This window comes from Cannabis sativa, chromosome 2 (genome assembly GCF_029168945.1).
Source record: "Cannabis sativa cultivar Pink pepper isolate KNU-18-1 chromosome 2, ASM2916894v1, whole genome shotgun sequence".
In the NCBI taxonomy this organism is placed as follows: Eukaryota; Viridiplantae; Streptophyta; class Magnoliopsida; order Rosales; family Cannabaceae; genus Cannabis; species Cannabis sativa.
Genome location: NC_083602.1, coordinates 51511289 through 51572236, shown reverse-complemented (window position 1 = coordinate 51572236; position 60948 = coordinate 51511289). Strand labels below are relative to the sequence as shown.

General features: G+C 32.5%; 5 protein-coding genes and 1 non-coding gene across 6 annotated transcripts; 2 read left to right on the top strand and 4 right to left on the bottom strand.

Moving 5' to 3' along the window:
- Window positions 1–9359: 9359 nt before the first annotated feature.
- Window positions 9360–11530, bottom strand: LOC115720471 (peroxidase 5). The gene is made up of 2 exons (XM_061108851.1): window positions 10970–11530; window positions 9360–10376 (listed from the first exon to the last, which is right to left on the bottom strand). Exons 1-2 carry the CDS (start codon window positions 11225–11227, stop codon window positions 9600–9602), a joined length of 1035 nt encoding a protein of 344 aa, XP_060964834.1. The 5' UTR covers window positions 11228–11530; the 3' UTR covers window positions 9360–9599.
- On the top strand, window positions 10771–10844 carry TRNAI-UAU (transfer RNA isoleucine (anticodon UAU)). Its single transcript has one exon. It is a non-coding gene; the product is annotated as a tRNA-Ile (tRNA).
- A 2192-nt stretch (window positions 11531–13722) lies between the features above and the next one.
- Window positions 13723–14465, bottom strand: LOC115721234 (histone H2B). The gene has a single exon (XM_030650492.2). The coding sequence runs from the start codon at window positions 14363–14365 to the stop codon at window positions 13922–13924; it is 444 nt and encodes a 147-aa protein (XP_030506352.2). The 5' UTR covers window positions 14366–14465; the 3' UTR covers window positions 13723–13921.
- Window positions 14466–23908: 9443 nt separating this feature from the next.
- On the top strand, window positions 23909–24638 carry LOC115718412 (histone H2B). The gene has a single exon (XM_030647189.2). It carries the CDS (start codon window positions 23999–24001, stop codon window positions 24440–24442), a length of 444 nt encoding a protein of 147 aa, XP_030503049.2. The 5' UTR covers window positions 23909–23998; the 3' UTR covers window positions 24443–24638.
- Window positions 24639–30235: 5597 nt separating this feature from the next.
- On the bottom strand, window positions 30236–30963 carry LOC115718456 (histone H2B-like). The gene has a single exon (XM_061108850.1). The coding sequence runs from the start codon at window positions 30874–30876 to the stop codon at window positions 30418–30420; it is 459 nt and encodes a 152-aa protein (XP_060964833.1). The 5' UTR covers window positions 30877–30963; the 3' UTR covers window positions 30236–30417.
- A 4193-nt stretch (window positions 30964–35156) lies between these two features.
- LOC115719086 (ATP-citrate synthase alpha chain protein 2) lies at window positions 35157–42574 on the bottom strand. Its single transcript, XM_030647996.2, has 13 exons — window positions 42232–42574; window positions 41911–42087; window positions 41664–41825; window positions 41444–41524; window positions 40745–40796; window positions 40323–40437; window positions 40137–40218; window positions 39916–40011; window positions 39683–39784; window positions 39460–39576; window positions 35907–36023; window positions 35557–35677; window positions 35157–35443 (listed from the first exon to the last, which is right to left on the bottom strand). Exons 1-12 carry the CDS (start codon window positions 42328–42330, stop codon window positions 35606–35608), a joined length of 1272 nt encoding a protein of 423 aa, XP_030503856.1. The 5' UTR covers window positions 42331–42574; the 3' UTR covers window positions 35157–35443; window positions 35557–35605.
- Between the last annotated feature and the right edge of the window lie 18374 nt (window positions 42575–60948).

Sequence of the window (60948 nt, the reverse complement as noted above, 5' to 3'; positions counted from 1 at the left end):
ATACTTTATTCACATAGTCATGTTTATTTTCCACTGTGTTGACAACACAATAAACATGATCAAGTATGTGAAAAGGGGTTTGGATGAATTTATAAATCAAATAGACAAGCAATTGATTAAGTGAACCAAAACATACACAAGTGAATGAAAAATTACTTCTGTTACTTTATTGATATTGAATAATCTGGATTACATTGAAACAGAGTTTTATTTAGGGCATAAAACCCAACAAAGACACCTTTAGAACTATGGATTGGTCGTACACCTAGTTTACGCCATTACAGAATCTGGGGGTGCCCTACTCATGTCTTAAGAAAGAAAGACGGCAAGCTTGAGTCACGAACTGAAGTTTGCATGTTTGTCAGTAATTCTAAAGAGACTGGGGGTGGAATATTTTATAGTCGCAAGGATGATAAAGTGTTTGTTTCTACAAACGCAACTTTCCTTGAAGATGACTATATTAAGAATTTCAAATCACAAAGTAAAGTAGTGTTGGAGGAAATGCTTTCAGATATAAGTCCTTCCAATGTTCTGTTCTCTTCCACACGTGAAGAGGACAATCCCACTCCCTCAGTTGAACCAACTGAGAAATCTACTACTAAAGTTTCTGTTCAGAAGATCACCGCACCTCGTCGTAGTGGGAGGGTTTCAACAAAACCAGCTCGTTATGGCTTGGATGGTGAAATCAATATGGTCGTTGGTGACGGTATTGATGACGATCCATTAACCTATAAACAGGCAATGGCTAGTCCGCAACGGAAACGATGGTCGGTCGGCATGGATTCAGAAATGGATTCCATGAAAAAGAACAAAGTCTGGGAATATGTAGACGCACCTGACGACTATCATCCGATAGGATGCAAGTGGGTTTACAAGAAGAAAAGAGGAGCTGGAGGCGAAGTCGAAACTTTTAAAGCTAGACTTGTAGCCAAGGGTTATACCCAAAGAGAAGGCGTGGACTATGAGGAAACTTTTAGTCCTATAGCCATGCTCAAATCCATCCGAATTCTTCTCTCCATAGCTGCTGCTTTCGATTATGAAATCTGGCAAATAGATGCCAAGACTGCCTTCCTTAATGGGGTACTTGAAGAAACCATCTATATGGAGCAACCAGAAGGTTATGTTCTTCCTGGGCAGGAAAAGAAAGTTTGCAAATTAAATAGGTCTATCTATGGACTTAAGCAAGCTTCTCGCTCATGGAACAAAAGGTTTGATGAAATCATCAAGACCTACGGCTTTCTTCAGAATGAAGATGAACATTGTGTTTACCAACTCAAGGAAGACCAAGTAGTAGTATTCCTGGTCCTTTATGTTGATGACATTTTGATTATTGGAAACAATGTCAAGAAAATGACTCACATCAAGGAATGACTCAACACTCAATTCGATATGAAAGATTTGGGTGAAGCAGCCTATGTTCTTGGTATTCAGATTATCAAAAACCGGAAGAACAGATCTCTTGCTCTCTCCCAAACAACCTACATTGACAAAGTTTTAGAGAGATTCTCCATGAATAACACCAATGGGGCAAACATGCCTTCTAAATATGGTATTCGTCTATCTAAAGAACAGTCTCCGACTCATCCTCAAGAGATAGAGGACATGGCGAAAATTCCCTATGCTTCTGCAGTTGGAAGTCTAATGTATGCAATGTTATGCACTAGACCTGACATCTGCTATGCAGTTGGAATCGTGAGCAGGTATCAGTCGAATCCAGGACAACAACATTGGAATGCAGTTAAGTATATTCTGAAATACTTAAAGAGTACAAGGAATCTTGTGTTAGTCTACAAGGGTGGTGCTTTAAATCCCATAGGCTACACTGATTCAGATTTCCAGGCAAGTCTTGAAGACAGGAAATCTACATCTGGGATGGTGTTTACTCTTGGGGGTGGAGTAGTGGTTTGGAGAAGTGCAAAACAAACCGCGATATCGGACTCGACTATGGAAGCTGAATACATAGTTGCAGCCGAAGTTGCTAAAGAACTTGTTTGGCTAAGAAAGTTCTTCACCAGTATAGGTGTCGTTCCTGGAATGGAAAAGCTTCTGGTCTTACTTTGTGATAACAATGGAGCAATAGCAAACAGTAAAGAACCTCGAAGCCACAAGAGAAGCAAACACATTGAAAGGAAGTATCACATTATCAGAGAATACGTGGCAAGAGGGGATGTACTAGTTGAGAAAGTTGACACAGAGGACAACCTAGCTGATCCATTTACCAAAGTCTTGGCCGTGACAGCATTTGAAAAGCACCGTCAGAATTTAGGATTAATTGATATGTACTAATTAGTTTTATATTAGTGCAAGTGGGAGTTTGTTGGGTTTTATGCCCTAAATAAAACTCCATTTCAATGTAATCTATTTTATTTAACATCAATAAAGAAACAGAAGTATTTTTCATTCATTTGTGTATGTTTTGGTTCACTTTATCAATTGCTTGTCTATTTGATTTATAAATTCATCTTAAACCCTTTTCACATACTTGATCCTGTTTATTGTGTTGTCATCACATTGGAAAGTAAACATGACTATGTGAATAAAGTTTCCTAGATTTATCAGACACAGGGTTTTACTGATATGATAATCTACAACAAGAGTTTACTTGCATTTGGAGAAATGCTATGTTCTTTCCAGAACATTGGTTAAAGTAAAGCTCAGGTTGGATGCATGGAGTATGCATCGGAAGGGACCGATATTGAACTTTGACTTAGATTTAATTAAACTTACCGTAAAATCTATTCAAGTCAATATCACCTAGTTGATCCTAGATCAAATGTTCTTAATCCTGTTATGATTAGGCTCAATCTTGAAAGGCTATTCGTGTTCTTCGATTTGTTAGTTAAGCCTATTTTTAGGTCAGGGTGATACGTACATTTTGGGAACACGGTAGTGCAATTGAGTGGAAGCGCTAACATAAACATGGAATCTATAGCTTCTATTTGGCGAACAGTAAGCAAAGGATGATCTCCTTCGAGCTTGACCAAACGAACATAAATGGTAGAGTACTCATTTCACATAAGCTGAAATATCATTTATACGGGGTCAAGTGTTTTAAGGATAAAATACATAGTAGGGTGTTACAGTAATCTAATCCATTTACAGTGTAGATCATTCATATAGAGGATCATTGATCAAATTAGGATTATAACAATGGATAACTAATGATGTGTCTATATGGTGGAACATATAAAGCATTCTATATACTGAGAGTGCAATTCTAAGTTCTATGCGTGGATTCAACGAAGAATTAATAAGTTACTGAATTTTAGTGATAAATTCTTGATCTACTTATTGGAAGCTCGGTTATATAGACCCATGGTCCCCGCACTAGTTGAGATAATATTGTTTGTAAGACTCATGTAATTGGTTTTGATTAATCAATTATAATTCTCAAATTAGACTATGTCTATTTGTGAAATTTTCACTAAGTAAGGGCGAAATTGTAAAGAAAGAGTTGTTAAGGGCATATTTGTTAATTATGATACTTTGTATGGTTCAATTAATAAATATGATAAATGACAATATTATTTAATAATTATTTATAGTTATTAAATAGTTAGAATTGGCATTTAAATGGTTGAATTAGAAAATTGGCGTTTTTGAGAAAATCAGATACATAAGTGATAAAACTGTAAAATTGCAAAAAGTGAGGCCCGAACCCAATAAGCCATGGCCGGCCACTTTTATAGGAGTTTTACCTCTGATATTTTCATTATTTTAATGCCAAATAATTCAAACCTAACCCTAGTGGAATGCTATAAATAGGTTGTGAAGGCTTCAGGAAAATCACACTTCTCATTCAGAAAAACCTGAGCCTCTCTCTCTACCTTGGCCGCCACTCTCTCTCTCTCTTCTTCCTTCATATTTCGAAACCCCTTAGTGATTAGAGTAGTGCCCACACACAGCAAGCAATACCTCAATCATAGTGAGGAAGATCGTGAAGAAAGATCATCAGCAAAAGGAGTTTCAGCATCAAAGATTCAGAGAAAGAGATCCAGGTTCAGATCTTGATAATACTCTGCGACAGAAAGGATACAAGGGTTAGAGATCTGAACGGAAGGAGTCATTTAATTCCGCTGCACCCAATGTAAGGTTTCCTAAACTTTATATGTGTTTATTTCATCGTTTTAGAAAGTTCATATTTAGGGTGTTAATCAACATACTTGTGAGTAGATCTAAGATCCTGGTAAAATAATTTCCAACAGTTGAAAACACCCAAGAAGTGGCATATGATCCTAATGTCAGCATTGAGGTGGTTGTAGTTGAACAAGAAACAAATGGCCTTACAGATGTGGATACTGAAGTTAATGATACCCAACAGGACAATGAAGCAAAAGAAAGGGATTTGGAGAACCTGCGCCAAAATTTTTTGGAGTCTATGACCACTGATTTGGAACCTGATTTCGAAATAAATGCAGAGATTATAAAAATAGCAGTTTTAGCCATTTTTTTATGGTAAAGGGGTATCTCGAAATCAACTCAAAGACATTCTGGGGAAGATATGGAAGTTGAGAGGAGGATGGCGATTAAAGACGATGAGCCCTGGCCTCTGGGGCATTTTCTTTGACAAGGAAAAGGATTGTGTGGAGATTGTAGAGAACCGTCCGTGGATAATCAATGGCAAAATGTTAATCATTCACGAATGGCCTGAGGATGGGGCTTGAAATATAGTGAACATGAGAAAAGCAGTTTTTTGGGTTCAGGCTACCGGTTTGCCAACACCATTTTTGAAGATAGTCAACACCCCTATGATCGCAGCCAAAGCCGGGGTTTATAAAAGCTTCGACATGGTTGATCAGAGAACTATCTCCAGGACAGGCTTCTTAAAGTTTCAGGTCGAGTTGGATACATATCATAAAATTCCATCTAGTTTTTTCTTGAACATCACCAGGGGTAGATGTGAATGGATTCAATTCTGTTTCTACAAATTACCTAAAATCTATTATAATTGTGGATACCTTGGACACGATTTCAAAGTGTGCATGAGGGCCATGGATATGACGTATCCTCCAGAGGGTGATCCTATGCAAACCTACTAACCTTGGATTAAGGCAGAAACAACTTCTATTAGTTGTTTTAATCCCACGCCATTAATTACACAATTACTTTCAAACACACATAAATAATGTCTTAAAATGTATTTTTTTTATATATCTAAATGTCTTAAAATGTTATGCTATGCTCTTGTCTACACAATAGAAAGGTAGACCAATATCTAAGCTCCATGTCTCTTGGAAAGAATTTGATAAGGATGGCATCTAGCTAGCTTCATCATGACATTAGACTTTCTAATAATATATCAATGCCCATAACTTGTTGAGAGTACCATCCTATTTATTTTGAAAAAGACTCTATCTTTGACTTTGAGTTGTCGAAGGTTTGTACTTGAGATGTGATGAGAGTACTAATACTAAAGTAACAATATTATATGTGAGAGTGTCACATAACTATAGTTTAAAACTATGTGAATATTTTTGAAAAATCCTATTGTACACTTCCTTAATTAAAATGGATTTTTCGGAATTCAGAAAAACATTTTATTTTTTTTAATTAAATATGTTGTAGTTATTTAGAATTAGATCTAAATTTTTAAAACATTCTAATTAATTTACAATGCCAAAAATAAAATTTAAAAAATTATTTAATCAAGCATACAATAAGTTGTTTGAATTATATTATAAATTATTCAAAATAATTTAAAAATGTACAAATAATCTTAATAACTAGAATATACACAATTGTAACAAAAAAAAATTAGAATTAAAAACTTTTCTAAATTGCCAAAATACATAAAGAGTGTACTGAAACATTTTTTTAAGGGTGTACTATGACCTAACCAATATCTTATGTGTGCACATTTAGGGATCCTTGTATTAGTTCTTTTAGACCATTGTGAATCGTGAATGTATCTTATTGTCGTTTTAGAAAGAAAAGAAAAACACTACTTATTTTTCTTCTATTCATTGAAAATCAGTACATGGATGTGGGATGGATATATGTATTTTTATGTATATGTAATTAATGTAATAAGAAGAGCAAAGCAAAGCACTTAATTGCTTCATTTATAACCTCTGAAATTGGTTGGTGGCAAAGCAAATCTTTGTATTTTAAATTTTAGAGGAAGGTAAATACTACATTTATATTATGGTGATTTGGTGAGTTGGTAAGGACTACTTAAATGCTGTTCCAAAATAAAAACAAAGCTCAATTGTCGTTTTTCATAATCAACGTCGTTTGTTCCAATTTTTTGTTACGTTTTTCCTTATAGATTGCAGACTCTACAAGCTGGAGATATATAGAAAAACCAAGAGTTTATGCTCAACAAAATGTATCTTAAAACATTATAAAGCAAACATGCATAATTTCTTTTTGGATAAGCAAAACACTACAAGCCTAATTAATCACAAACCCAACAAGTGACCAAACACAAAGACTACTAAAACAGTCCAAAACACATAAATTAAACAAGAAAAACAAACAAAACAAAACCCAAGATAACAAAATACATGACCCGGCTGTCACTCTAATTAACCCCAGCTGGTGAACCTTATTTCATGGATTTTGGGCTTGATGAGTAGGTGTTCCTGGAAATGTGGGCATTCCATTTCCTGAGCCAGGGAATGAGTAGAATCCATTTGGTCCGAAACCGAAGCCTGTGGCGAAAGCAGGAGTACCTGGGAAACCACTGCCAGCAATTACTCCTCCAAAGTTTTGGGGGTGGTCAACCTCTTCATTGCTCTTCAACACTCTTCCACCTTCAACAGCTACCACTTCCAATGATAGAGCCATTAAAAGGGTTGTCATGAGGATCAACATTGCTTTTGTCATTCTCTCCATCTCAGCTGATACTGTATATCAAAATAAAAGGGATCTCTTCTCACTAAGATTTGGCTATGTTTTTGGTGTTTGGTATGGGAGAAATACTTGGCTTGTGACACCCCTTCTTATAGCACAAAATGTAAGTAGAGAAGTTTTTGTGTAATGGGCATTTAAGTAAAAATGTATTGGGTGTGGAGAGACAGGTGTCACAGACCTACTCTTTCAAGTTTCATTTGATTATTAGCAATATAGCACGAAAAACTAATCATGATGTTCCTTACTTAGAATTTTTTCTTTTAGATATAAAATATAAAAGGTAAATAGCGGCATAAGTACTCAAAATTTTAAGTTTGTAAGCGGCATAAACTTAATATTTATTTTTAGCGGCATAAGTACTTAATGTTGTAAAACTGTAATTTTCCTCTAGTTTTGTCAGTACAGAATCTGTTTTGAATTTATTAAATGAACATTTGGAAGTAAATGATACTACATGTTTCTGTCTAAACCCAATAATCACGAATCCGGACCTTATATGTGGCCTGTTCAAGAAAATAACAGAGTTTGTATTGACGAAATTAGAGAAAAATTACATTTTTACAAATATTAAGTACTTATGCCACTAAAAATAAACATTGGGATTATGTCACTTACAAACTGACTATTTACCCTAATATAAATTAACTACAAAGGATCTATGGAAGGAGAACAGTTGAGAAGGGGCAATCAATGAGAGGATTTAGTCTGTTGAATGGTAGTAATTGGGGTTGCTTGCTTACACCAAGCCATTTACTCGATTAATATCATTACATCTTTTTTATTAAGAGATATGGAAATGCCTAAATTAATCACAAAAGAAAAAAAAATTGGAGGGTCGTACACATTGAATTTATGGCAATTGGTCTTGTTTTTAATATGGCTTTACCTAACAAAGGGTCTTTTCTTTTTCAATTCCCTCCCACATGACCTGTTCTTCTTTTCAATTCAATTAATAATAATTTCTAATTTCATCTTCTGTCCACCTATCTCTACTTTTGATACAATTCCTGTATATGTATATATAAAGAATTGGCCAATATAAGACCAGCTAAGCAAGTTGAATAAGTTCACCTTTCACAATCAAATGGCTTAAAACACTCAACAGGAGTAGTAAATCTTTTAATATATATGCTTCCAATTGTACATACAGGTACAAGATTTATCACATTTTGATCCATAATATGGTTAGTTTGAAGAATTGTATATTTAATTTCTCCACTATTTTTGGTGGTGGTGTTTACTTATTTTCTTTAAAATGATAAATACTGGTATAATTATTTAAAGTTTTGAGTTTGTTTATAAAACTGTAATTTTTCTCAAATTTGATCAGCATAACAGAATTTGTAAAATTACAGTTTTATAAATATTAAGTATTTATGTCGCTAAAAATAAATATTAAATTTATGTCACTTATAAACTTAAAACTTTAAATACTTATCTTACTATTTACCCTAACTTAAAACACTCAACAAGAAAGAGTGCTTGCGTGGCAGCTGACTCATCCAGAGGCCGTCATACAGTTATACAGTTGAGCTTGCTAGCCTATATAAGGCTCACGTGTTTACTTATCTTAGTGAGATTTTTGGTGTGAAACACTTTTGAGAACATTGTAAAGAAAGTTTTGTCTCTTTGATCTTGGAACAAGTTTCCATTGTTTAGTCTGTAATTTTGTTAAGTTCTCAACTGATTAATAAAGCAAGTCAGCCTTAATAGGCTGTTCAGATCCTTGGAATGGATAGTTGAACCAAGTAAATTCATTGCGTTCATTTTGTCAATTTGATCTGTTTTGATACAACTGATTTTGTTGTTATTTTTATAACAGTTGCTTTATTCATTGATAAATCATTAAAAACTATTGAACATCAGCCACGATCGATTACTGAAGTTCCACCAAACAAACAATCATCAAAATGAGAGTTCCAAAAAAACTACACAAAACTTTGAAAAATATTGGAGTTGTCAAAGCATTATTCGATGGCCATCAAAGCTTTTATCAAACAACCTTCAAAATGAAACTCTTTTTAATATAAAAAGTATATTCAATCAAAACTTCAAAGGGCATAGTGTTACAGTAAAAATAGATAGCCTTCTTTACAAATATGTATTTTCTGTTTAGTTTTCTTGTTAATGATTGTAAAGAGCTTATGCCAGTCTGAATTGGCTACAATCTTATGTAAAACGGTCTACGAATTGTGCAGCTCAAGCTCACCATATGGCGAGAGCTGCACGTTCTTATGCTGGTCGTCGTTTTGTTTGGAGCAATACTCCTATTAATGAGAGAGAAAAACTTCAATTTCAAAGGACATTGCATAGAGAAAAACTAAGCCTACAGAGTGTCTATAACAATACAAAACATAAGCTTTGAATTCACCCCATCTAAAAAATATAGAGTATTTGTCAGCATAACTAAAAAGAACTAGTTTTTATTTTAGAAAAATTAAATTTTTAACAGCTGAGTTTGAGAACAACAAAAAGTTACTATTGTCTTCTTTGGCCCTGTTATCTAATTGTAAGCAAATACATCTTATACTTGAAAAATAAAAATCACATTAATCAATCTATTAAACTTGAAAATCCTATAATAACAATAATAATATAGAGTATCAGTTGTAACTAGGATTTCGATACTTCTTTAAAAGTTATTATATTAAACTATATCGAATTAAATAACCCATCCTCAATAATAATTACACAGTCAGACAATTTGAGGCTACTTATAATATAGTGATCATAGATAATGATAATCAATTCACAAACCTACAATTCTTCCTTATCTCCCCTGAGTTACCAGTAAGCACATCAATGGAACCCATTTTCACCATAGCCTCAGCAAACTTCTTCCCCCAACCATCGCCATCCCTAGCTCTGTTCCTCACCATTTTCGCAGTCACATAACTACTCATCAAACTCTGATCCGAACTCAAAACCCCACGACCTTTCTTCAAACCCACGTAATAATTATTATCAAGCCTATTCGGCGTCACCCCTTCAAGAGGCACAACCAGCGGCGCGTCGTTTCCACGCTCCGAACCAACGGGGCACTTCTCCTTCATTTCCCGAGCAAACCCAGGATTCATCGAAGGGTCCAGAGGGTGTGAAGAGTTGAACGAGTAGAGCCGAGTGGAGAACGAAGAACAGTGAGTTGACCCGACCGAGTGGGCACCGGAGAGAGTGACCATCTCGGCCAAGGTGAGGCCTTTTAGGGCGAAACTGTCTCGAAGTTGGGTGGCGTTAGAGAAAGGGCTTGGCAGGTGTTGTAATGGTTCGTGTTTGAGCGATACAGTGCCGTCGCGGCGCCCGGCGGGAACGCAGTAATCGGGGCCGCCGAGAGCGGTGACGCAGTCGCGAGCGGCGAATGCGAGGATGTCGGCGCAGGAAACGGTTTGTGGACATTGGGCTTCGATTTGGGCCTTGGCGTCATCGATGACTTCGAAGCCTCTTAGGCTTGGGTTATTTACTGGGCTCTCTTTCTCAGATGGGCTTCCCGGTGTAGAGTCCAGTAGTACAGACGCGTCGCAGCCCTGGAACGAAATTGTTGTCGTTTGTTATTCATGGAAACAGATTGTTGTCGTTTACGTAGTAAAAATTACTAAAAATAATACTATTTTAGTATTGTAACAGTAATAAATCTCTGTCAACAAATATTTAATTTCTTTATAGATTTTTGTCGTTTCACAGCCCTGGAACGAAATTGTTGTCCTCTATGTTATTATTAAAATATTTTATTTGAAAAGAAAAACAATTATTAAAATAATATTAAGCATCATCACAACATGGAAACTTGTTAGTCATTTTCGCAATAAACCATTTTTTTTAACAGCAAAAATCTGTGTCAAAAAGGAAAAAGAAACAGCAATAATGAATCATATCATTTCATAATCTATTTAAACTATATTAAGAGTTTCCATAATGTGAGGTCCCGTAGCTCAGTTGGTTAGAGCGTTGGTCTTATGAGCCGAAGGTCGCGGGTTCGAGCCCCGCCGGGACCAAACTTTACCGATTATTTTTTTTATTTTGTTAGTTCATTATTATTAACTTTTTCTTTTCAACCATTAAGTATTAAGATCACCAAAAAGAAAAAGAGTAGTGTTAATAGGGAGTAGGGAGTACGTACCCTAACAAAACAGTCATGAAAATGCATTCTAATGAGACCAGCTGCAAGGCCAGGATTTTCACACACAGCTCTCTCCACAGCATTCTTCACTATATCTTCTGCTGAAGGACATGTTGATCCATAATACCCTTCTTCCAGTGTTGAACAATCCTCCATTGCAGAAGTAGTAGCAATAAACTTATGAACTAATACATACATTATTATTATCACAATCCATGCACTAAATTTTATGATGAGGAAGTTTCTCATCATGATCATCTTTTTGCTTCAACTATTCAATTTTTAACAAGTTAAGAAAAGGGTTTGAGTAGAATAGTTGGAAGTATATATGTTGAGAGTATTTATAGAGTAGTAGTAGTAGCTGTAGATAATTAAGCTAGTTTTGAACAGCTTTCACATGCACATTGTAAGAGTACTATAAAGACTAATTCAAATAATCATTTTCTTAATTCCCATTTTTGCTCTCTTATCTAAAATTTCTTAAATAAAGCAACTTTTGTTTTGTTCTATCTCTTTCTCTAAAATGTAATATGTCATTTTTTTTAAGCTTTGGCTAGACATGGTTAAGTAATACCGTGTTTTTTCTTTTATTGGTAAATTGAATTGGCTGTGTAGTGATGTGAGAAATGAAATTCCAAGATTGCCCTGTGATTGGTAGTTTGAATTGGAATTTGGGAATGAATTATGATGAAGAAGAGGCTGGACACGGTTGGTAACTCAAATTGGCAAAAAAAATTCTAATATATTGATTGGCTGTGTGCATGCAATAGTGACCTAGATGAATTGCCCTCTTTTGTAACTAAAAATGTAACAAACAAACAAGAAATGAGGAAGAAAAAATGAGCTAAGAATTTGTGATTTGTTTAATTTTAAGTTTTTTTTTTTCCATCAACATATTTTAATTTAATTATTAATTATTTTATAATGTTAAAATAAAGCAGTAATAGCAACTAATCAATGATTTGCTTTTTTCGCCATGAACCAACATCACTCGTGATCACATTACCGTTTAATTTTAGATCGACTTCTCTATATAAGTTGCATAAGAAAAACAGAATGAATGATAGATCCTCTAAAACACAAGAAAAAAATTCACATTCTTCCTTACGATTTTTTCTCAGAGCAATTTTTAGAGTGTAATCGAGCTCATATATGAAACAACTATACATTAATAATTTAACACAATATGAGCTTGTTTGGTACGCCGTATAAAGGTCGTATTGTATTAAATAATAAATAACACTAAGTTTGGATAAAGCAATATATTGTATTAATTATTACGACCAAAATTTATTATAATATATGTTGTATTATTTAATACATAACAAATGATTCATATTAGTTTGTATTATAATATTTACAAAGGATTCGGGGTCAATACAAATCTTCAATCCAAGCCTGGGACCAAGACCCGAACCCGGACTCGGACCCCGGCCCCAACCCCAGACCTAGACCCCGACCCGGGACCCAGACACGGACCTGGGACCTGGACCCGACCTGGGACTCGGACCTCGACCCAGGACTCGGACCCGGACTCGGATGCAGACCCAGACCCCGACCCAGTCCCAAACCCCGACCCAAACTCGGACTCAGACCTAGAATCCGACTCGAACCCGTACCCAGACCTAAACCCGACCCAGGACTAATCCCCAAACTCGAGATCGCGACTCGAATTAAATAATACTAATACAATACAATATATTAATACAAATCAATACCAAACATAATAGGGTAAATACCATTTTGGACCCTTTATTTTACAAAAGTTACCAATTGGACCCTGTGTTTTGTTAAATGACAAAATGGACCCTGTATTTTCTAAAATAGTACAAATAGGACCCTGAATTGATTTTTTGTCAAAATAAAGTATAATCCGATCTAAAAGTGCTATGACAAAACTGTTTACATTTTTTGTATCTGTTCGTATTAAGCATTGTCTTCAAGTTGGTTGTATTAAAAAAAAAATTGTCAAAAATTAAGCTCAGGGTCCTATTTTTACTATTTTAGAAAATACAGGGTCCATTTTGTCATTTAACAAAACACATGGTCTAATTTGTAACTTTTACAAAATACAGGGTCTAAAATGGTATTTACCCAACATAATAATGTATTAAATTATACAAATACAATACAATACAACACAATCCAACACGATAAAATACAATACAACACAATACGGCATACCCAACAAGCCCTATATGTTTGTTTATAAGATAAAACTGTTACATCAACAGTCGAATAGCTTCGCTAAGCCAAATTGCAGTCTTGCAAGATAAGTTCGACATTAGCGAATCAGAAGAAAGTTGATTCAACACAACACAAATAAGAGCAGGTATATTCAACACATTAGCCAATTGGAATGCTTAAAATTAAAATATTCTTTTGGACTACTTGAATGTGGTACATTTATCTAGTAAAGAAAATAAATTAGGGGCCATGAATTTAATAGCCTAGTTGAGGCTTTTATTGTTGGAGAGGGAATCGAAAAAATGGTGAGCCAAATTACTAAGACTTGGTTTGAGTATCAATTTTATTCTAATGTAAACTTCTTAAGAAAATCTGTCACTAACAGCGTAAGGCAATTTAAAAATAAGTTGTAAAAAGGAAACCCAACAACTTTGGCAAAGGTTGTTGGACTTGGACTTCAATTATATATATAACTTGTTTAATAACTTAATTATAAACACTTTCGATCAGAGGAAAAAAAGAATGAATAACCATATTCAAGTTCTTCCCATTGTAAAATTTGAAATAAAGAAACCAATTAATATAATTGTCTTAACATTTCCTTCAATCATTTATCAAAGATCAGTAGTGAAAGAACTACAAGTCGCTTCTATATCATTGAAAATAACATAATTATATTGAAAGACAAAATCCCTAGCCCTAATTTGTTCAAACGATTACTCAAGAAATCAATGAAACCCTGCCCTAAACACAAAGATTACGGCTTCAAGAGCTGGTAAATTTGGTCACTGCCTTGGTCCCCTCCGAAACCGCATGTTTGGCCAATTCACCAGGAAGAACGAGCCTGACAGCGGTCTGGATCTCCCGAGAAGTGATCGTGGGCTTCTTGTTGTATCGAGCGAGCCTTGAAGCTTCCTGTGCCAGCTTCTCAAAGATATCGTTGATGAAGCTATTCATGATACCCATGGCTTTGCTGGAGATTCCTACATCTGGATGAACCTGCTTCAAGACTTTGAAAATGTATATCTTATAGGTTTCGACGCTCTTCTTCGTTCTTTTCTTCTTCTTGTCTCCGACGGAAGCACCGCCTTCCTTTGGGAGCTTCTTTCCGGCCTTGGGCTTCTTCTCGGCCAGAACCTTCTTCTCCTCCGTGGGTTTCTCGGAAGCTGGCTTCTTCTCCGCCGGCTTCTTCTCTGCTCTTGGCGCCATCAGATCTTTTTCAGGGAAAATGAAAGACAATCTTCAGAGGAAAAGTGAGGGAAAATTTGAGAGTGATGAAATTTACAGGAAGTTGATTTTGTTTATATACTGGTCGTTGAAAGCTTTTGATTGGAGGATACATAAAGGTCTGGATTGATGACATGGCACGCCCAAGCCCGTTGGTTTTGGGTAATCAAGTGGAAGATCGACGGTTCAAAGAGATACGTTGTTCCATAAATGGGCCACCCTTTTTCCCTTTCTTTTGGGAAAATTACATTTACAAACGACATTTTTCTCTAACTTACAGAATTATCGTTGCTCATTTAACTTTACAAAAATAACGTGGGGGAGTCAATACAATACCTTCTCTCATCATTGTCAGCGCACTTTTTTTTTCTTCTGTTTTTCTTTTCTTTCTTTTTTCTCTTAATCTTCTTTGTAGGCATAACTCATTTGTTTTATTTTATAATTCTTTTTTATCTTTATCTCTTTTTTATAATTTTTTTTAATATTTTTTTGACTATATAAATAATTGTTTGAGATTAAAAATTAAACTGTGATGTCTAACTTTTCGAAATAGAAAATGATAAAATTAAAAGTATATGATTAGTTTTTTTTTTTTTTTTCTATTTGGTAAACAAAAAAGAAATCATCAACCCAAGCAAAATTTAATATACCAAACTAATTTTATTATTATTTTTATATATATTTTTTTCTAATTCTTTCTCTCTTCATTATAATTTTTTTAAGAAAAAATTTTGTTTAAATTTTTTAGTTACTATTTGGTTAACAAATATAAAATAAACTAAAAGGATAATACTTTAATTTAAAATATTTCTTTTATGACCAAATAAATATATGCTTTCTACATATTAAAATTAAAATAATATACATTAAAAAATAAATTATAATAGTATTATTTTTGAGCCAAATAATTAGTGGTGTAATTAGAATTCTTTGTTAATTTTTTTTTCATGAAGATTTTTTTAAAAATATTATTGAGTGAGAAATGTATAATCTTTTTTAGTAAAAAAAAACACAAAAAGGAAAAAATAAAGGAAAAAGTCATCTAATGGTTTCTCAATTAAACAATAAAAAAGCCTAAATATTTACTTGTTTCTAGGTTTTTTATTGTCAGGCACTAATAGTTAAAGATGGGTATTCTTTGGTGACATGGCACGTTAAAGATTGTGAATTGTTTTTGTAAGGTTATTATTGTAAATAATTTTCTATTTATGTATATTATTGAAAAAATTCCTTTTCTTTTTTATTAGTCATTACAACAGAAGAGATTGTGTCTCGGCCGAAATTTGATTTACGCACCATTACACCATTAGGGCCTCTATGGTACGCAGGATTGGATTGAATTAGACAGGCTAATTTGTCCAATTCAGTATTTGGGCATGTTAGAAGTCTGCATAACTAATCCAGTTAACCTCATCTGTCTGGAATTATTTATCCCATCTAGCATGGTGGGATAAATAATCCCATGCAGGTGAGATTTTTTTTTTATCGTTTTTTTAATTTTAATTTTATTAATATATTTTAAATTTAATAAGAATTTAAAGGAAACAATTATCACACATTTATTTATACATATTTTTTTTATCAAAAACTTATTCATTAAAATTAGTGAAAATGTATAATTTTGAATTATTATACATAAGTTTTTAAAATTTAGAATATTATTAATTAAATAATAGTTACTTAAATTGATTCTAAGAAAAAAAAATATATGACAATAAAATTATATATTATTTTTAAATTACTAAAAAATTTATATAAATATTTTAAAAAATTAATATTTATATATAATTTTTTTGAAATGAATGAATATTTATATTAAATTAGTGATCAAATTAGTGTTTAAGATAAACAATTTTATATTATTCAAGTATTTTTATTTTACTATTTTAATTATTTATTAAATAAAAAATATGATAAAATATTTTATAATATATTTATGATGTATTCTTAATTATATATGATATATATATTTTTTTTTGCTACGAATTATTTATTTTTATTATATATTTTAATTTTAATTTATTATTATATATTTTTATTTAATTTAAGTTTTTTTTTTCTAAATGGAAATAAATAAAATAGTCCAGTCCATTCTTAAACCAAACACAGGATTACTTTCAGCATAATCCAATCTTGTCCAGTCTAGTCCAATCCTTTTCAGTCCAATCCAGTCCAATCTTGCGTACTAAACGGGCCCTTAGAGTACTTTGCCGTTAAATTTCATAAATTCTAAATTTATTTGAAATTAATCTTTCAACCTAATATTTTAGTGGAAAATTTTCTAAAATAGTATTTTATTTGCATTTTTAAGGTGTCCTCCACATAACTTCATTAAATTCTTAATTTGCCTACGTATCAATGATAGATCACTCAAAAATTAGTTAACGTGGTCATATATACCAAAAGTCAAAAACTTATGTATACATTCTTATACACGTGACACATTTATATTAGCACACCTATTATAATTATTTAAAAATTATAAACAAATATTTTAAAATTCATTTCCCATTGTTATGTGTCGTTACTTTTTTTTTTTTTTGAAAAATTAAATAAATTAAAAAACTCTAATCTCTCCATCATGTCTCTCCTGCCTCTTCATCTTCACCCACAAAATCTAGCTGCCATAGAGTTACCATCTTCTCTAACCCTAATGAAAATGACTTTGCAATAGATGACTGCTCAACGACATGGATAACTTCGCGACAATAGAGAGATCCACGACGACAACAATTTGGGAGACCAATCAAGTTCCGTGGGGTGGGTCAAGGTAGTCTTCTGTCAGATTAGGTGTCGTCGACGAGCTTAATAGATGCCACAATCGGTGACCACGTGCCCAGAATCTCGATCTCCCTTTCTCGTTTCATCTCCTCCTTACTCGCAATTTCCCTTTCTTTCTCTCCCATGTTTTCCCTTCTCCTCTACACCATTAACAGAGATTGCTAAGACATCAACTTTCTCCTTTTATTTCTTCTTCTTCTTCTTCTTCTTCTTCTTCTTCTCGCTCAAGCTTGTTGTCCCAATCTATCCAACTCTCCTTCTCTCTCTCTCTCTCTCTCTCTCTCTCTCTCTCTCTCTCTCTCTCTCTCTCTCTCTCTCTCTCTCTCTCTCTCTCCAAATCTCATTGTTATACCCGAAATTCGGATGCACTTCAAAAAGTGACACGTGTCAGTCTTGTGGAATATGAATCAACAGATATCATGATAATTATATCATTAAATGCAAAATAGAATAACTCATTAAATATAGAATTAATGCAGTATATTCTTAACTCGCTGAATGTATAGTCTTAGGCGAGACAAGGATACACAAACTATCAATTCATGTATTGACGAGAAACTATCTTACCTCGGAAGGCATAATCCCAAGGGAGCTACAGACAATGCATAGTGAGACATCTACCTCGCTACATGTAAGGAAGTATTGACAAGGCGAATTAGTCGTTGAAACACTTAGCATATGTAATTCATATTATAATAACTAAGTGTAATAGTTTGGGAGCATGCAAGACATGATTGTCCAGTTTGCGAGGCCTGATGGTCAAAGAGCAGTTCTTAAGTTCGCTCAGTACACTGGTGCTCATGTCATTGTTGGAAAGCATATGAATAAACCAAGTCATTCATCTATGTACAAAACGAGATACCTCTAGCTAGTGAGATACTCCTATCCCACGTCAGTATCCACTACCTAAAAGATAAGAATAACAAATGGTTATGCGAATTTTTAATTAGCTCTACACGTGTTAAAATGGGACGTGGTCAAAATCCACGTTTCGTGAAAATAGTTATGTATTTTAAATTCAAATGTAAATAACTGTCAACCTATATTCTTAAAAATAGGAGTAGATTATGTTGTCGAGTGAATTTCGCAACACCAGATTATATGATATTATTAGTAACAAGAAGAAATCTACGTGAAGAACAAGTGCGAGTATTCAACCTAGAATGGCGAGTACTCAAACTGGGAATGAGAAATGATTAACAAAAAGCTGAAAATAACAAAGAGACAAAGAATTATAGTGGTTCAGTCAGATGACAGTCTGCTTAGTCCACTGTAGCAAGAGTTTCGTAGGTACCATTTCACGGTGGATCACCCCTTTATATACAAAGCAGGTGTCCAATTTGTTACACAAGGATAGCATTCATTGCCAATCCGTTTTTACACATTGAATTACAATAATTAACTAAACAACGTTAACATTAATAAATGAACGGCAGTTACTAAGTTCATCAACGTATGCGTCTTCCACATCTGCGAGTTGCTGTTCATATTCTGATGATAAACTCGCGGGTTTATCATTATGTTTAGGATGCCTGCGTCCTTAGATAATCGCCTTTTGCGGACGTCGCATGATGGGCTGATAGGACCTAAACATGCAAGTCTATATTGGCTTATCAAGGTCGTAGGGTTCTCAGGACAAACTCGCATTCACAGAGAGTCGGTCTCTTAGTTTATACACGGACACGGGGAGGATACTCGCATATAGTTCGATGTATGCGAGCTACTCTCTTGTCTCGAATGCGATTAGACTTCGGTCATGCTCGCTACCTTTCGCTGATTCTATCTTAAGCGAGGTTTAAAACTTCGAGGAGTCCCTCAGGGACATCTCAGCTTTCTTTGGGAAATCTGAGTATACGTGTCCTCTAAATAGGGGCCTGGTCTCGAGTTTCTAGGTGAGAGAAATCTCACTATAACAGATTATACAGAAAAAGGAACGAAAAACCTTTGAGAGGAAAAAAATCACTGATTGTAAAACCATCATTCTGCATCCAGAAATATCTTAAATAAGATAGACTTGTGGACTATGCAGAGTTAACTGCAAAACCACATAAAAAATCTGGTGTCATTATTACTATTATTATTCTTAAGTTAGAAGTCTTATACTTCATTCTCACTCCTTTTGAACATTATTTCATACATAGAACTTAAAAATTTCTACTTAATTTTCTTACCTCGAATGTGGAGAAAATAACTTAATTGTGAGAGTAATCCTTGATAACCAAGCCCTTGTATCACATAAACCTTAGTTTCCAAATACTAACGTTAGAAATAACACTTAGGGCCCGTTTGGAACGCAGGATTGGACTGCATTGGACTGAAAAGGATTGGACTGGACTGGACAAGATTGGATTATGCTGAAAGTAATCCTGTGTTTGGTTTTAGAATGGACTGGACTATTTTATTTATTTCCTTTTAGAAAAAAAAAACTTAAATTAAATAAAAATATATAATAATAAATTAAAATTAAAATATATAAATATAAATAAATAATTCGTAGCAAAAAAAATAATATATCATATATAATTAAGAATATATCATAAATATATAATAAAATATTTTGTCATATTTTTTATTTAATAAATAATTAAAATAGTAAAATAAAAATACTTGAATAATATAAAATTGTTTATCTTAAACACTAATTTAATATAAATATTAATTTTTTAAAATATTTATATAAATTTTTTAGTAATTTAAAAATAATATATAATTTTATTGTCATATTTTTTTTTTTCTTAGAATCAATTTAAGTAACTATTATTTAATTAATAATATTTTAAATTTTAAAAACTTATGTATAATAATTCAAAATTATACATTTTCACTAATTTTAATGAATAAGTTTTTGATAAAAAAAATGTATAAATAAATGTGTGATAATTATTTCCTTTAAATTCTTATTAAATTTAAAACATATTAATAAAATTTAAATTAAAAAAACAATAAAAAAAAAAAAAAAAAACTCACCTGCATGGTATTATTTATCCCACCCTGCTGGATGGGATAAATAATCCCAGACAGATGAGGTTAACTTGATTAGTTATCTAGACTTGTAACATGCCCAAACACTGGATTGGACAAATTGGCCTGTCTAATCTAATGCAGTCCTGCGTACCAAACGGACCCTTAAAGAATAAGTAATCTAAACTTGATTCTATCACGATGATGATAACGTCAAGATAATGGAGATGGTGACTTTGTGATAGATAACAGGGACTAGAGATAATGAATTGAGAGACTTGTCTTCTTTGAGTGAGTGAAGATGATAGAGAGAGAGCTTATAAGTCTTTGGCTAACTACACCCATTCTTAGTTATCTTCCTATTAACTATGGTTAAAATTATAAAATCAATTAAATAATGAGGTAAAAGTCATTTAAAAAATACTCTGTTCTTTGGGATTTAATGTTGTTTTATTTTTGGTAACTTTTTGTAGGTCATATTTCAGCTATTTAAGGAGAGTGTTTGACTTTGCTTGTAGCATTGGATTGGATTCTTACCGTGAGTTTTTCTTTATATTTTGTTTAATCTGATTGTTTAGCGATTGTAAATGTATTTTCTAAACGCTATTCTTTCCTCAATGAACTTGGTTTCTTATTAGAGAATTTAGCTAGTTTGATGTCGAGTTTCCTTAAAGTATCCTTGATCCATGTTCGTTGGACAACCAATGAGCTTGCACAATGAATTACCTTGACATGCTCTTCTGGTGAATAGAGAACTAGTATGGTTTAATGAGATTCCTTCTTTAATTGGGATTTCATAAGACAAAGTTTGTATGAGATTATGATTACTTTTTTCAATAAAGTTATTCATTGCTACAATTTTTTTTTTTAAAGGGCTTAAATTACTTTCTAAAACCCTCATAATATATTTTTTTTCATTATTTTGTATAAATTTCATTTTTTTTTGTTATTATATTATATTTTTGAAAACAATGTATGTTTATATATTTTATATAAAATATATTACAAATAAAATTTTATATATTTTTTATTTTATTTTAATTTTTTCGCTTTAATATTGAAAATATATATTTTTTAGAATATTAAAGGGAATAACTTTTTTTTTTGAAAATGAGTATAAATTTACAAATATATTTAAGTGTGCTTCTACAATGCACTCTTATATCGTTGCATCTTCTATTTATTTCAGAATTTAAATCTTTTTTCGTAGTCGTGTATATTATATTTATTTAAAACTAGACGACAACTACGTGCAAAGCACGTTCTATCTTTTTTTGAGTTTTTTTATAATTCTTTTATCCGTTTAAAAGAAATACATAGGATAAGTATTTTTATTATAATTTTTAAATTATTACTTATATGTAATTTATAATCTAAGATGAAGATTTAACAATTTTTTCTTGTTTTGCTTCTTTAATAGAGTATACATTAAAATTCTTGTATCTTTGAGTCTCCATCCTCTCTTGATCATGAGTAGAAGTTTGTATTATCTAACACTTTGTTAATAATTCATTAGAAACACTTTTAATATATTTAGTCTTTTCTTGAGAAATAAATTACAAAAGTTAGTATTTTTATCATTTATTTGAGTATATATTCTTGTACTAAATAGATGCATCTCAATTGTGAATGTATTTTTTCTATTTAAAATATTTGATATAATAATATAAATGTTATTTATAAGTTTTATTATATATATTTATTTACATAAAATATTATATTACATATTACGTAAGTTTAAGTTCTATTTCTTTAAATAAAATGTTTAATTATTAAAAAAATATTACATTAGGTTGTTATTTATTCCAATTCTTAAACTATAATAATATAATTGAATTTATTTTAATAGAAATTAAAATTCGGTTTAACTAAGTTTTTTCTTACCTCTTATTAATCAGATATATTTCTTGGATTCTTTTTATTCCATATGTTGTTGTTACCTCTTTTGGTGACTTGATTTGTATTACGACCGCTAATATATCTGTATTTTGAATGTTAAAATATTTAGATTTAATTAGGAATTTGCATAGAAGGAAAATATTATTAGTATATTAAATTACTAATTTCTTTTTTAGAAGACATTTAGGGGTCCAAATCATTAAAATTGACTATTTTGTATTAGGTTGCTGGTTTTTGTCTTCATTTTTTGTCAATTCTTCTATTTTTGTTGTAGAGATAATTATTCATTGGTATATATAATCTTTACAAATGGAAAAATTTAATAATAATATAATTTAAAAATATTAAATGCAATATTATGAGATAATTTATTAACTAAACTTTAAGCAATGTTTGATTTTATCTTTCTATATATTAATTTTTTTTTTTTAAAAAAAAAAATTATCTTTAAATGGTTTTTATAAAATTTAAGAATAAGATTCGACATTTACTTTTTTTTTTTCAAAAAAAATTCTGCCTTGATTTGACACTATCATTTTTAAAACTAAATATATTAATTTTAAAAACATATTATAAAATAAAGAAAAAGTTAAAAAAAAATAAAACCTTAAATTAAAATCATTTTTTCCATCGGTACTCTCTTTCTTCTTCTTTCCTCCCTCTTCTCAGAGAGATGACTAGCTACCCATCTCGAAGGTACTGGGACGACGGAGGCAGAGGACGACAGATCAAAGGAAAAAGACAAGATCAAGATTTATGGAACTTCGGGAAGTCGGTGGTACTCCGATCGTCTTGATAAAGAATTGTGTGAGAGAGAAATTGTGTGACGTGTTCTCGGCCATTCGTGGCCTCCGTTTCATTGCCGATATCAATGGAGATTTGTGATAAAGTTCGTCGTACAGGTTGGTGGAAGCAAGAGAGAGGAGAACAATTCAGATCTAGATTTAGTGATTTTTTTCTTTTTTTTTTTATTATTCTTCATTTCTTGTTTAAGATTTGAGATTGGGGTTTTTTTTTGTCTTGTTTTGTATCTGATATTAATTTTAAGTTTCATTTAGCTTGTGTTTGAATCTCAATTTGAGATTGATTGAAATAAATTGCGGTTATTTTTGTGGTGGTCGATAGCGGTGCCGTTAATGGTTGGTGGTGGGCTCACTGGCCGGTAATGGTGATAGTAGTGTCAAAGAAAAAAAGTTTGATATTGATTTTTTTTTTTAAACTATTGAGGAGATGATTTTCTCTTTGTTTCATTTATGATTATGACTTTGTGAATGAATGGGTGCTTTTACGAATGGGTGTCTTGTAAACGGCAAATGGTTGTCTTGGTCTGTGAATAATCTTAGTAAATAGAATGAATTTAAGGTGTTTGTTAAAGTTAACTTGTTTTTAAGTATATTCTGTTAAATGGACACCAAACCTTTAAAAGGACACAACAAAAATCGTTACATAACCGTTTTATATATTAGATAAGATATTCTCTAACATTTAAAAGAATTTATAATGTAGAAAATATTATTCAAACTCTCTATTTTAAAGTATAAAATAAAAAAAAAAATCATTGATATAATATATTATTTCAACTTTATTTTTAATGTGTAAAAATTATTTTAATTTTTTAAAATTTTATATATTATCTTAAATAATTATAATAAATACTATTATAATAAATTTGACTAATATTTTTTTTTTCATATGCTAAAATAAATAAGAGAGCACTGTATATATATATTTTGATGACATGGCAAGCACAAACCCGTTGATGAACTGTTGTATTAATCCCATGTCATCAACGGGCTTGTGTGTGCCATGTCATCAATCCGGACATTTATGTACCCACCAATCAAAAGCTTTCAACGACTAGTATATAAACAAAACCAACCTCCTCTCAATTTCATCGCTCTCGAATTTTCTCACTCATTTTCTCTTACATTTCCTCTCTGAAAATTTTCTTTCATTTTCCCTGAAAATTATCTGATGGCGCCAAGAGCAGAGAAGAAGCCGGCGGAGAAGAAGCCCACGGAGGAGAAGAAAACATTGGCCGAAAAGACACCTGCCGAGAAGAAACCCAAGGCCGGAAAGAAGCTCCCAAAGGAAGGCGGTGCTTCCGTCGGAGACAAGAAGAAGAAAAGAACGAAGAAGAGCGTCGAAACCTATAAGATATACATTTTCAAAGTCTTGAAGCAGGTTCATCCAGATGTAGGAATCTCCAGCAAAGCCATGGGTATCATGAATAGCTTCATCAACGATATCTTTGAGAAGCTGGCACAGGAAGCTTCAAGGCTCGCTCGATACAACAAGAAGCCCACCATTACATCTCGGGAGATCCAGACCGCTGTCAGGCTCGTTCTTCCCGGTGAATTGGCTAAGCATGCGGTTTCGGAGGGGACCAAGGCAGTGACCAAATTTACTAGCTCTTGAGGCCGTAATCTTTCTGTTTTTGGGTTTGGGTTTCAGTGGGTTCTTGAGTAACTGTTTGAACAAGTTAGGGTTAGGGTTTTTGTCTTTTGATGTAATTATTTTTTCTTTAATGATATAGATGGTTGTAGAATCTTGTAGTTCTGTAACTATTGATCTTTTGATAATTAATTGAAGGAAATGTTTTTGAAGGCATTAATATGTTAGTCATTTATATTAATTGGTTTCTTTCTGAATTTTTTAGGTGGTGATTTTATTTTGATGGGTATTTCAAATTGGAGTATTGTAATTAGAATGTGTCTCTTTATGCTCTTCTTCCTAATTTATTTTTAGACTGTTAAAATGATGTATAGTTGTATATTGAATTCATATGAATAATTATATGTGTAAATTGAGGTAATTGAGGTCAATTGTTTTGTAGCCATGATGTACAACTAGGGGTGTTCTTCCGATCCAATCCGCACTTTTTTAGTCCAACAACATTCAATTCGCACTAAGTGCGGATTTCATATTTTAGATCCAATCCGATCCGCATAAGAGTTTAAATCCAATTCAATTCAATCCACAATAATGCGGATTGGATTGGTTATTTTTGATCGGTTATTTTTTAGGATTTTTTTAGGAATATACTATATTAGGTAAGTTTTTACAAAAATAACGTTAATAATGTATCACACACAAAATGACGTAACACGTCATCATTTCCTCCACGATTACCTGCAAACATAAACACAACTGTTAATCCTAAAAATAAAAAATTACCAAAAAAACGTCAATTATATATACAAAAACTTAACATAACAAAAACAACGTTAGTTTTGAAAATAATTGCCAAAATAAGGTGGCCCATGAAAATTTCCCTTATTTTTTTAACAATAAATTATTTAATATTTCATAGAATTTTTTTTTTTAAAAAAAACTATTGTTTCTTAATTTCCAATAATAATCTATTTCTATCTCTATTTATATACAAATTAAACCAATATACATATATATCAATATATGTATACTTATCTTTAGATTTACATTAAAATATATATGTATCTACTATCTATTACTAAAATAAATAAGTTAGTATATATATATTTAAACTTTATGTGTATGTGTCTATATGAATAAGAATTATTTTTCTTGTGTTTTTTATTACAAAATAAATAAAATGCACCAACTCAATATATTACTAAAAAAGATTAAGAAATTAGAAGTTTGTATCTTTTTTTAATTAATATATATTATATATTATAATTTTTTAAAAATATATATAATTAAGTGCGGATTGGATTAGATCGGTTACTTTTTGAGGTCAAACAACATCCAATCCGCACAAGTGCGGATTTTAGATTTTTCAATCCAATCCAATCTGCACAAGTGCGGATATCCGCATTTTGCGGATTGGATTGGATTGGATCGTGCGGATTAGATTGGATCGGATACTTTGTGAACACCCCTAGGTCCAACAACCTTTGCCAAAGGTGTTGGGATTACTTCTTTAACTACTCATTTACATACACTATTTACAACTCATTTTGAAATTATAAAATATTTGTTTACATTGCCTCGTTATTTATGTTTACATGAAAAAAAAAAGAGAAATTTGCGGCCAAACCCCTTTATGTTTGTATTTGTAGACACTTAACCCCCTTATGTTATTTTTTGGTGGTAAAACTATCTTATGTTTACTTTTGTTAACAAATTTAAAGTATAAGTTAACTTTGACTGTTACATGCCACATAAGACTGCCACTTAGTACATTCATTTACACATGGCATATATTTATTGGTCTAAATAAATTTAATTATTTAAACATTATAAATACTAATTATAAATTATTTATAAATAAAATAACAAAATAACTTATTTTTTTTTTATAATTTAACAATTTTTTTGTAAATATTTTCTTGTCTCTGCTCACCCACCCTCATCATCACAAATGCCATCTTCATCACCACCCACCATTGGCCACCATTGAATCAGCCCCCAGTAAGTACAATCTATTCCTCAACTAAATCAATACCCAAACAAAAACCAAATTCAAGTTTAAAAAAATTTCAGTTTCAGATTTCAATTTCAATCCAGAACAAAAAAAAAAAAATAAAGAATAGAATGTAAAGGAGGAGATCTGCCTCTCAACTCCGGATCCCAAACGACGAACTTGAAGCTCCTCCACCATCAGGCGAACCCATACTCCGACGGATTCCAACGCCATACTCGAAGCTCCACATCTCGGCAAACATCGACAGATCCAAATGCAAAGTCGAAGCTCTACCGCTCAACTCCGACAGACCCAAACACAAAGTCGAAGCTCTGCCGCTCAACTCCGACAGACCCAAACGAATGGACGTAATCTTGAGGTGGTCGATAATTTCTGGGTTTGCGATTTGAATCTTGATTTAAGGGTTTGTTTATTTTGTTAGATTTATCAAAGAATGCAGAATATTTTATACCAAAAAGAAAGAAAGAAAGACACAAGAATGAAGAGGAGATGATGATTTTATTTTAAGTAAGTATAAAAGGATAGACTTAAGAGATATGTTTGGGTTTTTTCCAATCGGAGAAGAAGACGATGGGAGTGAAATATGAATAATTTTTTTTTATTTTGTTATTTTATTTATAAATAATTTATAATTAGTTTTTATAATATTTAAATAATTAAATTTATTTGAACCAATAAATATATGCCATGTGTAAATGAATGTACTAAGTGGCAGTCTTATGTAGCATTTAACAGTCAAAGTTAACTTATACTTTAAATTTGTCAACAGAAGTAAACATAAGATAGTTTTACCACCAAAAAATAACATAAGGGGGTTAAGTGTCTACAAATATAAACATAAAGGGGTTTGACCGCAAATTTCTCAAAAAAAAATAATATTGAAACTAAGTGGTAGTAATTTGTGCCCGTTTAAAATCTCTAATTTGGGCTAAAGGAATATTTTAATAAAATTTAATAATTATGAGCGATTGAGTATCAAAATGTAATAGGTTAAATGCATAATTACGTTAAGAGATATTTTTAATTTATTGATAGATTAAACTAGAATTACTAAAATTAATAACATGTTAGGTTCTCATTTAACAATAGGGGTATTTGGTCTACAATCTTACATACAAAACTGTTTGAATATTTTATCGATATAGCTTTTTCGTGATAATCTAAAAATACTTCGAAAACAATCTCGATGCATTTGAATTTCTAAAACAAAAGAGGTATCACCAAAATCTTTCATTTCAAAATGCTTAGAAAGAAATCTCTTAGTTTCGTGTAATAAGCATATATTAATAATAATAAGTAATATACCATCGACATATAATTCAAAAATATGCACTTACTCTCAGTATACTTGTGATACATACAATCATCAACAACATTCATCTCAAAACCAAATGAGAGAATCACATATGAAATTTCTGGTATCATTGAGAGGAAGCTTACTTGAGTATTTTTTTTATTTGCAAACTATTTTCTTTGGGTTACCACACAGAGTTTTCTGGTTGCTCTGTATAAATTGTCTCATCAATATCATCATTGAGAAATGTTGTTTTAACATCTATCTGAGGTAACTCAAGATCAAAGTGAGCAACAAGAGTCATTATTATCCTAAAGTAGTCTTTTGATGAAGTCGGAGAGAAAGTCTCTTTATTTTCAATGTCTTGTTTTTGAGTAGACTTTTGCTACAAGACGTGCCTTAAATCGCACCTCATTACTATTTTCATCCTTGGTTTTAAATATCTATTTACAATCAATTGCTTTTACACTTTCTAGTAATAGGATAACTTCTCAAACTTTATTGTCTTGCATAGACTTATTCTCTTCATTCATGGTATCATTCTACTTTTTAGAGTATATATACACAATTTTCTTGAATTGTGTATAATTTATAAAAGAAAAAAAGTAAAAAAAAAACTTTGAAATGAATATAATGGACCAGGCTTCGACGAGGAATCAGAATCAAAGAAACACAATAATATAATGAGAAAATTACATTCTATACTTACTTTACTTGTTTTAATTTTTACTTTTATTATTATATTTATTTTTATAGATGATATCTTCATTAGACCCTTTAGGATAATGTAAATTATATGCTAAATTTAAATGAGGAGTGAGTTTATATTTGACAGCCTACTCATAAAAATTGATACATTTTAATAAAATATAATATGAGATTATTTTTGATTAATAGATATAAAAAAAAAGGTATTACTCAGATTATCTCAAGTAACAATAATTTATCGTTTATGTAATGATTAACACTAACTATAATTTCATTTCCATTCAAATAGTCAAAACAAATTCCACCGCCCATCATATATATTCTTTATATAAAACAAAACAAAATCAAAACTAGTATAAATATATCACCGAACGTGTAAAATTCTAAGGGTTAAGTTGAAAAATGCCTCTTTTATTTATCAATTAATTAAATTTACCTCTAATTTTATATTTATTTGAAATATAACTGTTTTTATATGTATTGTACTTAAAATGCCCTTACATAAGAGGATCACATAGAGAGTATCTTGAAGTGATAAGGACAAAATTGGTACAATGTTTAAAAAAAGAGGTAAAAATAAAAGAAAATAATATAAAAAGGGTATAGAATGTAATTTTTTCGAATCCTAATTGCATGTAAACTTCAATATATATAAATTAATTTTATATATAACAAAATTTTTGATTTATGAGAAATTATTGGTAATTTTTTTTTAAAAAAAAAATTCTATTCAAAAATAATGTATTCTATTTTTCAATAGCTCAAATTGATATGGAGGCATTTAAATTATTGAATGACTTTTTTTTTAACATTAGTAGTATCTAAATCTAAAAATAAAATATCCCAAAATTATTCAGCATATTTCAACTCTAGATATAATCACATTTATAACTCTAGAAATTAAAATATATATAATAATTTTTTTTTTGAGGAAATAAACTTGTTATCATAAATTAAAAAGTGTAGTCATTTACAATAATAGAATTTATAGGCGAAGGTATACAATAATAAATTGAACTTTAAACCGCATATACAATTAGTTTGTTGAGAGAGATCAGAAAAAGAAAGAATAATATATGGAATTATTTTTTACCAAATCGTTTAGGTTTCCTCTCGGTATTTATTTTCATTTATATTTTTTTTCCGATCACAGTCCACTCCCACTACAAGCAAATTCTTATTGCCGTTTAGATGGATGAGTGAATTTACGAAAAATGGAGGATCTGAAACAAATTTACCGTGAGAAATTCAAAAAAATCGTCCCCCAATTTCAGGTTCTTATCCAATTTGGGTTTTCTTTTTATTCGTAAATCATTCTCCAATTTTTATGATTAATTTTTCATTTTCTAACATTTTGAAGATTTTTGTCTAATTTTAGTAAAAAAATTTTAACATAGATGAAAATTCAAGGATACATATCAAAATTTGAGGGCATGATTTAGTTGATATCATAATTTGGAGATGATGGTTCAGTACATAAAAATTAAACAAAAATCCTTAAATTTAACGATCTTAATAGTTCAAGAAATTTCTAACGGCTAAAAAAATTCAAGAGCACAATTTAATACATGTCAAAATTTGACAAAAAAATTACTAATTAGCCATATAAATATTATCTTTTTGACAGTTCACATATAATTTGGAAGAATTGAATATGGATTATTTAAATCCCTGAAACCATCTGAGTCATGAATAGCCATACTCGGCTTCCCATAGTCCAATTTGAAATACCCATCAAAATAAAATCACCACCTAAAATGTTTAAAAAGAAAACAAATGAATATAAAGACCCAAAAACATATTAAAATGTCTTCAAAAGCATTTCCTTTAATCATTTATCAAAGACCAGTAAGTAACTACAACTATCTATATCATTACAAATGACATAATTATAATGAACACAAAAACCCTATCCCTAATTTTTTCAAACAATTAGTCAAGAACCCATTCAAACCCTAACCTAAACACACAAAGATTACGGCTTCAAGAGCTAGTAAATTTAGTCACTGCCTTGGTCCCCTCCGAAACCGCATGTTTGGCCAATTCACCGGGAAGAACGAGCCTGACAGCGGTCTGGATCTCCCGAGAAGTGATCGTGGGCTTCTTGTTGTATCGAGCGAGCCTGGAAGCTTCCTGTGCCAGCTTCTCAAAGATATCGTTTATGAAGCTGTTCATAATACCCATGGCTTTGCTGGAGATTCCTATATCTGGATGAACCTGTTTCAAGACCTTGAAGATATAAATCTTATAGGTTTCGACGCTCTTCTTCGTTCTTTTCTTCTTCTTGTCTCCGACGGAAGCACCGCCTTCCTTTGGGAGCTTCTTTCCGGCCTTGGGTTTCTTCTCGGCAGGTGTCTTCTCGGCCAAGGTTTTCTTCTCCTCCGTGGGCTTCTCGGCGGCTGGCTTCTTCTCCGCCGGCTTCTTCTCTGCTCTTGGCGCCATCAGATAATTTTCAGGGAAAATGAAAGAAAATTTTCAGAGAGGAAAGTGAGGGAATATGAGAGAAAATTTGAAACTGATGAGAATTACAAGAAGTTGGTTTTGAATATATACTAACCGATGAACGCTTTTGATTGGAGCTTGAATAAAAGTCCGGATTGATGACATGGCACGCACAAGCCCGTTGGTTTAGGTTAATGTATTTGAAGATCGACGGCTGAAAGAGATACGTCGTTTCATGGGATTTATACAACATATCATGTTGTCTTTATTGTGTCTCGGGGGCAAATTTGATTTACACTGCAATAAGAATACATTATCATTAAATTTGGAGTCAATAAATATTTCCATATCAACTGTAACATTAAAAATTATACTAAAAAATATTTTTTATTATTATATTAATTTTTAAAATATGCATTATAAAATTTCCCAAAAAATAATTCTTAATTTTACAAATACAATAATATAATATTAATTAAATTATAAAAAAAATTATGCAATGACTCGACATATATATCGTGCACTGTAAATAAAATCTTAAAATGCTGCAAAAAAATACAATTTCGTTGGACGGCACATGCACTGCATATATGGTAAATGCAGTCTCTTTAGAAACTGCTCTAAAAACACACAACATTTTATTATTTTATATTAATATATCTTTAAATTTATACCAATTTTTTTTTTAAAAAAAAAAAAAAAATCCTTCCTTCTTACATGCCAACAAAATAAATATTTAAAATAAAAATAAAATATATTTTCAATATCAACACAAAAATAATAAAGAAAAATATATAAAATGTTATTAGAATTAAAAAAAAATGTATACATTATTCAAAAAAAAATATATGAAAATAAAATCAAAAATTTATTATTAAAGTCAATACAAAATAATGTACAATCAAAATAATAATAAAATATTGAATGTTTTTACAATGTACTCCTTTAAAAGGAGGCCACCAATACATTTTATATATGTTTCGGTATTGGAGAAAATTTTTAATTTATTTTTTATGATCATCTATGTTGTAGTTATTTAAGACAACCTCCAAAATTGTGAGAGATTCAGAATAATTTAACACGTCGGAAACAATGTTCAAACACTTTGTTGCATATTTTATTTTATGCGTGTGTGAAATAAACTGTTTGAATCCTATTTTTGTCATGTTAAATTTTTTTGAATTTTTCAAAATTTTACAGGATGTTGTAAATAACTACAATGAAGACAACCATGAAAAAAATTAGACTAAGAAACTCTCCCAAATGACAAAATAAATAGGGATGCATCGGTGGATCCCTTTTAGAGGTGTATTGTAGAAATTTTTTAAAATATTAAGAGTACATTTAAAAATATATATATATTTTAGGGTGCTTCCACATTGTACCCTCTAAAATAGATATACAAATACACTTCTTATCTGTTTCGGCATTTAAGAGAATTTTTTTTGTCTAATGTTTTTTCATTGTTAAGTACGTTATAATTATTTCAGACATCTTGTAAAAGTTTAAAATATTTGGAATAATTTACATATAGAAAGTTATGTTCAAACAGTATATTTTACACACTATAAAATAAAAGAGTCGCATGCAAACAATATATTTTAACCCTATTGATCATTGTGTTAAATTTTTCTAAATTTTTCACAATTTTATATGATGTCTTAAATAATTACAACATACGCAACTATAAAAAAATTGGACTATATTTTTTTTTTCAAATGCTAAAACATATTATAGTGCATCGATGCAACCCTTTGAGTAGGGTGCATTATTATCGAATTTTCGTAGTTTTTATTAATATTAGGGTGTTTATATAATTTCTTGATGTGTAAGTATAATGCTCTTCACTCAAGGAAGAAAAGCAAAAAGAAATTAGAAAATAGTTAGAGTAATTCCTTATTTATTTCAATATTTATGAAATTTTTTAATTCTATTTATTTTTCAAGGTATTTTTACAATGTACATCTAGTAAAATTTTAAAAAATTCGGAATAAGTTATAATATAGAAAGTAATGTCTAAACTATCTATTTCACAAATGTATAAAATAAAATAAAAATCACCCATGCAAAACACTTTTTAATTGTAAGCTCAATTCTAAAGTTGAAATTATTTTTGGAGTAAGTTGGAAAATAGCACTTTTATTAATCAATTAATCAAATTTACCTCTAATTTTATATTTAATTGAAACATACCTCTTTTTATGTGTATTGTACCTAAAATACCCTGACATAAGAGAGTTACATGGAAAGTATCTTGAAGTGACAAGGGCAAAATTGGTACAATATTTAAAAAAAGAGGTAAAAACGATAGACTTTAAAAAAGAGGGTAAAAATGAAAGAGGACAATATAAAAAGGGTATAGAGTGTAATTTCCTCATTATTTTTTATACAAAGAGAAGCCCTAACTCAAAAGTCCATCATGAAGGCCCAATTCATTCTTAATATCATCACACACGTGAGTTATTTCCCAAAGCGAAAATTACGGCAAAAATTTCTAAAAAGTTTACTTTGATGCAGATAAGTTTGTAACCTTGAAAAATAACGACAATAATCCTCAAGTTTGACATTCTTATAAGTCCGTTGGTCCTCTTTTAATAGATATGTTAATTCCTTCCTAAAATGCCTCGTGTTAATATAAAATGCGGCATAAGTTCCCAACCCTCGACACCATTTCTTTCTCAACAAGACTGCGCATGAAATCTCCAACCATTGGCTGAAGCCACTCACCAATACATTTTTGCTGAAGCATTTGCTATTTTCCACAATTTTTATGAGCTTTTCAAGTCACTATTTCACTATCTTATACACGAAAATACTAAGCTTTTGGAGTAAATTGGACCTATATGTTGCGAAAATTATTAATTACTACGCAAGTGCACGCAATCAAGTAGTATACTCACGCAAGTGAGGTCGAACCACAGGGAATTGGATTAATTACTATTAAATTATACTTATGATTCTATCTGGTAAAATAATACTTTTTACGAATCAAGTAAGACAATTCAAAAAATTAAAAATAACAAAGGAAGATTAATCAAGATAAGAAAATAGGGAGACGAATCCTATTGTTAAGTTACCAATATTAATGTCTAATTGCTATCCTTCTCTTGAAGTGAATGACATATTATAAATTAACCTAACTCTTTTCAGATCTTTTAGGTTCTAAATCTCATGCTCTCTAATTAATCTCTTAATTAAACTAACATGAAATGAGCATTAAGCAATAATCTATTTGTCACAAAGGCTATGTGAATACTTTCGTTTCACATCAAAACCTAGACTATCCAATTTTAGCATTCTCAATTCTCACTTTTCAGATTTCGAATTGAGATCATAAAACATGTAAAAGGTGATCAATCTTGCACATGGAAATTAAACACAAATATGAATAGTGTTCACAATCAAGATGGAGGAATGACAATTATTCATTAACTAGGAAAAACTTAAACAACATTCATCATTCTCCCTAAATGGGAGTTTAGTTCAAAACATCCATAATCAAATCCATAATTAATATTGAAATAGAAAAGAACATAGAAAAATTAAAGAGAAGAGAAAGAACTAGTTGAAGCAATTGATCTGGGTCGCCACAAGCCGCTCTTCTAGCCTCCTTCTTTGTTTCTAGGGCTCCAAATCTGAATGAACCCTAATTTTCACGAGCTCTCACTATTTAAACCAAGTCTCATCTTAAAAATTTGTGAAATTACAAAACTGCCCAAAAATCCCGTCTCTAGGTCCCCGTCGCGACGGGGTTAAACTTTGAAACTTCGAGATCCTCTCTGCCAGTTCCCGTCGCGACTGGCATATTCCCCGTCGCGATTGGAACAGGCAGCGACACAATCCTTAGTTTTTCTTCTCGATTCTTTCACCACTTTTCTTCAATTCTTGTACATACTTTCTTTAAACACCCGAGGACCTGAACTAAAAGAATCAAGCGTAAAATAGCCCTAAAACTAGAAACAAAGAGTGAAAACTAACTGAAAATATGACCCGAAACTTAGACTAATTTTAGCCTAACACTATAAAGACAACCTTTTGGCATTGTAAAATAAGATAGAAAAATTACATTTTATCATTCTTTGATTCTCTTTTATTATTATTTTAATTTACTTATTTTAGTAACAAAAATAAATTAATTAGAATAATAGTATTGGTGAGATTAAAATTTAGCTATTATACATTTTATTCCCAATATTTTTAATAATTCTTTTGTGCTCCATCTCCACATCTCATTTATTAAATTATTTTCTAAATTTAATAGTATCTTCTAAATCAAACACTTTGGAAAGTACACATTCACACATTATGTATATGAAAAGAAATTATTACATGTTGTTAAGCATGCACTTTTCTACCAAATAAATAAAAGAACAAAAGGAAGTAGGCAATGCCATTTTTTTCTTTTTTCCTTTTTTCTTCTTTTGAGGGCACAAAAGTTCCAATGCCATTTGAATACAAAGGAAAAATGTTCTTTTAGTTTCATGCGCCACCAACTCTATTTCTCCCTCTCTGCGTTTATTTTTTTCTTCCTTTTTTTGGGGCTAGTTATGTGCTGTTCCAATGACAACTGCACAGATTAGTTCCTTATTATTTCAGCAAAAACAAACAAGCAAACAAAAAAGTAAATCATAGTTCAAAGAAGGCTTAGGCAAATTGTTTTTGGTAAACATCTATTTCTACATTATTTTCTGGGCACACATCAACAATTTCAGAGATCAATGTTTGGACTTTATGCTGTGGACATAATGCAATCTATTGCCTCCTTGCAGATACCAGTCATTGTGGCTTCTGGTCCATAAACCTGAAAAGACCAAGAAGAAAAACACAATGAAAAAAAGGACAAAATGAAGAGCGCCTAAGGGAACTTCAATCTTCAGAAGAGCAGGAAATTTGACAATGGAATGCAGTTTCTAGTTTTCGATTAATATAAAATATTTAAACTCTACAAATTTGAGGATTATGGTTGAGTTTGAAGCTAATGTCTTAGTTAGCCATGTGCTTCTGCATGTGTATGTATTGTAATTTCATACCTCAAGGGGTACTCCAAGTTCTTCACCCAAAGCTCGCATCTTTGCCAAACCGGTCCGATAATTAGGACCGCCTCTTCGTACATAGATGTGCATTCTTGCTGCCTTCAGCTTTGATTCCTAAAAGTAAATGAAAATGAGGAACACACATGCATTAAGGGAAAGACAGGAAAGAGGCCGGGAAATGTAGAAAACAGACAAAAATATTAAATATGTAGTAAGTGGCTGATAGGAATTTCCTATCATCTCGGTACAACAGTAGCAAAAGAAGAGAAAATAGAGCTGATATATTGATATTAGAATGAAAAGATAACAAGTTGCTGGGTATTCGAGAGACCCAGCTCTCTCCCAAGAGCTATAAGCTCACTTAACTAAATCATTCACACCCCAAAACCCTTCTATTACTCTCATATATATACCATCTCAATACTCCAATTACAATTACTCATATACCCTTTTTATTTATCCTAAAGCCTAACAATACTGGCCGCCCGAAATTCACCTTGTCCTCAAGGTGAAGAGAAACAAGCTTCCACATGAGTCGTTGCTCGTCCTCTGTCAAAGAACCAAGTCAACTGGTGCACATTGTTCATACTGCGAAAGAGAAGACACCATTCAGTAAGCCGACCTCGCTCAAAAAACCAGCTGAGCAAAGTCACGTTCTTGCCAATGGTAAGACGAACAAGCGACAATGAAATTGGGGCAGCAAGTAGAGCGATCGTCAAATTGAATCCCGAAACCCAAACAAGAAAACAATAGACATCTGAGTTTGCCAAATTAGACATTGCTCCACTTCTCCTAGCTGCTGTCCTTTCGTTGTGAACAAAATTCAAATACATCATTTGGGTAGCTATTTTCATTGCACCATGCCGAAGACAAGAAGTTATGTCTGGTGCCAAAGCAGCTTCTTCATGTTTCGACCAGCAAGAAAATCCCCACAGAGTTATTGTTCTGCCCCTGTCGATAATCTTGCTTCCTCCCAGATGGAATTCATCAAGTTCAACTCCACTTTGCTCCCTCACTAAACGAACTAAACCTTCTTCTGTTTTGTTGAAGAAGTTTTCTGCAATAGGAAATGTCTCCCTGCACTTTTTGATAAAATCTTCATAAGCCAAATTAAGCTTATCCCATTGCTGAAGATAATATTCAGCAGCCTTGATGTCTCTCCAATTGAGAACTACAAAAGTACCACGCATATATGCAATTATGCCTGGTTCTACAGGATAATTCTTGTGGCCAAACCAGTAATACTTGCCATAAATTCCCAACAGTGAAGAAAGAGCACCCAAGATTGAGATTAGTTGCTTAATTTCTATGACTGGTAAACCAAATTGATGTTGTGAAGTTAGGCCATGCTTGAAACTTCCAAAAGTGATACTCCGTCCTCTGTCAAAAACCCATAAACCGCCAATCCCGATGGGTAAACGCGAGAAACAAGAATTACTCACCCAATTGTCACCGTTGTGCTTCACATGTAATACTTTAGCACATATTTCTTTTTGTTGGTGCTCTTGCCCAAAACCAGTAGGAAGGAAATAGGGATAAGACAAAAAATTTCCAGAAATGGAAATTAAAATCTCATTCTTCCATCTTTGTCTATCACTTGGTACCAAAATGGTGTTATGCAAGTTTGGCCATGGAGGGAATTTTTGAAAAATAATTTTTCTTCCCCTGTCGAAAATCCAGCAAACAAATAGTGCATTCACATTTTTGACGTACCCCATATCTGAACGTGAAGGTTGTCTTTCGGCCACCCTCCTCTTCTTTTTCGTGTTCGGAGCTGTGGTGCCGTACATCCATCGCATCTCCTTCTTGCAATACCCAGAGGGCTTTAGGCCAACCCCAAAGATGGGTACAAGTCGGAGTTCCTTCTTCCAAGGTGTCGATTGCCCTAGAGATATTTCATTCGCTGGATTCATGGCTATCGGATCCTCCCTCACTAGTACTGTCGTCGTCTCCAACTCCGGCGAACCCAACGCTATCACCGGTGTTGTGAGATTCTTCATGACCTGCCATCCATGGTGGTTGTCGTCGATTTGGTACTGATAACGATTGACTTTCTGCCTTTCTCTAGGCCAAAACAACGTGACCCGATGGATTTTTCCAGGATCCCAAAGGGCTGGCCCATAAACCTGATTAATTAATTTTGGGCTTTTGGTTAAGTGGGCCTGATCTATGAAGTGACTCAATGGTTTGGGCCCCTCCTGGTCAGGTTGCAAGAGCAAATGAAATAATAACATAATATTGTGACTTCTCTGATCCACAATCTTCTTCCCATACACGACTTGCTGTTCGTACAGGGAAGGCAGCGGCTGCTCTCTTTCCACGATGGGCAACACCCGCTCCTTCGACGTCTCCTCACGCTGGTGGTCATTCGACGTCGGTATCGCTTCCCTTGTGTTGGTGTTTTGTCGATCAACCCCAGATGAGATTTTCCTTGTAACTGGAAAGATCGACTCCTCCCTGTCCAGCGCTGGCACCGTCTCAAGCATCGGTAGATCGATCTTTATCTCCGATGTTGCGTGGCTTAAACTATTCTCCACTTCTTTTTCAGACAGCAACTCCGATTGAAAATCATGCTTTGATGCTTTGATTTCCACCATTTTCGTTGGAGGAATAAGATGATCAACGGAATGTTCATTGCCTCGCCGTACAATATCGTCTTCATCTCCATCTTCACCATCAACCCCAAGCATTTCTTCAGAAATTATTGATGGTTGTTCGACAATTAGATCGTTCCCACTCTTCAACTCCTTCAGTGTGCTACTCTGATATTGAAACCTCAGTTGTCCTTCAACGAAGAATGCTCTGGCTATGACTTCATGGAGTGTTCTCAACTTATATTCACGCACCTTCCTCTTCACCACCACCGGCAGATTCCCAATAAATATATCACAGAGGAAAGTTTCGGGGATATCCGACAATTTTGCTGCCACCGGAATGAATCGTATCCAAAACTCCAACACCGAACTGTCATATCGGAGAGCCATCAATTCGTCGAACGGATCGTTATCCATTTTCGAGCAACAATTGAATAACGTGATGCGGAATTCCAACCAATTTTTGATTGGATCTTGCTCCTCCACTGCTTGAAACCATCTCCAAGCAACATCCTCTAAACATGCTTGAGCCACAGCAACCTTCTTGCTTTCTGGGGTCTGATAATCTTGAAAATATTCTTCTATGCGAAGAACCCAGCCATACGGGTCATCTCCATTAAAGAGCGGTAGTCTTGGCACCGTAACGGAGGTCACAAGATCATGCTCTGATACCATTTGATAGGAATTTCCTATCATCTCGGTACAACAGTAGCAAAAGAAGAGAAAATAGAGCTGATATATTGATATTAGAATGAAAAGATAACAAGTTGCTGGGTATTCGAGAGACCCAGCTCTCTCCCAAGAGCTATAAGCTCACTTAACTAAATCATTCACACCCCAAAACCCTTCTATTACTCTCATATATATACCATCTCAATACTCCAATTACAATTACTCATATACCCTTTTTATTTATCCTAAAGCCTAACAGTGGCTTCACTAGAAGTAGAACACACCTTCTCCCTTAGAGCACGAATAATTCCATTAAAAGTAGCAGCCACATCAGTGAAATTAGCAATGCCCCCTCCAATTAAAAGGGCTCTCTTACGACCATCAGGGTCTGCAGTGGCACACTGCAGCATGAGATGAAATGCAAAGAATCATTTAAAATGGCAACACTAAAATGAAAATCTTAAAACAAGATGCTGAAATTGAAAAACTTAAAATAGATTATATTACATCAATAACAACTCGAGCATATTGTAAGACTTCATCCTCGTTTGGAGCTCCACTATATTCTGCATAATTACCAAGCTCGGATGCATAGCCCAAATCTCCAACCTATAGATCACATTGGATATCAATGATAAAATAGTATAAGCAGGCATAAAAACCTCTAGAATATATGGAAGAAAGTAGCACATTGCACCATGTTATACAGAGATAAGAATATGATGAGTTGGACCACTTACAGTATCAGCATATATAACACTAGCTCCTCCCCCAGCAACCATTGTCCAGATGCGTCCTTTCGGATTCAAAACAGTGAACTTCAAAGACGCACTTGTCTGCAACATTTATTTGACAACATGATAAGTAAATCTGATCACCACTGTGTAAACTTCAATATCCATATGATTTTAATGCTCTTAACTTTGAAATACTATATAACTTAAATTGAATGTGAAATTACTTTTTCATCTAATGAGTGAATAAAGCTTTCTGTAGGGCTCATAACTCTTCCAAAAGGAAGGGGAAATTCAATGTTTCCCCACCTGGAAATGAACAACACAGATGAGTTACACTCTAGAAAGAGTAGACAGTAGATGTGAAACTGAAAAGTTCATAATGAATTTAAGCACAAAGTTCTTGAAAATACTTTTGAAAGTTCTTGAAAGCAGCAGTGTCGTCCAATTCCCCTCTCATATCCAGTGGATATGGCTCTCCATTGACCAGCGTAAAAGGATTCATTTCCAGAAAACTAAAGTCCAGATCTATTGAAATAGAATTGACGAGTCAGAATCCAGAATTTAAATGTTTTCTGTTAAAAGGCAAAGATAGCATTATCATTCTTTTAAAGGGAAAAAACCCACTATATAAGCACGGCCAATTAGATAATACTTGGGAGTAACATAAGAAAGGCTAAAACCTCTTTCTTTTATGCAATAATTGCATATTTTTCTACCCAAAATGAAAAAAAAATATATCCATTGCTTCAAATTTATGTACACAACATTCCAGCAAAATGATAATGTCCTCATGAAGTTGTAAATTAACATACTACCTGTCAATAATTTATACCTTGAAATACTGCAAAGACACCCATTAAGAAGTCACCAATTTTCCCTCGCACCTGTGAACACAAGTATAATCAGGACATATTACAATAACACAATAATGGAAAGTACGATGGTAACAAAACCTCAGAATAGTAAACACCATTTATCACAACTGTATATTCTTTCACCCTATTCTATATCTTCTTAAGGTATTAAACATGAAGGAACAGAATGACATTATCAAAGAAAAAGTGTTATACTGTACCTTTGAGAAACAAAAAAGGGCCATGCTATGTTATACCCACACTATAGATGTTGTGTTTGTGGCTACAGAAGTAGATGTTAGATACAGGACGTCAACATCTAATGTTCAAATTACTTAAATATTTTTTGCTTTCTCGTATGCTAAACACAGTTTTTAGCTAGGGAGTTGAGAAAATGCCAAACAGTACATAACCTTGGTGACAAAGTCTTTAGCCGGGGGTTGTCAACGGTGGATAAGCTTGGTGGTGACTATATCTTTAGCTAGGGGTTGTCAACAATTAGGCTAAATTAGTTGAGACTACGCCGAACAGTAAGAACTAGCATCCATAGTCAACAACTTAACTTACTTTTTTCCATATTTCTGGAAGACCTATGAAGATGGCATACTCTGATCTCCATCAAAAGATAAAATAAACAGTTATCACCTAACTATAACCCAAGCTACGTTCAAACCTACCTCCAAAGGAAGTGTAGCTATCAATGGAGCGCATGACTCCAGCGTCAATGATTTTTCAGTAGGAAGGAATATAGTCTTAACCTGAAGTATGTCACAACAGTTGAAAAAAATGGCATAATTTAGTCAATTCATTTCCATAAGTGGTAAGAGAAGATTTAATCCAAAGAAGAACAAAAATCCACACAATGAAAACATCAGAGACATTTTCACACTAACATACCTTATCCCAGTTCTCTTCAATCTCAATACCTCCACATTCTGAAAAGCTAATGGTAGAGCCAAGTCTGTCAGAAACTATTGAAAGGTAATACTCTTGATTGTGGGGAACAAATGGCTCAACAATAAAAGTTGTTATTGGTGCCTTGCAGCCACCCATCTCAACCTGAAAATTATTCAATTATTACAAACAATGTAGAAAAGCAGGCACATTTGAATCTCAAATTTATAAATTAAGCAAAAATAATCACCTCCTTTCCCAGACGTGCTTTAACAAACTCAGCAACCTGAGCAAGATCCAAGTTCAAAGCAACCAAACCACTCTTCCCACGCTTCCCAAACAACATATCTGGTTTCACAACCAACCTTGTGGACGAAAGCCATGGCTGCTGATTCGTCAACTCAGTAAAATCCGTTGCTTCATTCACCTAAAACAATACCCATCCAATCACAATTTCGAACCAATTCTACTACATTCATTACTCATCAGCCATTACAATACAAAAAACAAGGATTCAAATTTCAATTACTAAATACAAAAACAGAAAAAACAGAGAAATGGGTATTGAAACCTGAGCAGAGGAGATCTGGAGGTCGATAGCGGCAAGGCGCTTGAGATGCTCCTTGAGGAGTCTCTTGGAGTCGTACTCTCTGATCTTCTTCCTGGCCATGGTGAAGCTTTTACTCTACTCTGTCGAATTTAGATACAATTAACCCAATTTCAATGAAGGGTAGAGAGAAGAGGTAGGTGGGCAGTGTGAGAATTGGGTTTGGTTTGGTTTGGTTTGGTGGTGGGTGAGTTATGAGTGAGTGATTAATAACTTCGGAAAAGCTTAGAAGAGACGTTCAAGCGCAGAGTCTACTACGTGCTCAAGTCCCACCCAGTCCTAGATCAAATAATGACTCTCACTAATAAAAATGTTGATACAGTATAACCTCTATTTAAGAATACTCTATTCAACAATAACCTCTAATTTGTTATAAAAAAATTAAGTCCCAATTTGGGACAATGATAAATAAGAATAACCTCTAAATTATAATTAGTTATACATTTTCTAAGTCCCGTATTAATAAAGTATACCTCTATATAAGAATAATTACATCTTAATAAAATATATACATGTATTTTGTAAATTTATTTATGTAAAATTAATAATTTTATTTTAAATTCTAATACATGTATGGAATTATATTTACTCTAATATATTTCTATTATGATATATTATTAATGATTATTTATTGTTATTATTGTTATATTGATAATTTTTAGTTTTTTAATTTTTTTTTTCTAGTGTAACTCTATTTAGTTATAACCTCCCAATTAGAATATAATTTACTTGGTCCTAAGTGTATTCTTGAATAGAAGTTCTACTGTATATATATTTTTGGGTGATTCTACGATACATCCTCGTACATAAAAAGTATGTATTGATGCACCCTTAACTTATTTCAGCATTCAGAAAAAAATTTAGTTTAATTTTTTTTTCATATTCATGTAAGTTATAACTATTTAAGATATCCTACAAATTTTTGAGAAATTTGGAATAATTTACAATATAGAAAGTAATGTTCAAACAGTCGATTTTACACGCGTATAAAATAAAATAGTCACGAGTGCAATACACTGTTTGAACATAGTTTTCGGCATGTTAAACTTTTCCAAATTTCTTAAAATTTTACAGGATGTCTTAAATAACTATAACGTACATGACCATAAGAAAAAATTTGTCTAAAAAATTATTTCAGATGCTAAAATAGATAGAGGTGCATCAATATATCCATTTTAAGGGGGTGCATTGTAGAATTTTCCTATATTTTTTTAGGGATATGATTTTTTCCATGTAATTTTACGGAATGTATTTCGTGTTACATTAGATGGGTCTCAGTGAGGCTGTTCATCCGATCCAATCCGTACTTTTTTGAGATCGTTTGACCGAAAAATTAAAATAAAATCAGATGAAAAAGATTGCAGCATCACAATTAACTTTAATAATACTTATATTTTGTTTTATCCACCGCTTAAAATACACAAAAGTAGGAACTGTTACAGCATGTTCATTCAACCTTGTAACTTAAGTACTCAAATATTGATATATATTTAAGAAAATAAATGTTAAAGGCACCACCACCTACTAGATATCTTATATTACTATTGGTATATTAACTATTGGGTCTCATATAATTTAATTTAATATTTATTATAGAATATCTCTAAGCAATTATTTTATAAGGTGATATCTCTAAATGGTGCTAGCACCACTGGTGATTTAGAGCATTTTCAATGGTGAAGTTTGGAGAGAATATTTGGTGATATGGAAAAATGCTTGGAAGGAGCTAATCATTAGAGAATTATTGGGGTAGAGAAAGCTTAATATTTTTTTTTTGTTGGTTCTCTCTGAGAGAGTGACCCTGGTCCCTGGGGCCTTCACCTAGTGTGTATCATGCTGGGTTTTTCTTGGTGTGAAGGACCCTGGTAGTGATTCTCAGGGAGCTTTTTTTGGTCCTAACAGGTCTTTGGTTATTGTGTCTGTTGTTGTAGGAAATGTTTTTCATGTTTGTTGTATCTTCCTCTTAAATTTTTTTCTTCTGGTTGTGAGTTTCGAGGTGTAGTATTATGGGTGACGAACTTAAACATCTTACGACACTAGCGGATGGGCTAAATGTTGATGAGGATGAGATTTGGGATTCAAATGAGGAGACTGCTCAAAAGTTCAAAGAATGATCGATGGTAGGAAGAGTTTTAGCTAGAAGAAATTTTACTGCTAACTTTTTCAAATCAGTTTTTCCAGGAAATGGAAAAAAGAAGTTGGTTGGTCGATGGAAATTATTGCCAAAGAGAAGGGATGCACAGTGGTGGGCTTATCTTTTGAAGATAAGGTGTTGGCGGAAAAAACTTACAAGAAATCCACTTGTATTTTCATGGTGGTATCTTGATAAGTGAAAAATGGCCAGCCACAGGGAGATGAAAAGATGCGAACTTGAATACGATTGAGGTTTGGATCAAAATGAAAGGTTTTTCTCCAAATGCTTTAACCATTAATAATGTGAAACACATTGGAAGCATGGTAGGAGAAGTCACTGAGGTGGTTTGGCTGAACACAAATGAGAGATGCGGTTAGAGTAAAGATCAAATTTCCTACAAACAAAGCTATTTTGTGGGAAGATATATTCCCAGTGAAGGCAAACAGATCTAGATACTGTTCAAGTTTGAAAATCTTCCTATTCTTTTCTATAGTTGTGGATGCTTCGGACATGAGAAAAATGATTGTGGGAGGAATGTAGCTAAAGTGAAACATGAGATGGGTGATATGGTTCTTCTGTATGGGAACTGGCTCAAGGAAGATACTAGATTATCTAGTTGTTTTAATTTGTTGAAGTTAACGTCGGTGGTGGACTCAGGAAGAGAACAACAGCTTGTCGGAACAGTCCAGAGCTAATGGTGACTGGAGAAGTGGGAAAAACCAGTGATGTATGGAAGGTACGGAAATGGAAAAGGCGCATGGGGGAGAGCAATTGGCAGGTTCAGGAGTTAGTGCAGAAAAAGTTGGTAAGTCCCAAAGGTGTTTCATACAAAAGGAACATGTTGGGATAAGCCAAACACTTGGAAAGCCAATGTCATATTTATTAGAAAAAGGTGATCAGAAAATGAGTGGGAAAGGGGAAGGCACAGAAGTAGTGGTGAGTCAGCAAGAAGTAGGGGTGAGCATAGAATCCAGAAAACTGAAAAAATCGTTCAAATCGATCTACTGAACACCGTTAGAACTGAAACCGACGAAACCGAAAACCGAAAAAACCGCTAACGGTTAAAACTGCCATTAAACGGTCAGTTTTTTTTTGATAATAAACCGACCGAAAAAATCGAAACCGACCGTTATACATATATATATTAATTTATTAAGGTTTTTTTTTTTGCATGTATTATAGTTACTAATAATATAAAAAAAATATTATATTGTTTTTTTTATTAATATTAAAGTTAAAAGAATAAAATAATTAGTTTTTGAACAATTAATTTGTATGTTTGTAGTTGTAAAATGTAGAATAATATATTTATAGAATAAATTAGATTATTTTTGTAAAAAAAAAAGTTCTGTTTGGGCCGTTTAAACCGACCAAACCGAGGTTCAAAACGGTCGGTTTTAAGATAAGTTCTGGATTGGTCTGTTGGTTTTCAGATTGCACCAATCCAAACCGAAAACTGAATTTTGGATTTTTATATAGAAAAAAACCGACCAAACCGACTGATGCTCACCCATAGCAAGAAGTTTGTAGCACTTGGCACTTAAATAAGGGTGAGGTGGCAAAGTGGGACCGACATGTCACTTTTGGAGAGGAAAATGAAAAAACGACAACACAAAGTGTCATTTCTTTTAAGAAAAATAGTGTTGTGTCATGACCTAATTTGGGGGGAAAAGATTGGGAAGATTAAAATTCTCCCTCAGAGAGAGAGTAAAGTAGGAACGAAGAAGGAGGAGGAGGAGGAGGCATCCCAACAAAAAAAAGACAAGCTACAGAGGACAATGGTGTGGGTGAGATGGATCTTGATGCGGTTCCTTTGGAAAAAAAAAAGAGCAAATGTGGAAATGGAAAAGGGATTTTTGAGTTGTTTCACGATGGACGAAGGGGAAGTTTTCCAGCTGTGTTGGAACGAAAAGACAAAAGGAAAATAAAGGAATAGAAATGGAAGGAAGAAAGTTTCATTAAAAGAATCGTTAAGACTTATTTCAAAGCAATATATGGAATCGTCCTCCCAAGGTAATCTTACTGTTCCTGCCTCGGTGAAGAATGGGGTGTTGAGATAGATATTTCTAAAAATGAGGATTTAGCTATCTTTGAAAACGAGGAAAAAGCGACGAGCTTTAATTTTCAAGGTCGTCGAACGCCATGTTAATCATGTGGTGGAAAGTCTAGGGTCTTGGCAACTCTAAGACGTTCAAAGCGCTCCACTCCAGAGTGGCAGAGCTGAAACCAACACTTAACTTTATCTCTAAGTCTAAGCTCTCTAATTCCCAAGCAGATTCGGTGGCGAGAAATCTTACTTTTGAGAAGTATTTCAAGGTTGATAGAATTGGCTTAAGTGGGGGTCTGCTCCTTCTTTGGGACAAGAGCTTGAAGGTAACTATTTTATCCCACTCTAAGTTTCATTTTCATACTTTAATCTATGATGACAATCCTTTAATTTGGAGTTTCTTTGGAATTTAAAGTGACCATGTGAGTAGTCAAAGACACCATTATTGGAAATTATTGAATCGTCTAAGTGAAGAGGTGTTAGGGCCTTAGCTAATTGAGGGAGAATTCAATGAAATTTTAATGGCCAAAGAGAAACAAGGAGGTCAAGAAAAGAGTTTTAAAGTTATGGATGAGTTCAAGAAAGCCTTGGAAGACTGTGATCTTGGGGATCTTACTGCTGACATTGATACATACACTTGGCTAGTGTAATGGGAAGAAGAACAACTTTATGATGGAAAAACTAGACAGGTACTGTGCCAATCCTGATTGGGTTAACCTCTTTCCTAACCTAAATGCCTTCTATTTTTTGTAGTGGTGGTGTTCGGACCACAAGGCTATGATACTAGACACTGAAGATATGAGTAACTCTAATAAAATTAGGAAGATGTGGAGATCTCGTTTTCACTTTGAAGATGCTTGGTGCGATGAGGAGGATTGTAGCACGATTATTGAATAAGGTTGGAATTCTAATTACCCATGCAACATTGATTGGGATTTCAAAAATAAAACCCAAAAGTGTGGAAATAGACTTAAGAATTGGAATAACAACAAGAGAAAAGAGCTCTATTCTCAGAATAGGGAAAGCAAGAAAAGAGTGGATGATTTGTCAAAGAATATGACTGCCCATAATTGTGGGAATCCTTAAAGAAGCAGAAAAACAGTTGAATGTTGTTATGGAGAAACACAAACAGTACTAGCGCCAAAGAAGTTGTGCCATCTGGATGAAATGCGGGGATAAGAATTCAAAATACTTCCACCACAAAGCTATTGCTAGAAGGAAAAAAAAAATAGAGATCAAGAATGGACAATGAATCTAGAAAAGGAAACAAGCAGAGATTAGCGAATTTCCAAAATATTTTTCAATCTAGCAACTTGATGGATTTGATGATCACCGAAGTAGTGGGGAAAATTAAAGGTAAAATCTCTAAGAAAACTAACAGAGGGCTACTTACCGAGTTTACAGAATCTGATATTGAAAAAATCGTGTTTTCTTTGAACCCCCTTAAGGCCTAGGGTAGAGACGGGCTTCCCGCGGTGTTTTTCCAAAAGTATTGGCCTACGACGAAGATAGACATTATAAATGTGAGCTTGAACATCCTTAACAACAATGCCCCCATGGAAAATCTTAATGATACTATTATTGCCTTGATACCCAAAATTGATAAACCTTCCAAAATGGAGGAGTTTCTGTTGGAAAATTGTTGTGCTCCAATAGAAATATCAAACCAACAAGATTTCAACTCAATGACAAATAATACAAAGGACAAAAATATAGATTAAATAATGTTACACATGAATCACAATATATATATATATAATAGATGTGAGAGTAATCTCAACACCACATACACCACAAGTGTATAATAGGGGAATCACAAAACTTGAACAAGGTCTTACACCTTTGTCCAAAAGCTTATTTCCCCTACCACAGGCACTTAGGGAAAACAAAAGAATAGAAATAGCTTTCTGGATTTATCAAGCCTATAGTGCTTCTAGCAATGTGCTCTCTTGATAGAAACTTGTTTGTTCTCCAAGGTGAACCCAAGACCTCTATTTATAGTGTTTTGAGGATCACATTTGAAAATCAAATCCTTTCATCACATGGCTGTTACCAACACTCTAATTGGTGTTTAATGGGATAAAAACGTTGGATAAGAGAGCTGGAAACGAGCTCAATTAATTTATATACGTTATGAACGTTTTCAAAAATCTGGTTCCAGATGTTTGAAAACAACCATAAAACAACATAAAAACAACTATTAAACAACTGTTCCCAGAGAACTCAAATTGTAACTCCTCTCCGAGTTAAATCTTTTCCCAACGTCCCGATACCTATTTAAATGATATAATTAAGTATTGTAACAGTTTCTAACAGCTAGAAACTTATCCCATTAATTCCATAACTCTCATATGTAACAACTCACATAATTACATATTTATCAATTGTGATCCTTAAGTTACAATCTATTTTCAGATTTGTAACTCATCATATGTTACAATTTTATGTGTATTATTATACTATATATGATATATAACTTCCAACACATAATATATATTAATCTCCTATTAATATATAATTTATCACATTTAAATATTTTAATCTATATTATATTATATCAAATAATACAACATTATATATATGAGTTATATATATATGGGTGTATATGTCATATTATCATAGTGATATATAATATGATATTTGAATATATTACATGTTAATATGTATATGTGAGATATAAATATAATATACAACATGTATATGAATTATATATATTATATATGTTGAGCATATGATAATATATATTTATGATGAGAATATTTATGTATGTGATACATATATAATATATATTATGTGAAAATGATATATATTATGATGAGTATATGTTATATGTATGCGAGTTATGTAACATATATAGTTGTGATGTATATTAATATTATGTGCATGTTAGATGATAGTAACATACATAATTTTGTGCATGAGAGTTATATATATTATTGATATATGATAATATATGTATAACTAATCATATTTAGTTTATATGATAATAACAATAGTAATGATAATGAAAAGTTGTGTTCATCATTTTTTTGAGAATAAAGAGTTTTGGAATTATTTTTCCATTAGTGGTTTTTATCTCATTTTATATGATGAGAAAGTGAGCTGCGAGAGTTACACTTATGAGATTTGTCTTGTCATAGCAAGAACAAATGGATCAAAAGTGGATCCAAACTTGTAAAATGAGTCATAATTGGTAGAGCAATTTAGACTCAAATCAAAGTGAATCATGGTGGATTCAAAAATTGTGAAAAGATAACAAAATTGGAGAAGCAATTTTGAATCTTAAATAATCAAAGTAATAAACAAAATTGATGAGAATTTTGTCAACTTTGGTATAATTTTGGGCTAATCTCAACGAGGAGATAACCTTAAAATTATGGGTAAAAATAATCACATTATTTTTTAAATGGTGATGTGAGTTTGATATTTTAGTTTTGTTGAGAAAACGAAAAATGTCAAATGATATTTTTCAAAGTGGCCTTAAAGGGTCATTTCAAGAGAAAGATATACAAAAGTGATATTTTATATATACTTTATGGTGGAAATGTGGGGTGAGCCACTACTTAATCAAAATGTGATGAGACATTGTTGATTAGTTATTTGATTTTGAACTCAAATTTTGGCTATGTGCATATGCGAAAATTTTGACATATTTTGGTGTCAAAAATGTAGTGAAAATAATTTCAAGAAGGAAATTAAAGAGAAATTATAGAGACGAAGAGGTCTTCTATATTTTAAAATCAAGATATTATCTTGATAGTGAAATGTGAGAAAGTGTGGGGGTGATATCCAATATTTATCAAGCAATTTGGTAAAAGAATTGATGATATGTGAAATTTAGGCATGCTTGGAGCCTAAGACTTGAGTATAACTTAGACATGTTTGGTGTCTAAAGTTAGTGTATATATTTTGATATGCTTGGTATCAAAATGTGTGGGAAATTGAGAAAGTGTGAAAATTAATCTTCTATGATTAAATTTTCAAAGCTTAAGTATACTTAAGGAAAAAAGTGATCATGTAACAATGGACACTAATATTGGCTAGCAAGATTCGTTTGGAATCGAAAAGTGTGTGGTTATAACAAATCGCTTAATCTCTGAACAAGATTAAAGCATGAAATTTCGAGGGATGGGACCTAAACTCCCTTAGAGTTTTACTCATTGATGGTAACCTATCTTAACACTAGTAAGAATCTAGTCTTAAGTTCAATAGATAATAACAAGTCCATAGAGTGAAAAAGTAGTACTCAACTTGTCTCATTAAAACCAAAAGGTTTTTTAATGGAATGATGTGTCTAAAGAGAAGTTGTGAGACACTAATTTCCACCTATATGGACAAGAGGTGGTGCCGCCTCTTATGAGAATTGGGAGTTATTCTCTAGAGAGTCCATGAAATGGATGTTGCACATGGCCATTAACGGTGCACAAGCGAGATATAATGAGGTCTCAAGTAAACTCTAGCAAAGATGTGTGTGTTATCACCCGTTTAGTGGTTCAATGCTTCGGCAACCAAAATTTCAACAAACTTTGTGGTAACTACACTAAGGTAAAATTCAAGTCGAAAGACATTATACTTTATGCATCTAAGCAAGATCTCTATAAAAGTGTTTGATTTATTAAATCAAAGTGGGGGATATATGTAATTTTTGATTGATTAAATAATGTTACAATGGTGTGTCACAAATTTTAATCTAGTGGAAGAATGTTATATTATTTGATATAATATAATATAGATTAAAATATTTAAATGTGACAAATTATATATTAATAGGAGATTAATATATATTATGTGTTGGAGGTTATATTATATCATATATAGTATAATAATACACATAAAATTGTAACATATGATGAGTTACAAATCTGAAAATAGATTGTAACTTAAGGATCACAATTGATAAATATGTAATTATGTGAGTTGTACATATTGGAGTTATGGAATTAATGGGATAAGTTTCTAGCTGTTAGAAACTGTTACAATACTCAATTATATCATTTAAATGGGTATTGGGACGTTGGGAAAAGATTTAACTCGGAGAGGAGTTACATTTTGAGTTCTCTGGGAACAGTTATTTAATAGTTGTTTTTATGTTATTTTATGGTTGTTTTCGAACATCTGGAACCAGATTTTTGAAAACGTTCATAAACGTATATAAATTAATTGAGCTTGTTTCCAACTCTCTTGTCCAATATTTTTATCCCATTAAACACCAATTAAAGTGTTGGTAACAACCATGTGATAAAAGGATTTGATTTTCAAATGTGATCCTCAAAACACTATAAATAGAGGTCTTGGGTTCACCTTGGAGAACAAACAAGTTTCTATCAAGAGAGCACATTGCTAGAAACACTATAGGCTTGATAAATCCAGAAAGCTATTTCCATTTTTTTCTTTTCCCTAGGTGCCTGTGGTAGGGGGAAATAAGCTTTTGGACAAAGGTGTAAGATCTTGTTCAAGTTTTGTGATTCCCCTATTATACACTTGTGGTGTATGTGGTGTTGAGATTACTCTCACATCTCTTTTATATATAATATATATATTGTGATTCATGTGTAACATTATTTAATCTATATTTTTGTCCTTTGTATTATTTGTCATTGAGTTGAAATCTTGTTGGTTTGATATTTCTATTGGAGCACAACAATTTTCCAATAGTTTCGTTCGATTAACCTTTGCAATGTGGTGTATAAGGTGATTTCAAAATGCTTGGCCAACCATTTAAAAACATGTCTTAATGAAGTTATTTTAGAGTTCCAAAGCACCTTTGTTGAGGATCGTTTGATTCAGGATAACGCAATTGTGGGGTTTGAGGGTATCCATTGTATGAAGCGCAACAGATTCATAAATAGTTCCAAAGTAGCTTTCAAGCTAGATATGTCAAAGGCCTACGATCGTGTGGAATAGAAGTTTGAAGAGGCGGTTATAATAAAGATGGGATTTGATGGGAATCAGGTTCTGAAGATCCATAACTGTGTGTCTTCGGTGTCCTTCTCAGTGCTTATTAATGGGGTCCCTACTAGAAGTTTTCAGCCGCAAAGGGGGCTGCGTCAAGGAGATTTGCTCTCCCCTTTTCTTTTTTCTATTTTGTGTTGAGGCGCTGTCCAGTATGATCATTGATGCTGAAGAGAAGGAGTTGATACACGGTCTAAATTTTGGTCGGGATCGTATCTCTGTTTCTCACTTTTTTTTTGCAAATGACAGTTTGATTTTGGTAGAAGCTAATAAAGAAGAATGCAGTCGGATCAAACAAATTCTCACTGATTATGAAAGGGCTTCTAGGCAAACGATTAATTTTGTCAAATCAAAAATGTGTTTTGGGGAGACAAGTGGGGAAGCAACAAAAAAAGAGTGTGTGGATATGTTCGGGGTCAAGGGTGTGGAGTATTACGAAAAATACTTAGGTTTACCCATTTTTGTGGGAAGGAAAACAACTGAGCTTTTCAAGACCATCAAGAAAAGGGTGTGGAACAGACTTAGAGTGTGGAAAAGAAGCATATTCTCTGTTGCGGGTAAAGAAATTTTGCTAAAATCAGTGATTCAAGCCATCCCTTATAACATGATGGGGGGTTTTCGCCTACCTAAAAAGATAGTCCATGAGCTTCACGGGATGCTATCGAGATTTTCGTGGGATTCTTCAAATAAGAAAAAGAAAATCCACTGGGGAGCTTGGCCTAAGCTGTGTAATCCAAAAAATAAAGGGGGTTTGGGTTTCAGAGATTTAGAGTTCTTCAACAAAGCTCTTCTTAGTATACAAGTGTCGAGGGTTCTAAGAAATCCAAACTCATTGGTAGTAAAGTTCTTAAAAAAAGCTAGTTCCCGAATTCAACTATCCTAAAAGCTAAAAAAAGGTTCTTCAACTTCAACTGTGTGGATGGGGCTGCTTTGGGGAAAATAAGTTGTGGAACTGGGCTCTAGATGGCGTGTAGGGTCGGTGGAGAATATAGATGTTGTGCATGATCGCTGGTTACCTAGACTAGTGCGTTTCAAACCCCTCTTGAAACTAGAAATTCCCTTGGATATTAAAGTGGTCGACCTTATACAAAGGAATGGGAGTGGGACGAGACCTTTATTCGTGTTGTTTTTGTGGAGGAGAATGCAGTACTATTATTCTAGGGATCCTCAGTGGTTCTCTTGAAGAGGAAGATAAACTTATCTGGCACTACAACAACACTGGGGGAGTATAGTGTTCACAGTGGGTACACCTCGGCGCTTAATGAGAGAATCTATGTAGAAAATTTAAATACGGAAAGCACGGAAAGTTGGTGGAGCTATCTATGGAAAATGAAAATCCCTCCCAAAGTCAAACATTTTTTACGGAAAGTGAGCCATTCTTGGCTCCCAACTAACAATGTTCTTTTTTGCAGAGGTGTGAACATTGATAAAAGATGCGAGCGCTATAAGAACCAAGAGAGGGATGAGACAATTAGCCACGCCCTTTAGGAGTGCAAGACATTCAAAGAGATTTGGAAGAGAAGTGGTCTTTACAAATATATAAAGAAATGGATGAATTGTGGTCTGCCTAGCTTCCTTTGGAATTTAAAACATAATGTTTCTGCCTCAAATTTTGATCTTTTTGTGATGATATCTTGGCAACTTCCGTACAACAGAAATTTTTCGCACCATAATAACTTTTCCCCAAAGTGTGGAGATGTTATTGACATTGTTACAAATATTCTTGAGGATTATCATAGGCAATGGCAAGATAGAGCAAAAGGGGAGAATCACCAAGCAACTACCCACTGGCTTCCCATTGAAATAGGTAGGATAGTCATCAACGTTGATGCGACGATAGAGGTCAAGAAAAAATAGAGCATCATTGGAGGGGTCATTCGTGACCATCAGGGAAGGTGTATCTCGTCTTTTACTCGCCAATGGTCTTTTCCCATGAACCCGTTGGTGGCTGAACTTAGGGCAATTGAGGAAGCCATTCACTCAACTAACCTGCTTCAGCTCAAAAAAAATTTCATCCATTCGAATTGCCTCAATGCAGTCAAGGGTATCAACTCAAGTTCTTCTTACAGTAGTGATATGGAATTTCTCATGATGGATATTAAAAAAAGGGTTGGAGTCGAGTAGGTGTTTGGGGCTATTTTATGTTTTTAGAAATTGTAATAAGTTAGCCCATTATTTAGCTAAGTATGCCTTAAAGATTAAGGCTTCTCTTTTATGGGATGGAGATTATTTACCTCCAGGTGCCTATTCTGTTTTTCAAGCAAATAAGGCCTCCTTATAGTGTGTTTGTTTCATTTCATTTTTCAAAAAAAAAAAAATCTAATCATTAGAGATGTTTGGATATCAAACTAAATAGTAATATTGATGCTAAAACTTGGCAATGATGTCATACTCATGTTTTCCTTTTCTTTTAATAAAGTCAAAATAAATAATATATTAAATAATAAGTGTGAAACATGATAGTAAATTTGTAGAGTGTTAATTATGAGATTACTTTTAGAAGTGAGTTTGCTAAAACTAATGTGGAAGAGAAATAGACTAAAATATTATATTTTTAGATGATGTGAAGATTTTATGTAAATTTAAAGAAAGCTACCATTATAGCAACACTCTTTAAGAAAAAACCACACACTAAGACTAAGGGTATTTATTAGACCACATCTAATATTTGTAGGTCTATCCAGATTTGTTTCAATTATATATTGGATTTTTAGATTTTACCATCTGATCTGATCGAATTAATTTCAGTTATCTAATTGATCCAATATCCATTGGATGTTAGATTGGATCGGTTTTTTCACTGGATGTATTTCATTTATATCTATTGTTTTAATTCAGGTTTATCCAATATTTTAGACTTAATATTTTTTAGATCGAATCAGATCCAATCAATATTTAAGGTCCGGTATATATTGGATTAGATTGGATCTATCCATTCAAAAAATAAAAAGTAAAATTTAATATGTTAATGTTAATGTTAATATTCATATATTGTATTACACGTAACAACATAAAATATAATTACTCATCCAAACTAAATGAATATATTAATATGTTCGATTTGATGTTAGATGTATTGGATTTTAAACCACACAACCAATGTCCGATCTGATCCAATTAGATATTCAAAGATAATATCCAATCTGATCCAATCATTATTGGACATCCAATATTTAGTGATCAATTGTAATTAGATCATTCGATTTTCATTAGATTAGATGGATTTATGCACACCCCTAACTAAAACTATTAGGGCATCTCTAATGGGGTTAACAAAAATAGGTGTCCAATTAGCCTCACTTAACACACTTTTAATTTTTTAGCCAATTAAAATTTTTCATTTTTTAATTAAAAATAAAGAGGACACCGATGCTATTTTTGAAATCTTTTCTTTACCTCTTTCTCCTCTCTCCTCTACCACATCATACATTATGGTCTACCATATTTAGACCGTGTATTTTAATTTAGTCTAGATTCTCTAATAATAATTTTATTTTAAAATATTTGAGTGGCATGGAATTAGACTAGGGAAACTTACAAAAATACTGGAATTTGGGTTAACTTTTACAAAAATACTGTCACACGGAATTTTTTTTAAAAATACTGTGTTTTTATAAAACACCAGTAAAACACAAAGCATTATAACTCAAAACAGTAGTAGAACACTAGTAAAACACTAGTAGAACACCAGTGAAAACTTAACACAGTATACTGCAGTATGAAACTTATAAAAAAATATAATAAAAAAGTAAAAAAATACCGTCTGGCAGTATTTTTGTAAAAAAAATAGCAAAAGTTAGTATACCATGTAAATTTCTCTTAGACTAAGGGTAACATTCATAGGCTTACAAATAAGTCTGAACGTTTGGACCAAAAAAATTTCCAACCCAGTGGACTCGTCTAACCCAAACCCAAGAAACATGGAAATTTAAAAATCTTTACACTCGAAATGTTGGGTCCGAGTGTAACCCGATTGAACTATGGGCCCAGATCCATGTTTTGAATTTTACAAATACTTAGGTATGGGTTAGGGCTGTACAGAAATTTTCGTAAACCGCCCAACCCGAATAACCCGACTAAACCAAACCGACAAAACTGAAAAAAAAAATACAAACCGACATAACTTGACAAAATTCTAAACCGCCCAATCTGTAAATTGGGCGGGTTGAATTTTGACCCAAACCGCCCAATGAACCCGCCCAAACCAATTTAACCCGATTTTTCAGTTTTTTTTTTATATATATATTATATAATATATAATAATATATAATATATATTAAAAAAAAACCCAAACCCTAAATTTTAGTCTCTCAGCCTGCCTCTCTCTCTCTCTCACTCGTTACTCTCTCTCTCACTCGTTAGATTTGGAATATTATGTATTTAATGTTATTAATTTTTATTTTAGTTGAATCTGAAAAAAAAAAAAAAAAAAAATCTTAATTCGGTTTGGGCGGGTTAACCTGCCCAACCCGCCCAAACCGTCGGTCGGGTACAGATTTTTTTTTTTTTAAATTGGGCAGTTTGCATGCAAAATTTTATAACCCGATCTTTATGTTGGGTTGGAAAATATATAGTATAAACCGACTAAACCGACCGATGTACAGCCCTAGTATGGGTGACACTCAAAGCCACCCGAGATCTGACACATAACAATTAAAAAAATTATCTTATTCACACTCATTCTCTTTTAGACCTCACTCAAAATAAAAACCATAAACTCACTCTCATATCTCACTCCCCTCCCGATCACTCTCTCGTTCAACCCAGTCGTCGCCGATGGTAGAGCACGCGCAACATGACTCCCACCACCCCACGCACACACACGCAACACCACTGACATTGACTCTCTATAATCTTCTTGCTACCTCTCTCTATCTCTCTCTAATCTTATAGACCCTCTTACTTTCTCCATCTCTCACTATCCTCCTTTTCCAGTCCACCTCCGAGTCTGACCTCTTCCCTCCTTTGTTCCATGCGTCTATAGTGGTTGTTCGATTTGGGTGTCTTAGTCGGGGAACTCCTCTCCTCCCTCATCAATGGTGTTAATATATATTAATATGTTTGGTTGGTATTTAAGTATGATTTTGTGCAATGTAATTGTAATTTGAGTAATTTTTTAGCATTATTTTGTATATTTTTGCAAAAAAATACATAAAGCCCATGAACTGGCCAATACCCTTTCTGGTCTCAAACCTACCCAAAATCTGACCAAGCAAACCCAGCCAAAACTAAGACTATGACCCAATCTAAATTTGGTAAAAAAATAGGCGTATTCACTTAACATTTTTACACACATAGTACCCAAACCATGTTGCATCTTATTTTACCAAGATCTAATTTACTATCACGTATGTTTGATTATTAACATAATAATCTAACAACCTAAAATGTGCTTTATACAAGACGATTAAAAAACACAAAAAGTTAAAGATTCTCACATTGGGCGTAGCAAAATGTTATGTCTTATTCCGTCCAATCACTCTAACCCTCAATTCCCTTTATATAACATAATATTGCCAAATGATGAACCTGGATTAATCTGACTTGTGATTTGATCAATATTCTACACAGTCTTACACAAAAACTTGAGTATTACCCTCACTAGAGTGGGTTGATTACTCAATCACTAAGAACACTATGGCCGAAATTGAGAATGATAGAAAGAGAGAGTTTGAAATAGAGAGAGAGCATTTGTGGTTTTTTATTCAAGTGAATGATTAAACTAATACAAAGTCTTGTCTCTTTCCTTATGTAGTACTCAGAGTAGGTTTATGTTTAGAATAAATGGATCAAATAAAAGATAAATAAGCTGGAAAAACTCCTTATGATTGAAATCACTATGGAGACCCATAGTTTGATTTTTTATCATTTTATTTCAATCAAACATTGATTAAAATAATTTTATATTTTTCTAATTTTACTATTAATTTATAATCTAAACTATTTAAATATTAATTTTAATTTAATAATTATCAATTTGACCCATAAAGTGTTATAATTAACAAATAAAATCTAATTTATCCTCTCTTCTCAATTTTGCCTAACCTTAGTCTAAATTCTTAAATTAGACATAGTTAATTTTTGAATTTCAATTGATTGAGTCATCAAGATGATATATTCGAAGTAATGTGGGGACCATGTGCATTAATCACTATATAAACATGTAAACCAAACAATAGATAATAGTGAAAATATGATCTCTATCATTTATTAATAAGTAAATAAGATTAATATTGAAATTAAAATTTTATTTGGGGTATAAAATCCCAACAAATCCAATACGCCTGAAACCCTACACACTCGACTAAATGTTTAGCCCTACTTGCAGATCTCAAATTTTGAACGTAGGAGATCGAGACACCCAAGGCTAACCTTAAGTAATAATGGGCCCAAGAAATTTTTAAGTGTGTGTTATCTAAAGTGAAACGTGAGTATTATTGGGCTTCTTTTTACAAAATTTTTCAAAAATACTATTTTTTCCAATACAAAAAAATATACTACATAAAAATTTTGGACTCTGAGTTTGAGTGGGCTCTAAGCATGAGCCTAACCCGCCTTAGCGATGGTCGGGCCTAGAGATACCCCATGAAATTAGATTTTAAATGGTTTCATATATTTTTTAGTATATTTTAATATTATTGTTAAATTAATTTATATTTTCTATTATTTAAATACAATGTTTCTTTTATTTTAATCTTAGAGCGGAATTTAGTTAACTTTTGTAAAAAGTAAAAGTTAATTAAATTTTTCACTTTACTAATTAAATAAATATTTTAATATATTCTTAATATGATATTTACACAAAAATTCCAATTAACCAAAGTAAAATAAAAACACCAAAAGGCACTGATAGTGGCTAGCATCACTTAAATATGTTATATCATTATTAGTATAATTAAGTATCGGGTTTCACATAATTTAATTTAATAATTATTATAGGATATCATCAACTAATTACAAGAAACTAATTCTAGGTGGTGTAAGGGGTGTGCATGAATCGATTCAATCTAATGAGAAACGACCGCCAAACATTGGATATCTAATTGTGATCGGATCAGATTGGATGTTATTTTTAAATATCCATTTGGATAGGATCGGATGTTAGATGTGGTGTCTAAAAATCCAATACATCCAACATCCAATCAAATTAATTAGTATTTTTATTTAGTTTGGATAAGTAATTAGATTTTGTATTGTTATACGTAAAATCTATGTGTATATATGAAAATTAACATTAAAATTGAACTATTTTTTCTTGGATTGGATGGATCCAGTCAAATCCAATACATACTGGATCTAAAATTTTGGATGAATCCGATCCAATTCAAAAAATACTAGGTCTAATATATTGAGTAAACTCAAATTAAACTAATAAATACATATGAAATATATTCAATGGATAGAGCCGATCCAATCCAACATATTGGATGACTGAAATTAATTGGATCAGATCGAATGTTAAAATCTAACATCCTATAATTGGATCAGATCTGGATAAGCCTAAAAATATTAGATGTGATTCAATGAACTCCCCACCACTAGTATTAGAGCATCTCCAAACTCCAATAGAAATGCTTTAGGTTATGATTGGAAGTTGACTTTTTGCGATGAAAGAAAAAGGCAGAGAAAATATAGGAAAAATAATGAAAAGAAAATATAATAAATTCTTATATTTGGTATATAATAAAAAAATTGTATATAAAACACTTCATTCAGCCAAATTTTATCAAATTTAAAAAATTAATTTTTTTTTGTTCTCCACACTTTTTTTTCCTATATTTTTCTTATTTACTAAAATCTAACTTTTAAACATAGCTTTGAAGAATGCTTAATGACATAAACATATTTTTTTACATCTTTTAATGGATGTTTATCATTGAAGTAAAGAAAAATAGGTAAAAATAATATTCTTACTTTTTCTTTTAATAAGAAATAAAAAAAATTAATTATTTAATATATATTAAATAATATTTTAATAATTTTTAAAAATACCTATTGAAATATTTTAGAATGAAAATTACTAAAAATAATATAAAAGAAAAATAAAATAAATTATTATATTATTAGGTAATACAAAAAGGTGCATTTTTGTTTTCACATATTAGTTTTTTTTTGGGTAAAATTTTCACTTATTAGTTATTAATACATAATTTCCCGCCACATCTTCCATAAAAGAGTGCCAATTTCCCGCCCCCGCCTCACCAAAACGACGTCGTTACGTCCACACGAATTGACCCATTCCTGCACTCCGCATTTACTTAAAAACTTTCTAAAAATGACACCGTTCAAACCAAAAATCAATCTTCCATAACTACCCTTTCCAAAATCCAAATTCGACAACAAAAGCACACACCACAAAGCGTAATTTTCTCCAACTCGAATGTCCTTTTTCGACCCTTGTGAAAAATCAAGGCATCCCTAATAAAATCTTCTAGAGCCTCAAAATCAAATTCTTCAGTCTCTCCCCCCCCCCCCCCTTACCCTCTTCTCTGTTATTTTTCTCTATGGCCTCATTTCCATGTTCCTTTTCTTCGACAAATTTATCAAC

What these genes read in the sequence shown, in the direction of transcription:
- LOC115720471 (XM_061108851.1), bottom strand. Translation starts at nt 11,227, where the DNA reads ATGATCATGATGAGAAACTTCCTCATCATAAAATTTAGTGCATGGATT. An exon ending in TTCATGACTGTTTTGTTAGG is followed by an intron (nt 10,377 to 10,969) that starts GTACGTACTCCC and finishes ATTTCGTTCCAG; the next exon opens with GGCTGCGACGCGTCTGTACT.
- LOC115721234 (XM_030650492.2), bottom strand. Translation starts at nt 14,365, where the DNA reads ATGGCGCCAAGAGCAGAGAAGAAGCCGGCGGAGAAGAAGCCAGCTTCC.
- LOC115718412 (XM_030647189.2), top strand. Translation starts at nt 23,999, where the DNA reads ATGGCGCCAAGAGCAGAGAAGAAGCCGGCGGAGAAGAAGCCCACGGAG.
- LOC115718456 (XM_061108850.1), bottom strand. Translation starts at nt 30,876, where the DNA reads ATGGCGCCAAGAGCAGAGAAGAAGCCGGCGGAGAAGAAGCCAGCCGCC.
- LOC115719086 (XM_030647996.2), bottom strand. Translation starts at nt 42,330, where the DNA reads ATGGCCAGGAAGAAGATCAGAGAGTACGACTCCAAGAGACTCCTCAAG. An exon ending in TTCACTCATTAGATGAAAAA is followed by an intron (nt 40,012 to 40,136) that starts GTAATTTCACAT and finishes TAAATGTTGCAG; the next exon opens with ACAAGTGCGTCTTTGAAGTT. An exon ending in AACTTGGAGTACCCCTTGAG is followed by an intron (nt 35,678 to 35,906) that starts GTATGAAATTAC and finishes TGGTCTTTTCAG; the next exon opens with GTTTATGGACCAGAAGCCAC.